Source organism: Mesoplodon densirostris, chromosome 1 (assembly GCF_025265405.1).
Source record: "Mesoplodon densirostris isolate mMesDen1 chromosome 1, mMesDen1 primary haplotype, whole genome shotgun sequence".
In the NCBI taxonomy this organism is placed as follows: Eukaryota; Metazoa; Chordata; class Mammalia; order Artiodactyla; family Ziphiidae; genus Mesoplodon; species Mesoplodon densirostris.
The window spans coordinates 185,858,915-185,931,003 of record NC_082661.1 but is presented as its reverse complement, the minus strand read 5'-3'; the positions used below and the strand labels follow the sequence as shown (position 1 = coordinate 185,931,003).

At 37.4% G+C, this 72,089-nt stretch overlaps 4 protein-coding genes across 4 annotated transcripts in view; 1 reads left to right on the top strand and 3 right to left on the bottom strand.

Annotated features, from left to right (window-relative positions):
• Window positions 1-4,386: 4,386 nt before the first annotated feature.
• On the bottom strand, window positions 4,387-5,926 carry LOC132485887 (large ribosomal subunit protein eL39-like; the record flags this gene model as incomplete). The annotated part of the gene is made up of 2 exons (XM_060092493.1): window positions 4,387-4,612; window positions 5,883-5,926. Coding segments are annotated over 2 exons (249 nt in total), but the record flags the coding sequence as incomplete, so codon positions are not given.
• Window positions 5,927-13,012: 7,086 nt separating this feature from the next.
• On the top strand, window positions 13,013-22,828 carry JCHAIN (joining chain of multimeric IgA and IgM). Its single transcript, XM_060113188.1, has 4 exons — window positions 13,013-13,091; window positions 16,936-17,062; window positions 20,701-20,781; window positions 21,372-22,828. Exons 1-4 carry the CDS (start codon window positions 13,028-13,030, stop codon window positions 21,574-21,576), a joined length of 477 nt encoding a protein of 158 aa, XP_059969171.1. The 5' UTR covers window positions 13,013-13,027; the 3' UTR covers window positions 21,577-22,828.
• A 7,469-nt stretch (window positions 22,829-30,297) lies between these two features.
• Window positions 30,298-44,098, bottom strand: ENAM (enamelin). Its single transcript, XM_060092482.1, has 8 exons — window positions 44,045-44,098; window positions 41,921-41,989; window positions 41,755-41,799; window positions 41,264-41,305; window positions 39,278-39,553; window positions 38,202-38,264; window positions 36,684-36,734; window positions 30,298-33,138 (listed from the first exon to the last, which is right to left on the bottom strand). The coding sequence occupies exons 1-8, from the start codon at window positions 44,096-44,098 to the stop codon at window positions 30,298-30,300; spliced, it is 3,441 nt and encodes a 1,146-aa protein (XP_059948465.1).
• A 24,248-nt stretch (window positions 44,099-68,346) lies between these two features.
• The window catches only part of AMBN (ameloblastin), a 12,538-nt gene continuing 8,795 nt past the window's right edge, over window positions 68,347-72,089 (bottom strand). The window contains exons 7-11 of the mRNA XM_060092471.1: window positions 71,646-71,684; window positions 71,322-71,381; window positions 71,185-71,229; window positions 70,699-70,743; window positions 68,347-68,892 (exon numbers count right to left, since the gene is read on the bottom strand). Coding sequence (XP_059948454.1) covers window positions 68,347-68,892; window positions 70,699-70,743; window positions 71,185-71,229; window positions 71,322-71,381; window positions 71,646-71,684 — 735 coding nt within the window. The remainder of the gene's footprint in view (window positions 68,893-70,698; window positions 70,744-71,184; window positions 71,230-71,321; window positions 71,382-71,645; window positions 71,685-72,089) is intronic.

The following is a 72,089-nucleotide window of genomic DNA, read 5'->3' as shown; positions in this document are numbered from 1 at the left end:
TAGTATTTGTCTGAGTCTGTGGAAGGCAGAATAATGTCCCCTCAAAAATGTTCATGCCCTAGTCCCTAGCACCTGGAATCTGTTACCCATTACATAGCAAAAGAGACTTTCAAATGTGATTAAAGGTATGGGCCTTACAATGGGGAGATTATCCTCAATTATCTGGCTGGGCCCATTGGAATCACATGAGTCCCTAAAAGCAGAGAACGTTCCCTAGCTGGAAGCAGGAGAGATATGGCAAAAGCCCAGGTTAGAGACGTTTGAAGCATGAGAAGGACTTGACCCACTGTTGCTAACTTTGAAGATCAACGGGGCCACTAGTCAGGGAGTGTTGTCAGCATCTAGAAGCTGAGAACAAATTTCAGCTGAGAGCAGGCAAGGGAATGGGGACCTCAGCTTTAAAAGTGCAAGGGACTGAATTCAACCAACAATTTGAATGAACTTGGCAGTAGATTCTCTACCAGAGCCTCAAGATAAGTTAAGACTCAGGCTGGCTGACACCTAGGTTTCCACATTGTGAAATCAGAGTGGAGGAATTAGCTTACCCAGGCTTCTGACTTAAAGAACTGTGAGATAATTCATTTGTGTTGTTTTAAGCCACTCAATTTATGATAATTTGTTATAGCAGCATAGAAAGCTAGTTCAGGCTCCTCACTTGCTCCTGTTTCAGCTTAGATGTTACCTCTTCAGAGAGCCCTTTCCAGAGTATGTCTTCTATAGTAGGCTACATCAACCCTACCCCAGATGCTCTCTGTCACACTATAGTTGTCCTCTGGTATCCGTGGGGGATTGGTTCCAGGACCCCCTGGGGATACCAAAATCTGTGGATGCTCAAGTCCCTTATATGAAATGAGATTTATACAAAATGGGTCTGCAGATTGCAGATGTGGAACCTGTGGATGTGGAGGGCCGACTGTACTTTGTTTATCTGCTTCATTGCATTTATTGAAAACTGTGATTGTTTTATTTATTTTTCTCATCTGTCTTCTCCACTAGAGTATAATCTCTGGGAAGGCAGGGACAGGTTAGTCATGGTCACCTGTATCTTAGCACCAAGGATACAACATATTAAATACATATTAGGTGGCAGCATACATTTTTTGAAAAGTAATTTTTGGTATATAGGCATACCTTGTTTTATTACACTTTGCTTTATTGTGTTTTCTACAAATTAAAGGTTTGTGGTAACCCTGCTTTTGAGCAAGTCTATTGGTGCCAACAATGTGTGCTCATTTTATGTCTTTGTGTCACATTTTGATAATTCTTTGACTATTTCAAACTCTCCACCAGCAAAATTACAACTTGCTGAAGGCTCAAATGATGGTTAGTATTTTTTTTTTTTTTTTTTTTTTTTTGTTACGTGGGCCTCTCACTGTTGTGGCCTCTCCCCCTGCGGAGCACAGGCTCCGGATGCACAGGCTCAGCGGCCATGGCTCACGGGCCTAGCCGCTCCGCGGCATGTGGGATCTTCCCGGACCGGGGCACGAACCTGTGTCCCCTGCATCGGCAGGCGGACTCTCAACCACTGCGCCACCAGGGAAGCCCTGGTTAGTATTTTTTTTTTAGCATAAAGTACTTTTCAAAAAAATTTTTTTCTGGCTGCACCACATGGCATGTAGGATCTTAGTTCCCTGACCAGGGGTTGAACCCATGTTCATCTTAACCACTGGACCACCAGAAAGTCTCTAAAGTACTTTTAAATTAAGGTTAATACTTTTTTCTTTTTTAGACATAATGTTATTGCATACTAAATAGACTAATGTATAGTATAAACATAATTTATATGCACTGGGAAACCAAAACATTCATATGACTCACTTTATTGCAATATTCATTTTATTGCAGTGGTCTGGGACCAAACCTGCAATATCTCCAACGTATGCCTATAATAGTAAATGAAATAACTCCAAATGGGGTAGTAGAGACTTTGTGACAAACCATAGTATATCGACATTATGGAATATTACATAACTACTTCAAAGGTTAACATGTGTTCTATATCAATTTTTGGAAATTGGTGTATAAAATATACAAGTCACAAAGAGGAACACAAAATAATTTGCACAAATGTATAATCATTAAAATGCATTTATATAGACTTTTAAAGATTAGAAATTAATTTTGGAAATAAAGTTTAGTATCCTTAATTCTGCCCTTAATTCTAAGCATTTGCTTAACCTGTAATAATATGCAAAATGTGAGGCCATCATTTAATTCTTAATCTACAAAATAGATCCAGGGTTAAGATTCTGAAAGGGAAGGGATAGGCATGCACTGTTTGGAGTGCTAATTGGTCTTTCTTTGATACTGACTCAATTATCTTTAACTTATTATGAATATATAAGTTGTAAAGGATAATATAACAAACACCCATATACTACTACTTGATTCAAGAAACAAAACATTACAAATCCAATTGTAATTGCTTGTTTACTTCTTACCATTATTAAGCATATCTTTAAAATTGTTTTGATAATGATTCTCAATAAGTTACATTTGCTTTTGTGGAATTGGAAGGAGAGTGCTGTACAGGTGTTTTGGGAAGTTCAGAGCATCCCAGCCAGGAAGGATCTCCCCTTCCAGGGGAGAAATAGATTACCAGTAGATCAAGGGCTTTAGCTTGCATTTGTCATAGAAAAACTCCCTCTTCAATCTTTGTGAGTAACTTTACGTACAATGGATTTGTGGAACTTTGAATGACTATAGGATGTTTTGGGGCTTCTAGGATGTTTAAAATTAATTGGTAACAATTATATATTTATTATACTATTTATAAATACACAAAGAATTTTCCACTTTTTTTTGGCTGCTTCTGGTTGCAGCACGCGGGATCTTTGTTCAGGCATGCGGGCTCTCTCGTTGAGGAGTGGGAGCTCAGTAGCTGTGAGGTGTGGGCTTAGTTGCCCCACGGCACGTGGGATCTTAGTTCCCCGACCAGGGATGGAACCTGCATCCCCTGCGTTGGAAGGTGGATGCTTTACCACTGGACCACCAGGGAAGTCCCCAGAATTTTCCACTTTATCTTGCTTCACTTCTCTTGGAGATCATTTTTGCAGTTAATGATTCTTGGATCTTTCCTCCAGTGCTAATATGATCTTCCCTCAGTTTATTTTCCTATGTTAATCCAAAAATTACTTTTGTATTGTCTAGTGTCTAAAAGGTATAGAAAATAGATATATAGTATATAGAGAGAAGGTGTAAAGGCTTTGTTTCTGATGACTCTGTAACATATTTTAGAAGTTATTTTTTGGAGCTGATTTGGGCAATACTATTTACTACCAAAACCTGTTTTTCATATAAAGTTCAAGGGCAAATTGGAGCAATGAATTGTTAACACTAAATGTAGAATTTAATCCATTAGAAGGAAAATCAAGAGTGTTCAGCTACTTCTTGGATTTAAAGCCAAGAAGGCTATTAAAAAATATCATCCTTTTAAGTGTTTAACTGGCAAACTGCCAGGATCTCAAGGATCCTTTTATATTATGGAAGACTTTCAAGGAGAGAAATCACATGATATTAAAGATAGAGGCTAAGGAGAGATTGATTACTTATGATAAGTATTCATGCTCTCCTTATGGATGAAATGGAGAATTACAGTCTGTGTGATAGTATGGTATTAACTTGATAGTATGGGTTAACTTGAAATGAACTACTATACCCAAAATGTGCTTATTAATGAATTGTTGTTAGCTTGGAGGTGGGACTTTAGATGTATGCCATAGAAGTCTATCTTCAGCACTATGCCACTGTACATTTTTTTTTTTTTTGCGGTACGCGGGCCTCTCACTGCCGCGGCCTCTCCCTCCGCGGAGCACAGGCTCCGGATGTGCAGGCCCAGCGGCCATGGCCCACGGGCCCAGCCGCTCCGCGGCATGTGGGATCCTCCCAGACCAGGGCACGAACCCGCGTCCCCTGCATCGGCAGGTGGACCCTCAACCACTGCGCCACCAGGGAAGCCCTACTGTACATTTTTATTACTGACTTAAATGAGGATTCTGATGGCATGTATATTAAGTTTGTAGATGCTGTGGAGCTAAGAGAAATAACTAATGTGCCAGGTTTCAAAATCTGGACTCAAAAAGAATCTAATAGGTTGTAATGTTGGTCTGAGTTTAGTAAGAGAAAACTTAGGGACCAATGCTAAATCTCATACCCAAATCCCAACTGTTCAAGTATTAAATGTGAGGAAGTTATTACTTTATAGAAACACTTACTATTTTTTTTTCCAACAGAAGGTTCACATATTTACTACTGAGCTACACAGTGAGCAGTGGTGAGGAAAGATCAAGAAAAGAGGAGACAGCATCAAACACAGGCAGCTGTTCCAGACACTAATGATGTTCTGATGCAGTAAGATACAGTTGACCTTGACAGCATAAGTGTGTGCCACTTCATATGTGAGGCTCCTTACAGACCAAGCTTGGTTCTTCTCCAATGTCTTCTCTTAGAGTTGTACCTGATTTTATTACCAGTTTTCATTTGAATCCACTGGGGAATGGGACGATTCTGCTTTTGTTTCTTGGCCAGGAATCGCTTGATCCTGAAAGTCTTGTGAGAAGACATGGCAAGGAGCAAATCCAACTGCACATAGGATGGCAGACAAGAGAAAAGACTAGAAACACTTATTTTTTGAAAGAAGATTTTAGTTGACTGACACATAATAGAAGCCAATAGAGTAACACAGTTGTCAAAAAAGAGATACTATAATCTTAAATATCATTTATTGAAAAATGTTATATTCCTGCTGTGTTTTGTACTTGGTCAAATAACACTTGGACAGTTGTATACATATCTGGACATTACACTTTAAAAAGTGACATTGACACTATGGAACCTGTCCAAAAAAGAGATTAATAGTATTAGAGGACTTAAAATTAGACACAGTTTTCAATGCCTTGTGAAGATGTTCTCCAATCATCCTTTATTCAATTAATATATTTTAGGCAGTCCTGTGCTTCGTTCTTGGAAACAGAAGTGAGCAACAAGACAATGCAATTCTCAAGGAGCTTTTATTCTAATGAGGAGGAGACAGATACTAAGTAAACTAAATAAGATATTTGAACAATGATAAATACTATGAGGAAGATAAAATAGAGTAATATAACAGTGACTGGTAGTTAGGATGAATAGCAATCAGAGAAATTGTCTCTGAGGCAATGACATTTGACTTGAGACTTCAATGATGATGAGGGGCAAACCATGCAAGGATATGGAAAGTGTTTCATGCAGAGGGACTATAAAGTACAAAGGCCCTGCACAGAAGAAGCTGGAGAATGATGAATGAAAGGGAGAGTTGTGGGAAATCAAGCAAGATAATGAGTATGAATTTATTCTAAGTGTAATAAGAAGCCAGTAGAGGGTTTTAAGTCAGATATGATCTCATTTACCTTTTGAAAAGATCACTACTGAGTGGACAATGAGTTATGGGGGTAAGACTGGATGTAGAGAAGAGTTTAGAGCAGAAAATAGTTTAATGAGTTATAAACATGAGACCATTTTTTCCTCCCAATCATTGCTTCCAATTACCGTAATTAAATTTTTCTTTGCCTTACCTTGACAAGGTTTTAAAAAGATTCAATAATTTTGGTAATTTTCCATTATTAAATGTCTAGTTTATTTGCTGTGAACCTGTGAAACTGTTGTAAAAAGTAGTCTATTAAAAAAAACTCTAGTTCAGTCTAAAAACTTATATCTCATACTTTATAGAAACACTTATTTATTTATTTATTTTTTGCTGTACGTGGGCCTCTCACTGTTGTGGCCTCTCCCGCTGCGGAGCACAGGCTCCGGACGCGCAGGCTCAGCAGCCATGGCCCACGGGCCCAGCCGCTCCGCGGCATGTGGTATCCTCCCAGACCGGGGCACGAACCCGCGTCCCCTGCATCGGCAGGCGGACTCCCAACCACTGCGCCACCAGGGAAGCCCAAAACACTTATTTTTTAAAAGAGAAGTTTAGTTGACTGTATAACTGATAGAAGCCAAATAGAAGCCAACAGTGTAACATAGCTGCCAAAAAAGAGGTACTTGTAATCTTAAGTAGTATTTATTGAAAAATGTTTTAGTGTTGCTTTTTGTTAATTTCAAGCCTCTGGCATCTAATTCAAACAAGATGGAATGATAGAGACCAGATTTACCCTCCCGCCTGGAAAAACTGACAAAATCTTTGAAATAATGATTTTTGAGATGTTGTACATTAGGCAACAAAGGACAGTGATCTCTGAGAAACAGAAAACAGATGAGGAGATCTCTGCAATTGCCCCAGCTTGCTTCCTTGAAAGAATTTCTAGGCCATGGCTTCACTGGTGAAATCTGTCAAACATTTAAAGAAAAAAATAATACTAATTCTACACTCTTCCAGAAAATTGGGGAGGAGGAAATACTTCTAAACTTAGTCTATTGGGCCTGCATTATCCTGATAAAACCAGGCAAAGACATTATAAGAAAAGAACATTTCAAACCAATATCCATTATGAACCTATAAGGAGAAATTCTAAGCAAAATTTTAGTAAGTTGAATCTATCAGTTTATAAGAAAGATATTACATCATGATTAAGTGGGGTTTATCCCAGGAATGCAAGGTTAGTTTAACATTTAAAATCAATGTAATTTACCATATTAACAAACTAAAAAAGGAAAATCATATGGTCATCCAGTAGACAGAGAAAAAGCATTTGAAAAAATACAATATCCATTACTGATTAAAAAAAAAAACTCTCAGCAAACTGGGAACAGAAGGGAACTTCCTCGACTTGATAAAGGACATTCAAGGAAAACCTAACATCATGCTTAAAAAATGAATTCTGAAGAGGTGAATTTTTTAACAGCTTTATTGAGATGTAATTGGTATACAATGAACTGTACACATTTAACCATACAATATGATAAATTTTGACTAATATGTGCACTCCTGAATTCATAACTACATCAAGATAGTGAACATATCGATCCTCCCTAAGAGTTTCCTCATGCACCCTTGTAATCCTACTCTCCCTCCCTTTTCTCCTTGTCCCTACCTTCCCAGGCAGTCACTGATCTGCTTTCTATCACTATAGATTTGTTTGCATTTTCTAGAATTATTTATATTAAAACATTATGTATTTTATATGTAACATTAAATATAAAATTTAATATAAATATAATCATACATTTAAATATATTTTAAAAGAATATTTAAAAATATGTGATTATATATTTTATAATATATTTAAATATTTTAAATATACAAAATATATGGGATCATACAGTATGTACTCTTTTTGATATTTTTTCTGGCTACTTTCGCACAGTACAATTATTTTGAGATTCATCCACGTTGTTGTGTATAGTAGCAGTTCATTCAGTTTTATTGCTGAGTAATGGATATGCCACAATTTGTTTATCCAGTTTTTTTGTTTTGTTTTTTTTGCGGTACGCAGGCCTCTCACTGTTGTGGTCTCTCCCGTTGCAGAGCACAGGCTCCAGACGCGCAGGCTCAGTGACCATAGCTCACGGGCCTAGCCGCTCCGTGGCATGTGGGATCCTCCCGGACCAGGGCACAAACCCGTGTCCCCTGCATTGGCAGGCGGACTCTCAGCCACTGCGCCACAGGGAAGCCCTATCCAGTGTTTTTAATAGACATTTAGGCTGCTTCCAGTTTGGGGCTATTACAAATAAAGCTAACACTTTTCCCAAGTGTCCTTTGCCTCCCCCTCCAAGTCAGAAAAACTTTGGATATATTCTTTTTCTTCCTTTTGGCTTTATTGAGAAATAATTGGCATATAATGGTGTGTAAGTTTAATATATATATCACATTTTCTTTATCTGTTTGTCTGTGTGTGGACACTTAGGTTATTTCCACATCTTGGCTATTGTGAATAATGCTGCAATGAATATGGGTGTGTAGATATCTCTTTGAGATAGTGATTCAGTTTCCTTTGGATATATACCCAGAAGTGGGCTTACTGGGTTGTAGAGTAGTTCTATTTTTAATTATTTGAAAATCTTCATATTGTTTTCCATAGCCTCTGTATCAATTTATATTCCCACATACAGTACAGCAGGGTTCCCTTTTCTCCACATCCTCACCAGTATTTGTTGTCTTTTTTCTTCTTGATAAGCCATTTCAACAAGTATGATATTATATCTCATTGTGGTTTTGATTTGCATTTCCCAGTTGATTAGTGATGTTGAGCACTTTTTCATGTACTTGTTGGTGATTTATATGCCTTCTTTGGAGAAATGTCTATTCAAATCCTCTGCCCATTTTAAAATCAGATTTTTTTTTTACTATTTAGTTGTATGAGTTCCTTATTTATTTTATATATTAATCTTTTATCAGATATGTGGTTTACGAATATTTCCTCCCATTCCATAAGTTACATTTTCATTTTGCTAACTGTTTCTTTTGCTGTGCAGAACCTTTTTAGTTTGATGTAGTCCCAGTTGTTGATTTTTTTTCTTTTTTTGCTAGTGCTTCTGGTGTCATATCCAAAAATTATTGTCAAGACCAATTCAAGGAGTTTTTTCCCATATGTTTTCTTCTAAGAGTTTTATGGTTTTAGGCCTTATGTTTAAGTCCTTAATCCATTTCAAATTAATTTTTGTGAGTGGTGTAAGGCAGAGGTCCAGTTTCATTATTTTGCATGTGAATATCCAGAAGAGACTGTCCTTTCTCCACTGAGTATTATTGTCTCTCTTGTCAAATATTAGTTGACCATATATGTGTGGATTTATTTTGGGGTTCTCAATGCTGTTCCATTGGTCTATGTGTCTCTTTTCATGCCAGTATCCTACTGTTCTGATTACTAATATAGATTTGTTGGATATTTTCATTCATACCTTATAAGGGTCATATAGCAGGAGCCCATATCAGTTTCTATGTTTCTACATGCCTGCAACCCAGGGGGATATGTGAAGCTCTCCCAGCAATGTTTTCCTTAAACTTCATTGCAACCGATAGCCCCAAGTTGGGTTTGCATTTTCTGCAACTCAACAAGGAGTGACCAACATAATGTTGGTGATAATTGCTATGATGATGATAATAATCACTGGTACCTATTTAGCACTTACCATATGCCAAGATCTGTTTTAACTTCTTTATATGTAGTAATACATGTTAAGCCTCACAACAGTCCTATGAAATATGTATTGTTATTATCCCCATTTTATAGAGAGGAGAATTGAAACATAGAGGTTAAATGATTTGACCAAGGTTTGCCTAGTGTCTCACAACTAGTAAGTGGTGGATTGGGTGGTAAAACCAAGCAGTCAGACTTAGAATCCTTTCTATTCGATTGGCCAAAAAGTTCGTTCGGGCTTTTCCATAATATCTTACAGCAAAACCAGAACGAACTTTTTGGCCAGCCCAATATTAACTATTATGTATATTGTTTCTCAGTTTCCCCTTCTTGCAGGGTTCTTGATCTCTTTATTTTCTTGATTCTCTCCCTCAGTTAACTTTGGGGAGAAAAGAACACCTTGTCCTGCCCCCTCTCAGAAGTAAAAGGGGGAAAGTCTCTTACCACAAACAGTGCTGTTTCCAAAAGGCCAACATCTTCTGTGATAGCATTCCCCTTTTCCCTCCAGAGTTCTCTAAAGACTAGAGGATTGAACCTGGAAGTGGTGGGGTGGTGATGGTAGTAAGTTGAGTTCTGTTGCTTCTTGTTAAGTCTTGGAGGAAGTATCCAACTCTCTTTAGAATTTAGGGTACTTAGCCATTCTTGTTTGTCATCTGTGAGTCCTAGTTGCCAATGCTGGGGCAAAGGAAAAAATCGCTTTTTATTACTGAGGCTATTATAGTAGTCTAGGAAAGAAGACAGAGGCTTGGACTAGGGTAGCAGTGAAAACGGAGAGAATCATAAATTTGGGATATATTTTGGAAATAAAACCAACAAGACATGGTAGTAAATTGAGTATGAGGGAGAAGACCAGGAAGGGATCAAAGAAGAGGACTTTTCCTTGAGCAACCAGGTAGATGGAGGTACCATTTACCGAGATGAGGAAGAATAAAGATGAAAAGAGATTGGAATGGAAGTGTGAGGGTGGCTTGGTCATCAAGAGTACTGTTTTGCCTGGTTAAGTTTTAGATACCTGTTAGATAGCCATGTGAAGGTATCAGATAGAGAGTTGGATACAGGAGTTTGCAGCTCGATGAGCAAGGTAAAGTCTACAGTTACAGATCTGAAAGTCACAGCATGTCCTATATTCAAAGCCATGGGATCAGATAAAATCAGTTAGGGAGAGGATGAGAGAAAAGAGAAGGCTGAGGATCAACCTTAATATTCAGAGGAAAACTCAGCAAGATACTGAACAGGAGTCATCAGTCAGATAGGAAGAAAACAAGGAGAGTGTACTGTCTATGTCTCAAGAGAATCAAGTCTTTGTCATGATTTGAGTATCCTAAATATAATAAGCTATGTACAGAGGAAGTGAGGCATCGACCTATTTCAGATGGTTTTCTGAACTCAGGCTGTCTGCTGTATAGGAAATTGAAACAAAACTTAAGTGGGAATAAAGAAGGTGAGACTAAATTACCTTAAGATCTCTTTTATCCAAATGAGTCTACCACTGAAACTCTTACTGTAAGAATCATATGTTTAAATGTGGAAAAATAAACCATTTTTGGTGAAGAATTTAGAACATGGAGCTAAGCTCCCAATTATTTAACTCAACTTGAATGGATACATTTTTTAGTAGGAAGAACAAAATCAGAGATGAAGTGCTTTAAAAATTAAACCAGACCTAGTAAAAAGATTATGAAACAATTCACCTGTAAAACATAAATAGAAGTGAATATAAGCCTCAGCTAAGTGATTTCCAATGTAAGCCCATTTGTTTAAAAAAATTACCTTTATTAGCTTCTGGCTCTTCCATAGTTAATGCTGCTAGTTATGCTCCCTCCCCACAGTCTACCAATTTTCAAATTTTAGTGTACATCAAAATCAACTGGAAGACTTTTAAAAAATACATATTTCAAGGTCACATCTCTAGAAATTCTGATAGGGTGTAGCCAGGAAATCTATATTTTGACTAATACTCTAGGGAAGATGACCCCGGGACCACACTTGACAAAACACTTGTCCTGATCCTATGTTGCATGTATAGGTAACTCTTCTGGTAGCAAAAGTGTCACTTGGTACTGTCCTCACTATTTTTATTAAAATAATTTATTTTAGGGCCTCCCTGGTGGCGCAAGTGGTTGAGAGTCCGCCTGCCGATGCAGGGGATACGGGTTCGTGCCCCGGTCTGGGAGGATCCCATGTGCCGCGGAGCGGCTGGGCCCGTGAGCCATGGCCGCTGAGCCTGCGCGTCCGGAGCCTGCGCGTCCGGAGCCTGTGCTCCACAACGGGGGAGGCCACAACAGTGAGAGGCCCGCATACCGCAAAAAAAAAAAAAAAAAAAAAAAAAAATTTATTTTAGATGCATGGTTTACATAATAGAATTACAAAACTATAAGGTTGAAAGAATAGAAATCAAATATAGAGCTTTTCTTTAGCTTAGTAATTATATGTCAGTCTTGGCTTTTATAAAAAATAAGTTTTGGGGGAGGCTTTAATTTGTCTCCAGAGATTTATCCAACTTGCTTGTTGGGGAGGCAGTCTACCCTTGAGTTTATTTTCAAGGAAATAATGGCTTAAAAATGTATCCAACTAACTTCTAATTACTCTTTTTTTTGGAGTGATATAATAAATCAGTTATTTAGATCTTAAGTGGTTGATATTTGTTTTGACATCCTGACCACACACTAAAATAATGAGCTTTCAGATGTTTCTCTTTCTATAAGATATAATTATTCATTATATCCAGTATATATATCCAGTGAATCCAGTGTACTTTTCTTAACCTCAAATAGTTTCTAAGTCCTATGAAAGTCGAAATTAAAATGAGAACAAAGTTTGACAGTGCAGTAATATTGTGTGTTCTAGTGCCTGGCACTTTGTCCTTGCTAAACGTTCAGTACGTGTTGACTGAAGGAGTACAATTATGTGCTAGTCTTTAATAGCTTTCATTCTGCCATTTTTTACTGCCAGCTGTGAAATCCGCTTGCCTACTTACGGTCCTGAAGTATTTCTTCAGTAACTCGCAAAATTCTAGGAGATTCTTATAAAATTAGAGAACTGAAAACCAAAAGTAACATAGATTTGATGTTGTATAATTGTAGCCAATCCTGCCTAAGAGACATTCTAGCATGTTGGGGTAGGAGGTAGGGGGATGCCCTATCCAAAAGCTCAGGGTTTTTTTTGTTTGTTTTTTACACTAATTAATGAAAAAAATTTATAAGCAATACTGTGGTGATTCAGTTTTCTGTTGAGGCATCTCAAACACACATCATTTCATGGATTTACAATTCTGAAAGGTATAACTGGGTGAGCAAATACAGGGTCTGCTTTAATACTATCAAATTGAAACATGGCAACTGATAACATCTAGCATCCACCTGTTTCTAATTCCAGTTCCACATTTGAACTTATAAAATAACTGAAAGTAATGAGAATATGTATATATTATATATATAATCTATAATCTGTATGTTAAACCTGGTAACTTGGTTAATGAAGGACTAGAAGAAAAAGTTGACATAAAATGCAATTGGAACCTTAAAGGGCTTTAATTCTTTCCTCCTTCTTCTCTCTTCTTCATTTATTGTTCCAGGTACAACAAATATCATATTATGTTTGACTTGAAAACTTTATTATCTAGGTAATAACGTTGAGAATCCCCATTTAAACATTCTTAATGGACTACTGCCTTGAAATTATTATTAGTCTTCTGATTTAATTATATAGAATAAATGTAAAATAAAAAGTGATTGCACCAAAACATGGCTTTGGGGTATATTTTGGAAGAAAATATGTAAATCTGAGCCATAATTTCTTTCCAGTGCAGTATTTAAATTTCAGACTTCAACCGCAGTTGTGATTGTTTTTAGTTTGTTAGCTGCCTGGAGTGTTATTTTAAGAAAGCAGAAGCACCATCATTTGCACAGTCCTTATAGATCACACAGCTTAACCCTGACTTTTTAGCTCCAGTTTTTCAAAAGAAAGCCAAGATGAAGAACTATTTGCTTTTCTGGGGAGTCCTGACCATTTTTGTTATGGCTGTTCTTGTGACAGGTATGTGGTATTTTGAGAATGAACCCAGATAAAAGGAAAAATAGAACACAGATCTGTTCTTCAGATTTAAACATTTATATTTGTGTTTTGGTTGGACAGCTAGCTGGCTGCTTTTTTCTAGCATGTCTTAATCTTTGTATGAGCAGTGATATTTACATGGACAAGACTCATTGTAATTCTTTTTATTCTTTTTTCTCTTCTCATTTGTTTGCCTACTACAACCTAGAGAATAAGAAAGTAGATATTTCTGGATAAGTACAAATAGCTATACTTACATGAATACCCATATTGAATCTTGAAAATCAGTAATCTTCTCCTTGAGTGTCTCAAATTTATATTCTGGAGAAATGAAGTAATAATTATTATACATACAATATAGAGTGTATTGGGATTTTATTTCCCCAGAGAGCTTGGCATTAATACGTTGTAACAACATTCCTGGATCTGAGCCTACAGATTTATTATGACCCTTTAACAATGTTTAATGTTGTACACATTTCCTATAACTTGATGGCTGAACTTCAGTTATTTTGTTTATTAACTTTTCAAACTATTATAGAAAATGGATTATTTTCTGAATATAGAAGTACAGTGTTTAATAATTTTCATCTAGAAGGGCATATGAATTAGAAGTGATATAATTTGGCTGGTTTGTTCTAAGACTTACTGAGTTTATTCATTTTTTTGGATCTCATTCTTATTTCAAGACAGAGTATGATGTAATTAAGAACAGTGATTTTACATATAGATTATACTAACTTAGCATTAAGAATAATGAATTTAATAATACTTAAAACAAAGATATTAGTAGTAAACCATGTGTAGGTACCTATACATATATATAAATACATGTTTATAACATTTATATACCTATAAACATGTGAAATATATATATAGCTATATATGTATAAAAGAACTATAATTTATTGAGTATATACTATATTCTAGGCATTATGCTAACTGCTTTACATATATGATTCCATTTAGTTCTCACAATAACCACTTGAGGGTAGGTACTATTATTGTTTCTGACATATAGTTGAGCCCATTGAAATTTAGAGAGATGAAGTAACTTACCTAAGGTCATACAACAAGCATGTGGTAGGTAGAACGCAGGCCATCAGACACTATAGTCCACACTCCTAACTACTGTCCTGTTCTTCCTGTATAAGAGAATCACCTTTTAGTAAACTCATTACGTTCATATCTAGTATGTATTAAGTCTATTTTCTTACTCGTTTGAATTGAATTAAATTTAACAACTATTTATTGAACACCTACTATCTTTCAGGTGCTCTTGGAATAAAGTAAGGCATAGTCTACAATAACAGGTTTATTAGGAAAAATACTGCTTGTCGATGAAACAGAACGTTAGAATCTTATAAGTCTTGGTGAATTGAAAGTATTTGTACATTTTTCTGGTAGGTATATTAGGCTACCTAGTATTTTTATATAGTAACAGTAATGATGGTTTTTTCTTATGTTTCTGGCAAGAAAGTATATGCCATAACTAAAATACAGATATTTTCTATTTAAGACTTAATGGTCAAGTCACTACTTGACTCAATCTGTGTTTTTTGGTCACGCATTACATGCTCATTTCTATTTTATTGAGAGAAAACATTTAAGAGTCATGAATACGGAGGAGGGAAAGGAGACCATTTAAGTCATCTTACTCTTTTCAAAAAATTAAGAAGAATTATATCATTGTCTTAAATTGCTTCGTAATGATTTTTCTCCAATACCATACAGACTTTAATCAGAAGATTTATTAAGAACTTATGAATAATGGCATAATAATGCATTATAAAGTACTTCAAAACAATTATAAGTACAATAACAATGGTCTTAAAATGTTTTTGTAATGACTGTTATCATTAAGACTGAAATACTGCAGTTAGCTCCTTTCTGCTCTGGGATCGTCACCAGAATAATTAGATTTCCAGTTACAGTTATATCTATCCTTATCATTTAACCTTTATAACTTGAATTTGTGTGCTGTCTTTGTTTTTTTAATTGAGGCTTGATGATAGGAAATTTTAAAGGTCACTTAGCTAAAATTATAGGAATAAAAAAGATATTTAGCATCATTATTGTTTAATTAACACTATTAAATAAAGCTATTTATTTTGGGGGGGAGTGGATTGTCACTTTTTATTTATGTCTTTTACATTGTTTTAATTTTTTACAATAATTTTTCAACTTTTTAAAGAAAAAATGTTTTTTTTACTCAGGTTCTTATGCATTTTAAGAGAGATGAAATGACACTGTTTTCCCCCCACTACATATATTAAAAGCATCTTCTCTTTTCTTATTAAAAATTTTTACAAGACAAGGAAAGACTGAGGAACTGTCACAGATTAGTGTACATACATATATACTAAGGAAACACAACAAATAAATCCAATGTGGGATCCCAGATTGGATCCTTGGACAGGAAAAGAATAGTGGAAAAACTGGTCAAATCTGAATTAGGTCTGTAGTTTAGTTTATAGTATTGTATCAATGTTACTTTCCTCATTTTGATAACGGTACTATGGTTATGTAAGTTGTAAATATTAGGGGAAATTAGGTGAAGGATATATGAGAACTTTCTGTACTATTTTTGCAAATTTTCTGTAAGACTAAAATCATTTCAGAATAAAAAAATGTAAAACTTTTTTTATATATTCTGGAACTTAATTCACTATTTTCCTTTCCAAGCTTGCTTTTTTTTCTGTGTTCCCTATATTTATTAATGGGATTATTAGTCTCCTAGTCACCAGTAAAGCTATTTATTATTAACTCTTCAGGTTAATAACAGGTTAACTGATCAAAGTCCAGATAATAAGAAATTTTCTTCGTTAATTCTTTGCAGCACTTACCAGACCTCATTGTCTAGTATTCAGATTAGAAAATAAATGTTGACATTCAGAGTTAAGGCTTAAATAGTCATCTGTGTATAATATTCCAATTAGACAATAGATGTTGACATTCAGAGTTAAGGCTTTAATAGTCATCTGTGTCTTCACTCATTCATTTATTATTTTTTTCTGTACACATGCATATTATATTAAATAGAACTTGTACCTCACAATATATTCTAAATTGTGTTAGCAAATTTATACCACCTTATATCTCTATATATTGTATCTTTAAAAATAATTCTTATAAGAAATATTAATAAATATAGCACTTATTATTTTATTGTATTAAATCATTATACTATGATAACCTGAATGTTATTATGAAAAAGAAGAATATAATTAAGTTTAGGAAACTTATAGTGGAGAATATTTGAAGTCTTACAAAATAAGGTTATCTTTGGGAAAATATGCATGTTCTTAGTTCTAATGCAATCTAAGGAAAAAAGAAAGTATAACTGGGAGTTCAGGAAGGACGTGACACTTCAAACTGGGTTTATTATAAAGGCTAATGTTACTTTTTGTTCACTTTTGAATAAATTGCTCAGGTCTGAGAGAAATCCAGTTTAGATTTTTGTTTTCTTTCTCATTTTGGCATTTGGCACTGATTTTTACAAAGCCACATCATTCAGAGGGTTGTGCCTATATTAATAGCATTAGATTAAAACCAGAATTCTTTCAGTCAGGTTAGAAAGACCATGGACTGGTCCAAGGGAAGGAGAGAAAATTCCTTTTGGAGTTCATTTGGATTTCCTTCACTACGCTGTGAGATTCCACTTAGCTATTTTAGATTAGGAAAGAGAACAAATGAAGAAAGCCGAAACTGATCAACCATAAAACTTAAGTTTTCTGCTGGGGGGGAGGGGCATAAATTAACTCGATAGAAAGTATAAAAATAAACTTTCATTTACCTTTCTTCTTAATATATATTATCTTTCAAGCCCAAGATGAAGATGAAAGGACTGTTCTTGTTGACAACAAATGTAAGTGTGCCCGGATTACTTCCAGGATCATCCCTTCTGCTGAAGATCCTAGTCAAGACATTGTGGAGAGAAACATCAGAATTATGTATGTGGTATTTCATGTTTCATTTCTTCATATTGTGAGCAGAGATACTTTCTGATATTAGCAATTGTTTGCATGTGATACCTGTATCTTTGCTCCTCTTTTTGGTGTATAGCACCTTACATTAGTTGAATCTGGTTAATAGGCTTGAGCCAATTATGTAGAAGTTGGGAGCAGGAACAAAGGTTTCCAGGCAACCTAAAACCAGTCAGCTAGATCAAATAATAACTGAAGGTCGCATCTAGTCATCAACATGCCCTGTTTATATGGAGTTATTTCAATTTGAATCAGAGCTTTTAGTTGCCCTTGATCAGTTCAAAGTGAAACTTGAGATAACATTAAAAGGCTTGTTTTGTACCATATATGGACCACAGAGTATTTCACTTTGTACTCAACTGCCGGTCTCCATAAAAGTAAGGTAGACTAATCAAATTGACTAAATTAATTTCGTCTACACTTGTATATTGGACTTCAGATATTTATTTCATTTCACACATAGTCTGTCATAAGCTATGAGTCTTACTCGACAGCACAAATGCTAATAATACTTAAGAACTGAGATTCCTATTGAATCTAGTCATTAATGTCTTCCTTGTGAACTACTTCTACCTTGAACAGCCTCCCCCCAAATCAAATACCTCTTATTGAAACAGAACATAGCATTCGATCCCATTTAATCAATGGGAGAAGTATAATATGCTTAAGAATTTGTTTCAAGTTCTGGCTGTCACTAAATAGCTATGTGCTCTGGTATGCTAGTTACTTAACCAATCTAAACTTCAACTTTCTCATCTTTACTAATAAAAAAATAATATGTATCTCATAGGGTTATTGTAAAGATAAATTGAGAAGATCTCTTCCTTTTAAAGACTGTATAGTTCCTGGCACATTTTCAAAACATATTTGCTGTTATTTATTCACCTAACCTATGTGCCAGTTATCATTATGTCACCATCCTTCTTAAAATCCCTTTGCTGGTTCCCGTAATGTTGTTACTAGGATAAATTACGAATGTCTCAGCCTAACCTATAACGCTCGGCAAAACTCTCAAGCTCTTCCATTGCCACTTTTTTTTTCACCTCATGCTTGAAAAGCCAGTACATTGCAGTACCTTTATTTCCTCACACTCACAGTGCTCTCTTCCTCTTCCGTTTTTGCATAACCTAGTTCCTCTGCTTGAGGAACTCTTTCTCCCACCCCTCTTAGCCTGGTTAACTCCTCACCCTGCATGTCTTAGCTTTGACGTCTCTTCCTCTAGCAAATTTTCTCTGACCACAGAGTCTATACCACATAGCTCCCTGTTAAGGATAGAACAACTGGAGAAGCATGTAACTTGAGGAGATGGTATCCATGACACTGGCACCTAAACCATGTTGAAGAGGAGTGTCTACTTATGTTTAAATCTCCAGGGGACAGATTTAAAATGGCACACCAGGATCCTCTAATTTATCATTTTCTTCTATTACGTGATTCTTTTTATGATATATTATTTACTGAAATCAGGCAATTCAGTTACTTCATGCCACTTCCCTGATGTGTATTGATGCTTCCCTAATCTTATTTCTGAAAGTTTTATTATCATTGCTGTGTCATTATGGCATTATTCCCAACTCCATCACTTACTAATGATGTGACTTTGGGCAAGTTACTTAACTAATTTGAGCCTGTTTCCTAAACTGAAAAAAAGGAATAATTATATAGGTATGTATATATACACATATACTTCATAAAGTTGTGAGGATTAAATATAGTAATGTATAAAAGCACCTAGAACAGTGTTTGGCCCATGGTGAAAGACTTATACATGTTTATTCTCTTATTTTTCTCATTATTTAAAGCATTTTTTCATACTACTAGAGATTTTACAGTATAATAAAGGGTTGATCATTCATTCATTCATTTGGCAAACATTTATTGAGTGCTTCTGAAAGCCACTGAGGATTGGAGCTGGGGATAAAATAATTTATATAAAACACAGTCCATGCCATCAAAGAATTTACAGTCTAGTAGGGAACTTTAAATAATTGAAAAGGCAATTTCAATACAGTATTGTAAATGCTATGACAAGAATAGGCATAGGATGTTATAGGAGCACAAAGCGGGGGCACCCAGTCCAGTCCTTGGGGGAGGTGGGAGAGTGGCAGGGGGAGGCAGGAGAGGGTATGTGGAGTAAGTGGTAGAAGTGGATGATGGCTGTTAGCTGACTGAACTGGAGTTAGCTAGGTAAATGTGTGTGGGGGAACGGCAGGGTTGATAGGTGAAGCAGATCATGCCAGGAAAAGGAAACGGTTGCTGTGAGGATTATATGAGATCATCATGTTAACATGTTTATCATAGTGCCAGGCACACTGTAAGTGCTCAGTAAATGTTAGAACAGTTATTGTTTTTGTCATTGTGAAGACTTGGAGATGAGAAAATCGTGGTAAGTTTGTGCAATTGCAAGCAGCTGTTTACAGCTGGCACATGTTATAAAGAGGGTGGTGTGGTGAGAGAGAAGGCTGGAGAGTTAGAGTATTTCATGTAGTGTCTTCTGTGCCACCTTGATGATACCCTGTTTTCTAGGGGGAGACAGTGTAGGTTTTAAGCAGAGAAGGAAATTAGGCTTGTATTTTAAAAAGACTATTTTGGCAATAATGTGGCTAATACATTGGAGGGGTCAAGACTGAAGGAGGGTATTGCTGCAAACTAGGAGAGAAATGTTGGTGTCCTGATCAAGTAGCTGGAGTTCACAGACGCAAAGAATCAGAATCAATTGAACTGTGAGATGGATTAGATATAGGTCATGACAGAGAGGGAAGACTGAGGGTGGTATCCAAGTTTTTGGCTTGGATATCTATGTGGATAATATTGCTAAATACTGAGTTAGGAAACATGAGGGTTTTTTTGTTTGTTTTTTGTATTTTTTGGTAGGGAGGGATGCATATGATGAGGAGTGGTGACATAGATGAAAAAATGTAAAATTTAATGAAATCACCTGAACTAGTTGATGTGTAATTTTTCATGGAACATCTCCAAATCAAGAGGTCTGTATTCCAGTTCCAGCTTTACTACTTAGTAGTTGTGTGACCTTGGGTAGGTCACCAACCTCTTTGATTTATAATTACTGCATTTCTAAAATGTGGATTTTAATATCCATTCATTCCATAAATATTGAACATATCCACACATGTAGCAAGGCACTGGGAATGTGTAAACGTTTTTGCTTCAAGGAATTTATAGAATCTAGAAGCAACTACTATGTAGGTAAGCAACTGTAATATGGCATTTGTTATAATAAGATATATGAAACTTTAATGAGACTACAGAGTAAGGAGTTTATTGAGGGGTGGGGATGGGATCAAGGTAAAAATCACAGAGAAGGTAAAACTTGATCTTATTTTTAAAGGAAAAGCAGGGATTTGTCAAGTAATCAAAGATAGTTGACAGAGGAGTTGTTGTGAGGTTTATTTTGAATGACAATGTTTAAAATGTAACAATTACTCTGAAATCTGAGTAATAGTATTACTAAAGAGTGTTTATAGAGTGCTAAATGTCCGAATGAAGTAGTAAGTACTGTCCTAGCAATATACCTATTACCAAAAATAGCAGTATCTGCTAATTTCATTATTCTTCTTTGTTTTCTTTCTTTCTTTTTTTTTTAGTGTTCCTCTGAACAGCAGGGAGAATATCTCTGATCCTACCTCACCCCTGAGAACCAAATTTGTGTACCATTTGTCCGACCTGTAAGAGATTTTCCTTCATACTAATATAGATATTGAAGTCAATAACTTTTAATTAAATTGTTAGTAAGAATGTTTTTGAAAACAAATTGGGGTATAAACATTTACCAATATAATTTGAACTTTTGAATACATTAATTCCTATGTTAATCATTAGGTATAATAAATTCATAAAACTTTATCACAGATAAAAGTTAGCTGTAAATTTATTCTAAAGATGAAATTATTGCCATTAGTACAAAGGACCAATTTGTCTTTATAGTTCAATAATTCAGACACATTAACATGCAGGTGTTTCTTTGGAAACTATAGAATCCAACATAAAAATTAAAGAACAATCCCTTCTTTGTTACTATAAATAACTCATTTACTCCTAGTACCTCACAATCATATTATCATATTATTAATTATATTGCTTACTTTCAACTGAAGGTTGAAAAATTACATAAATAATTCTGTATTATAGAGACGTTGAAGTCTGAAAGGGGTCACCTTTTGTCAGAACTAATTGATTTTGGATAGAAATGTAGAGTTACTCAGATTCTGAGACAACATTTGATGGGGGTTGTCTAATGCATATATTTGTTTTTCAGCTGTAAAAAATGTGATCTTACAGAAGTGGAGCTGGATAATCAAGTAGTTACTGCCACCCAGAGCAATATCTGTGATGAAGACAGTGAGACTTGTTACACTTATGACAGAAACAAGTGCTATACAAACAGGGTCCCACTTACCTATGGTGGTAAGACCAAAATGGTGGAAACAGCTTTGACCCCGGATTCCTGCTATCCTGACTAATTTAAGTCATTGCTGACTGCACAACTCCTTATCTTGAAAGGCTCTCCATTTTGATTCCAGGTAGTTAATATATTTACTACCAGTGAATTTGAAACCATGATTTTTCGGGGGGGATAATATAAAACTAACTACCCCACTCCCCCCCCACCCCCTTGCCCCCAGGCAAATAACTGAAATAGTAGCATTGTTATTTTTTAAGGTAAATTTCTAGCATTTAAAAAAATAGACAAGGGGAGAAAATAAAACTCAAAAGAGTAAAAATCAGGAGACATAATTAAATTTTGCCTTTTTTTTTTTTGGCTTTGCCCTTGAGAGCCTGAGCTTTTGCACATTCCATACTATTCTCTTTAAAAAAAGTATCACTGTGCAGAGAAAATTTATATGTAAATATAGGTCAATTGTTTGTCTTCATTAGAAAAATAATAATTGGAAAACATGTTTTGGAAATATTCATAAAATAATTTTAAAATGGGATCTCTAATATTTATGAAAACAGTTAGCTGAAAGTGACATAATTAAGTGTATAATTGAAAAATATATTTTGATATAACAGATTTGGGAGCAAATGATATGGATTTTTTTTAATAAATTTTTTTTGATAATCAGGATAGTGTGAGAAATTCCCATTAGAAATCACCTCTGTTTATAACTGAATCTAACAAATTATGTATTCCAAAATATGTATTCTCCAGCACAGTTTGAACAATTAAATAGATTCATAAGCATATACCTGTGTGAAATAATTTACTGGAAAAAAGTTTGCTTGTGTTAACTTTGCTGTATGTAAGTAAAAATATCATTTATGGGACTTCCCTGGTGGCGCAGTGGTTAAGAATCTGCCTGCCAATGCAGGGGACACAGGTTCATGCCCTGGTCCAGGAAGATCCCACATTCCCCATAGCAACTAAGCCTGTGCGCCGCAACTATTGAGCCTGCGCTCTAGAGCCCGTGAGCCACAACTCCTGAAGCCCAGGCACCTAGAACCCCGCCCCACAACAAGAGAAGCCACTGCAATGAGAAGCCCGCGCGCCGCAACCAGAGAAAGCCCGTCACAGCAACGAAGACCCAGTGCAGCCAAAAATAAATAAATAAATAAACAAATAAATAAACAAAAATATCATTTATTACGGAGGAACAGTTTGTAAGTATAATTATGCATTAATTACTGAATTCAAACCTGTAATAGTTGAGGTAGCTTTGTCATTTTATACCTAAAATTAAAAAGGCCAAGTCCATCCTGACAAATATAGTGTTTCTTATGGCACATAAAACTTTATGGCAGAAAATCAAGGCCAATTGGCATACATATCTTAAGACTACTGTGGAAAGTAAATGCTGACCCTGCATTTAAAATGAGAGGCTGATTAGTAAAATCAGTTTCTTGAAGAAACATTGTTCTCTTTTCTTTTTTTTTAAATGGTAATAGTCATTTTTAATAACTTCCACTGTGTTCATACTGATTATTCAGTGTTGTTTTTTTTTTTAGGGATAAGTCTGCGACACTCTGGTGCGTCAGTAGGAATCATAGTTTTGACATGCTAAAGACAAATCATTCTTGACCAGTCTTCATTCTGGTATGTGGTTTTAGCCAAGAATTTGAACTTTATTTAATCAGTAAACAGTTATTGAATATTTAGGACATGCAAGGAACTCTGCTAGATTTTTGGTGATTAATCTGTGATAAGTGCCCTCAAGATAGTGCCACTCACTTCCTAGACCTCTGCTCAGTTGGACCCCAGTTCAGTTCGGTAACAATCTTCACCATGAAGCTCACCCTGACTACTTTAAAAAAAAATTGCAAATCCTGTTCCCTATCTTGGTTTATTCCACCCCCATATACTTATCACCCTCTAGCAGACTGTATCATTTTACTTATATGTTACGTTTATGGTGTCTCCTCCAACAATACCTAAGCGCCACAAGCACAGCCATTTTTATTTTGCCCATTGATGTATCCCTAGCACTGGGAAGGGTGTCTGGCACGTAGAGGAGCTCAATAAATATTTGTTGAATGAATGAATATGAGTACAGCTTAGTTGAGGAAACAAGACATATGCATAAACACAATCACTTGGCAGAATCACGTAAAGCAAAGAAATAGGTTTCGAAGTGTTCTGAGAATTTATGGGAGACTTCTCCCCCAGTTTTATTGAGATATAACTGATACACAACTTTGTATAAGTTTTAAGGTGTACAGCAGAATGACTTCACATACTTATCTATTGTGAAATGGTTACCACAATAAGTTTAGTTAACATCCATCACCTCATGTAGGTACAAATTTTTTTTCCCTTGTGATGAGAACTTTTAGGGGGAGACTGTTTCTGAAGAGGCTTCTCTACTGTATTCCCATCTTTGCCTTAGTTTCTCTGCATACCCAATAAAAAATGTTTTTGGTATTATGTTGCAAATTCTTGTAGGAGAGAGCCCTATGCCAGTATTATTGCCTCATTAAATGCCAACTGGAAGAGTACTGCAAACTTAAAGTCCTGCAGGTCTTCCTTCTTTCAGAAGTTCAGTTAAACTCTAGAATTATCATATTGATAACAATTTAGCACTTATACCAAGTGCTAGGTGTTAGTCTAAGTGCTTTATTAAGCATTAACTCATTCATTATAAATCCAGAGTAGCAGGTGACTCTTAAATGAGTTACTGAAGAGTGATTAAAGCCTTCCTGTTAGTTTCATTCATACATTTAAGTGGACAGTTTAGCAGGGATACATGAGGAGTCAGTGCAGATGAAGCAGCTGTGAAAGGAACCTCTCCTTTGTCTTTGTGTGGGGTCCATGGGCTGTTCCCAACCAATGATGATTGAGTGTGGCAAAGATACTAAGACAGGCTTTGGGGTGGCAGTGTAGTATAGTGGTTAAATCCATGGCCTAGCTTGGAATACTCTACTTAGAGACTAAATGACAAGTCACCAAGGGCAAGTTTATTCAATGTAAGGTTGAAAAATGAGTAAAAATAACTATCTTATAAAATATCTCATGAAATAACTATCTTATAAAAATAAGCAAACATGCCATAATGTATGTATATCACTTAACACAGCTTTAATAGCTTTCAGTAACCTGTAAATTACAGTTGATGTTGTGTGTTGTCTTTTGGCTCTTCTCTTTGCTCAGGCAACAAATCAGAGAAAAATATGAACACGTGTTAGATCAGTGATTCTCAAACTTTAATGTGTGTGAGACTCACCTGGAGGACTCATTGAAACAGATTGCTGAGCCCCACCCTCAGAGATGCTGATTAAGTAGTTCTGGGATGCCACAGGAGAAATTGCAGGTCTCAAAAAATTCCCTGGTGCTGCTGCTGCCTGGGAATTGCTTTAGAACCACGACTTTAGAATTATAAACCTCCATCTCCACCTAGTGGTTTGATTTATGAAATACAATGCATATGCATTTTAACACGTTTCATTTAGTCCTAAGTGTCCTGTGAAATAATCATTGTCTTCATTTTACAAATCATGAAACTAAGTTGCAGAGAGATAAAGTAATCTTATTAAGGTTTGACAAATAGTATATGGAGAACTGATAATTGGATCCAGACTGTGAGGCTCCAAAGCCAATGATCTCATTCAGTGTTATCCTGTCTAAAATACATTTTTCAGACCATTGCTTCCAGTAATTCCACTTCTGAGGAAGTAATCAGAAGTATGGACAAAGGGGAATAAAGATATTTATCACAACATTATTTATTATAGTGAAAATTCATAAGAGACTTCAAGTCCATCATTGAAGGGAATGATAATATAGTGTATACTTGAGAATGTTTTACAGACAACAAACATGAAGCTTTAAGTATTTTTAATTATATGGAAATTGCTTATGTAATGTGAAGAGGGAAATGTAGGCTATTTCATAAAATAATTACTTCAAGACCCTCCCTCCCTTCCTTATACACATAAAAGAGAAAATAGACTAAAGTATTAACATTGGCTAGTAGGATTATGTGTTATTTTTATTTGCTTACCTTTTACTTTTTATTACTGGCCAAATATTCTACAATGAGTATGTATTTTGGTAACTAGAAAAATATTAATTGTTATTAATTTTTATTTTTAATCAATTATATTAAAATTTGGGAAATTCTAAATTTCTATCCATTTACAAAATGTATTTAAAGAAAAAGTGACATTTATTTGGCATCTACTCTGTCCTCAGCACAATGCCCATTAGTGTGAGTGATAGTTACATGAGATGAATAAGAACTGAGCCTCCCTTTTTAGGAGTTTTCTTCCCACTTCTACAGGTAGAACTAACACAGGAAAAAGTCAGCACATGATATAAGACAGTAAGTGATTAAATATAAAGAACGATGTGCTGTGAGCCTTCATGGAAGCTGGGGAGCTTAGGGCTAGGGTGATCCTGGAGGAGATATTAACGGAATAGGGCCTTCATGGATGGAAGTAGAACTTTCTAGAACTACATGAGCCAGGCAAAGAGACAGGAGGAAGCATAACATACATGTAGGAATAGAGACAGGATTGGCCTGCCCCTCTTTCTTTGTGTTCTGTATTGAACCTGTCACATGCTTCATTTATATAAATCCCCTCAAATTGGTGATATTCAGTTTTTTCAGTGGTCGAGACCTTTCTGTTCCTTCTCTGGTGAGTGTGCAGTTACCCCTTACTTACAGGAGATAGCCTAGCACTTCACCATTCCAACTTTGATCTACCAACTGGCTGATTCAGCATCATCTGGGAGCATGTTCATTATACAGAATTACAGGCCCCACTGCAGATCACAGAATCAAAACCTGCATTTTAATAAGATTCATGTGCACGTTAATGCTTGAGAAACTCTGATGTAGCATGCCGTGATTAGACTCACTCTTTAAGGGCATGGTGGATGTAGTCCTGGGAGGACTACATATTAACCAACACTTGAGAAGGAATATTTTTGCCAGGTTAACCATAGCAAATACCTGCTGTATACAGTGCAGAGAAGAATGAGGCATGGTTATTTGGGTAAGTCCAGAGGAAATTACTGTTCCTTTTTTTTTTTTTTTTTTTTTTTTTGCGGTACGCGGGTCTCTCATGGTTGTGGCCTCTCCCGTTGCGGAGCACAGGCTCCGGACGCGCAGGCTCAGCGGCCATGGCTCACGGGCCCAGCCGCTCCGCGGCATGTGGGATCTTCCCAGACCGGGGCACGAACCTGCGTCCCCTGCATTGGCAGGCGGACTCTCAACCACTGTGCCACCAGGGAAGCCCCTGCTGTCCCATCTTGATGAAGCACAGAAATGGAGGATGCGGGTGCTGTGTCCTCAGGGAGATGAAATGGGGCACTGTGATAGCAGAGGACCCTGACTGGGAAGGTGATGGGGCATTGAGGGCAGCTTCATCTATTTCACAGTTACATCTGTGTTGAATTACAGCTTAGTTTCCTCTTTGCTCCTTTATTTGAAGAATTCTGCTCTTTCAGCATGATATTCTGTTTGTTACCAGCTGAATCCTGTTTATTGACTGTGAATTCAAAGGGAGAGAAAAAGATCCAGTGGCTGATGTTATTGGGCTAGGGATGAGGTGCAGAGGCATGGAAGAACAGGTGGACAAAACCAATAGCTATAACCCATTATGAAACGGTGATTACCTCTTTCCTATCAAGTGCAGTTTTCTTCTGAGTTTTAGTTGTGTACTTGGTCTGAGTCACAGTGAAACCTTTGAGGTTTTGTGAAGGAAGGACAGAGCTGTTGACTTCAAGTCCTACATTTCTGGTTCCCTTTTTGGCTTTTAGAAATAAAGTTTGGTTTCCTGAAGACGAATCTTCTTTAGAGTCCTTCAGGTCATGACCAAAGGAGTCTAGGTTAAGTGAGGGCAGAATCATGTCAAAACAAATGATAAAAGTAACTTACACGGCATGTCTTGTGAATTTTCTTTAAAGATGTATAAATTTAAGACTCTGATATGAGTGGCTAAAATAAATCATATTCAGGGGATCCAAAAAGCCAGGGAAGAATCTCTGTGATAGGGCTACTAGGCTGAGTTTTCAGAGGTGGTTTGACCCTATATTTCATCATCCTATTTTGCTTCTTGCTCAAAGTGAAAAAATAAAGGACTTCCTCCAGCTAACTGGATCAATGCCCAACCACCCCTTAGAGAAATCTATTATAGGATGTGAGACAGAAGAGCTTATAAGGCAAGTGTGTGTTAGCTTTGCTGGATTATTTCCTTTGTTTGTCATCCTCAGATGTTATTTTCTTCTTCTTTATCAACTGGAGTCATCACCAGGATATATCCAGCCATTTTAGAATCAGCAGGTGATGACCACTAAACATAGGAACTCACCATAGAAATAGGGCCATGGTGGTGGGATGGGGGCACTAGAGGCAAGAGGGGATCACTTTCAGAGCCTGCCATCCTCACTGTATGCACCTTCATCTTAGAGCTGACTTTAAAAGCTTAATGAATAACTTAGCAAGGGCACACAGAATAAGTTTTTTATTGTAAGGGACTTAGCCCTGGTATCCAGGTTTATGGAAGAATACCTATGGTGGTAAGATGAAGAGTCATTTTCTACAGGGATGTCTCCTCCCCCCTTTTCTTCACTCTGTATTCTCAAATTCAGTAGATATTTTTGTCCCCCTCTGCTTTTACATTTTACATTACAGAGGTCTCAGATGATAAATTAAAGCTGTGGTGCCTCGTAGATGAAGATCCATTGACATATCTGCCAAAGGAAATATATGATCCATGCATTTTGATGAAATATTGAAGTGAATGAGTATTTTACAGTGAAAGTATTCATATCTAGATTTTAAAAATCATTTGGAAAATAGTAATGAAACATAACAATGTAGTTTTATTTTGATGAGGATAATTCTTAAGAGACAGTTTTATATAGAATAAGTTAATAATTTTTCAGTGTGTGATTAAAATCTGGTGATGGCGGTGGTGGATTTAAGCAACTAGTTGATTGGCCTAGGTAATCTACCTCTAAGATCCCTTCTTACCCTGAGATTCTACAATGCCAATGTTGAATATGTAAAGGTACAGAGTGTGGTGGCTCCTTCAGCATCCCAGATGGTTTACCCACAGGACAAGCACACTGCGCTATTTTCGTGGGAGCTTCAAAAGCTGCTTTAAAACCAGTCAATAAATATTTATAAGCTATCTACTATGTGCAAGACACTGCGCCAGGAACTTGAGAAGACTCAAAGGACAAGAATCCTTTCCTCAGGAAGTTTTCAACATATTTTCTTAAATGTCTGAGATCTTCTTGTGAAGTCTGTCCCAGGAAATTTTCTCCTAATAAATTCCTAAGAGCTAAAAGGTAACTTTCTAGATAATTCAGAGAATTCTTCCTCTCTAAGGAATATACAGAGAGTAGGCCGAAGTACCATTAGTAAAAACAAAACAAAACACTTAGCTGTATTCTAAGCAAGGCAATATAGAAATATCTACTTTACAAAATAATTTATTTAATCAAGATACAAAGGAAGTGTGTCTGAATAATTCTACCAGGGCATGAAGAATAAGTCTATATGTTAGTAGTAGCATACACTGGTGGAATCACTTACACTGGGCTACTAAAGAAATTAACCACTGAGTGTTTCTCTTATTTGATTAGGATAGTGTTACCCCCAGTATATTCTCTAGATCCTGCAGATTATGAGTTGGTGATGGGGTATGGCAAGTCCTACTCTTTTTATCCGATGCTCAGTCGAAGAGGGGGAGTTCTTCCCTCTCTACCTTCCTAAGTCTTGTCTCCTGGCTACTAGTTCTGGGTAAATATTCTCTCTTCCACCATTCTTCTTCTTGAATGTGTTCCTCTGGCTGAGTTGTGTCTACCTGGTAAAGGCCATAAGAAAATTAAAAATAAAAGTAGGTAATAGTGTCTACTATTTCCAAAATACATTCTACAATGATGATTAGGCTGGGCCAAGAGAAAAATTGGGATAGAATTTAGAGTAAATACAAAGAGGGAGTGAGATGGGCAGTCTTAAGATATGCAAATGGTATAGCAGGGAAAAAAGATAAATGGAAGGGAAGAAAGGAGTCAGAGAAAGAGATTGACAAGTGATACATTGGGAGACAGAACAGAAAGGTGAAAAGAGAGGAAGACATATGGAGAAAGTAGATGTAAAGACTAGTGATGGTTAAAGATAGCTTATTATATAAGAAGTGATAGAGAAAGATGGGGAAGGAAAAAATAGAAAGCTAAACAGAATGGTTGAAAGAAAAGGAAGATAAAACAGGAAATGATAAAGGTAACGAAAGAGGTAGTAGAAGGAAAAATTCCAAAAGAGAATATTAACCAGGGGAAAAAAAAACCTGACAAAGACCAACACAAGAAAAAAAAAGTACAGTGCATTAGGGTTATATTGATGTATGGATCTCCATACATAAAATGGAAAATTCATCTGCTTTTCTGTCTTGCAAAACCAGACAACTTTGCAAGTATGGAACCTTGAGAGAAAAAGGAAGAATCGGCAAGCAAAGGGAAACTAATCCAGACAAGTGGCTTCCAAGTTTCAAGGCACTGGTGGTCATAGCCTTCCTGTTTTGTTTTGTTTTTTTTTTTAAGTCTGTGCTAATTGGTGACAATACTGGATCTAGCAACTCCCAGAGCCCCAACCTCCTATTGCTGGAATGGGGAAAAACTTAAGGATCGCCAAGAAGGTGAGATACTTATCAAATCTTGGGGAAAGAATGTCTGGAAAGCACTGTAGAATAGCAGGTATTTTCCTTCCCCAAAGAATGCTTGATTGAGATAATTCCTAGGCCTGAAGTAGTAAGCAGTCTTGCACCTGGTCCTGTGGATTGGTCCCTACTTGAAGAGAATCAAATAGAGTGTGTTCATCTGCATTAAGTGGGTCTGCATTTATATTCTGAAACTGTGCCCTGGTAGCTAACTCAGCCAATGAGTTAGGAATTTCAGTAGGCGTAATTGGATCCCCATCAAATGAGCCTTGCCTTCCAACGCTAGATGGAGTTCCAGTGCTGGAGCTGTGATACTTTGTTAATTTAGAGGCAAAACATGGTAACTGTAGGATGCTAGATGGTCTCTGCTGCCTTTCACCCTCATTTCCTTGCACTTCACTTGGAATTCCTTCTGGCTTGGGACCTTCATCAGGTGTATCAATAACAAGCTGCTCAGGAGTAAGATCAACAGTTCTTTCATTGAGCTGGTTGCCTTCAAATATTTGTTCCAAAATGTTTCCTTCTCCAAGATCACTTTTGAGGCAAGGTGTATTCTTTGATTGAAGGGAACTGGTTTCAGGAAAGGGCATAATTCCCCTTTGGCCCAACTGATTTATAGAACATGGTGTGTTCCTCTTCAGAGTGGACACGTCATCTCTGAAAGGACTTGGGTTTTGACTTTCTCCAGGCAGTCTTTTTTCTGAACTGTTTCTTTGGCCAGGTAGGATGCTTGTCGGGGAGATAGTATGTCTTACATGCTTAGTATGACTGTCTTCTGTATACACAGGGCTGGTGTCTTGGTTCTCCCCTGGTGCAAGACCAAAAGATGGAGTGTAGTCTTGTAGAGCAAGTGGATTGTCCTTGGGACCTGTGGAGCCACCAACACAGCAGGGGCCTCTCTGGCTTAGGTGAAATAAATGTGCTCCTTTTTGACCTGCTGGGTAACTTGGAGGAATTAAGTCTGGGAAAGCCAAATGTTCTCTCTCTGGTAAATTTAACCTAGTGATCTGCATGCCATAATTCAAATTCTCACCTTCATGCCATATTGGATTTTTCTGAAGCCCAGCTGGGGAGTCACTGGAATAAGGCTTGTTCTCTTTCTGGTATGGTGAACTAGCAGGGGCTTTGTGTAAATTTGTTGGCTGATCCCAGAAATTTCTGTTAAAATATGGCTTGCTTTCTTTCTGCTCTTGGGCTTGAATCCTGTGGTCCCAGGAGTTCCAAGAAGGAAACATAGTGCTTTCTTCTTGTCCAATGGCATTATTAGCATAATAGCCCCTGCTCTCCACCGGCCGTGGTTCAGTGGGAGCTGTATTATATGATGGGAAATTCTCATCTGGGCTCCAGGGGTAAAATTCACCATAAGGGAAATCCTCCCTGGGTTTTGATGGATTATCTAAGGAATAGGGAAGGTATTCCTTTGGTTGATTTGAGGTATATTGCTCGCCTTCATAGTGCCTCACTGTTGGGTCTCCTTTAAAGCTTGACTCCACCACACCCCATTTACTTTGTCCTGGGAAAGATTCGTCTCCAGTTGGATCTATTGGGTCTTCTTCATTATAAGGGATTGTCTTTTTTGGGTCTGGAGTATTCATGGGATAGTGTGGATTTTCAGGTTGCCTCATTGTATTGGGAGAATCATCTCTTTCAGCCCATGTATTACTTCTAAGGTATGGTGAGTTTTCCCTGGGATCATAGGAGTTATAGTCAGGGTAGTAAACACGTCCTCCAGAGCCATGGGAAGGATGAGGTAAGTGTTCTTCATGCCTTCCAAGATCTTCCTTAAAAGATGGAGAGATTTCTTGTTGGTTCCAAGTATTTCTTCCAGTACTAAAATGTTCCCTTGCAGGGGAAGGGAATCCCTCAGGGTACACAGGCTGATATATACTGTGCTTTAATTCTGGCTGATTAATTTCTGATTCATATGGAATTCTTCTTGGCTCTAAGATAATCCCTTTGAGCAAATTCTGGCTTTGGGTTTGTCCATTAGAATTTGGAGCTCTTCTGGAATCTCCTCTCAGGTAATAAGAGTTTTCACGTTGACCAACAGAATTAAAATTTGGGACTAGCATGTTATCCTCAGGGTGAGGCAGTTTATAGTTTGATTTATTAACTCCGTAGTCTTGAGAGTTTCTCCAGGGGCCATTTGGATCCCTTGTAGGAATGACTATTCTTTCTTTTTGACTTACTGGCTTCTCTCTTGGATTTTGGATGTTTTCATTGTGGCCAACAGTACCATGTTTGGGACCCAGAGGGGGAACATTGGTTTCCACAGGGTGTATATTTGGCCCTTCAGGCTTTCTTCTGAAATTTGCTGGCTTTCCTGCATAATTGGGAGAATTGCCTCTTGCAGTGGAAGCATAAGCTCTGCGATATATTGGATATCCTGGACGAACTGCTTGTTTGCCTTCCAAAGCAAAGGAGTTCCACCGGGGACCCCTTTGAATTTGTTGATTTTGGTAAAAAGGCCCATTACGTCTGTGCCCCATAGCGGTGCCAGTAGGTCGCCATTGTCTTCCTGTAGGAAAACTTCGGATGTTAGGATTTGGATAATTTTCATGAATATTTGTCTGACTTGGTCCCCGTGGGGTTTGACTTCTTAGAACTCCCTGGCCTGAAACATTTACTGCAGGGCTGTTTTGAGCTGTAGGATTGCTCACAGTGTTAGACCCCTGGACACTGTTTCCTGTTAGGCTGGTGTCATTTCCACCCTGACTCCCTCTGGGATTGGGTGCATTTGACTGGGTAGAATTAGTTTCAGGAACTGTTGAATTAGCCAAAGGATCAGTGGCTGAACTCTCTGTTTTAGGAGTATCTTTTTCTTTTGGTTTTTCAAAATCTTGTTCACACATCTCTTCTGAATAATAAGGAGGACGGCCCCCAAATCCGTGATATCCAAAATATCCAAAGTAAGGATTCTGTAGGGAAGAAGATGGAAATTGATAATTACTCTTTGTTTCCCACCATGGTGCTGCCTGGAATTTTAAAAAGTGATAGTAAAAATCTTATTGGCCACATAATTTTTAAATAAGCTTTGGCTATGCTTTCTTTCTTGAAATTTAATTCCTCCTTGGTTTCCATGACCCTTCTTCCTTCTGGTACTCTTACTCTCTGACCATTACTTTTCAGTTTTCTCTTCCTAGGCCTGGATTCTAAATCTAAGTTCTTCTTGTTGTTTTTTTTTTTAGCATTCCATCCTCTATCCACCTTATTCTTTTGTTCTCATTTTGCACACCTGCTCTGATCAATCTATTGCAGTCCAGTTCTTTCAATACAGATACATGCCAGTGACTCCTAAAGCCATAACTCTGGCACATGATTCTCTCCTGAGGTTGAGACAGAAAGACTGCTACACTAAAGAGTTTATGAGTATCTCCAATTGAATGTACCCAGACTGGACTCATTTTCCCCAAAACCTCATTCTCTAATATTCTATATCTAAGCAGAATTCACCACTATATACCCAGTTTCCCAAGTTTCCACTCTCTCCTTTATTTCCCCCAGATAATTAATGACCAAATCTTATAAAATCTAAACTTTCATCTTTGTCTCCTCCTCCTTTATCCCCAATACCCCTGAACTATTGCAACAGTTTTCTTACTGGTTACTCTGGATATAATTTTACTTTCCTATAATCCTGCCTCTCCATTGCCATCAGAGTAGTGGAGGTTGGGGGTGGGTATGTGGGAAAGTTCTGTCACTTTCCTCCTTAAATATTAATTAAAGTTGCCCTTACCTTACAGGACAAACTCTAAACCCAGAGCATAACATACAAAGCATGGTGCCAAAGAGTGGGGCTCTAGACAAATATGGGTTAAAATCCCTATTCCACCAGTACTAATAGTATGACTCCGGGCTAACCTCAGTTTATTCATTTGTAAAATGGAGATAATAAAATAATATCTACCTCATAGGTTATCGTGAGGATCAAGTGAGGTAACATATATAAAGCTCAGTGCCTAGTACTTACTAAGTGCCTGATAATAATAATATATAATATTAATAAAGATAATTATTATTTTAATCATCTGGCCCGTAGCAATTATATCCAGCCTCATTTCCTCCCCCTTGTAGTTTATGCGGCTGTTAATCACACTACTTGCAGCACTATTCGCAATGACCTTAAAAAAGAAGGAAACTCTGCAATATGCACCAACATAGATGAACCTTGAGGACGTTTTGGTAAGTGAAGTAAGCCAGTCACAGAAAGATGAATGCTGCATGATTCCATTTTATGAGGTATCTAAAACAGTCACATTCATAGAATCAAAGAGTAGAATGGTGATTGCCAGGGGCTAGGGGGAGGGGGAATGGGGAGTTGCTAATCAACGGTCTTAACGGTTCAGTTAAGCAAGATGAATAAGATCTGCTGTAGAACATTGTACCTATAGGCAACAATATTGTATTGTATACTTCAGAATTTGTTGGGAGGGTAGATCTCATGTTAAGTGTTCTTACTACAATAAATAATAATTAAAAAACAACTACTTTTAGTTCTCTGAGTACTCTATGTTTCAGTGCCTTTGCACATAGCTTCTTCAGATTGAACTTTCTCTTTGCCTATACATTTATCCCTCCTGGAGAACTTGATTCATCTTCAGGACTCAGCTTGAATGCTCCCTTCTCTGTCCTGGTTTTCTTAGGCAGAATTAGGCTCTACTCTCAGGTGTCCACAGCAGTATAGGCTTCTGCTTTAACAATTATCCCACTGAATTTCAGTTGCTTATTTTTCTGGGATTCTCCCACTTGACTTTCCCATGTGAAGTCTTTGAGTGAAAACATTCTTCTCATCTTTGTTTTCCCCAATACCTAGCACAGTGGGAAGTGCTTAATAAATGTTTGTTAATGAATGATGCAATCATCATGAGCAGTGTCAGTATGTTTGTTAGACACACATGTGGCATTTAGGTCATTTAGTTTTTCTTTAAAAAAATACAATCTAAAGAAAAAGTACTTTTATCCCTACTTGTGTATAGAGATGAAGAGACGGATGGGTGAGGATATGTCTTGGACAGCATGCAGGAAATCAGGCAGTGTCCCCGAGAGGTGGAATGCAGATTTGTTAATACCTATGCAAATTGCCTGGGTCATCCTCTTTCACTCTCTCATGAAATGTTTGTAAAAATTTGAAGTGCCCATATTTACAATAACCAGGACATGGAAGCAACCTAAATGTCCAAAAGAATGAAATAATGCCATTTGCAGCAACATGGATGGACCTAGAGATTGTCATACTGAGTGAAGTAAGTCAAAGCAGAGAACGACAAATATCATGTGATACCGCTTATATGTGGAATCTCAAAAAAAGGGTACAGTTGAACTTATCTACAAAACAGAAATAGAGTCACAGATGTAGAAAATAAACTTACGGTTACCAGGGGGTAAGGGTGGGAGGGATAAATTGGAAGACTGGGATTGACATATACACACTACTATATATAAAACAGATAACTAATAAAGACATACTGTATAGCACAGGGAACTCTACTCAATACTCTGTCATGGCCTACATGGGAAAAGAACCTAAAAAAGAGTATATATATGTATATATATAACAGATTCACTTTGCTCTACACCTGAAACTAACACAACATTGTAAACCAACTACACCACAATAAAAATTAAAAAAGAAATTGAAGTGCCCATTTCCAGGTTGAATGCATTTATCTGAATAATCATTTGGGATTATTTCACAATGATATATCTGAAAGCACCTTATGCCATTAGTGAACAGGAATTTTCAATGTCATTATTTTAACTACCCGCCCCTCAGCCCCTCCCCCTAGAACTATCAGGTTTCCACATTTCACTGAGGACATATCACGTATTTAGGGAAAAAGAGGAAGTACACTCCAGGGGTGGGGTACTGTGCGACAATCACTACAATGGCTTTTTTTGATGACACATTGCTAGAATATTTAAATAGTGTATCACTGCATTTGGCCCCTCTCCTAGTGTGGTGTACTAAAAAAGCTATTGGATAGGGTATCAGAACACTTGGATTCTGGGTCCAGTTTATCCTCTAACTCAGTAGGTAAAACTGAATAGTAATTTAACTTCTCTTGGCTTCAATTTATTTGTACAATGAAGTCATTAGATGATTACTTAATTCCCTTCTGGGGATAACATTCTGAGACAGATTTACTTCGTTCCTGTTGACTAGTTCCATCACTGGTTAGAGTCCAGCATCAACCTTGAGCAAAGGTTAGTAAGTTAGCCTTCTGAGAGAGAGAGAGAGAGAGAGAGAGAGAGAGATTGATTTCTATACATGTAGAGGAGAAATGATATATCACATTTATTTTAGATTACTTGCTTGGTTTGTTTCACTTTTTAAAAATCACGGGTGCTTGAGCTACAGGTTCATGTGTTGGATTTTAACTTTCTTATTAGATAAGGATAAAAAAAAAGCAGAGACTTTCATATTGTAATTCCTAATGAGGAATGTAGCTTTGCTTGTACTTACCCCACCTTCTTCATTGCTGACTGGTGGACTTCCATAACCTGGTGGTACCCTCTGAAAGGTGAAAAACACAATGAACACAGAGAAAACCACTTTCTATACTGCCATTTGATTGTAAAACTCAAGATTTTTAAAAATAGTTCAAGTCAGCGTTAGCACTGTTGGTGGCTTTTAGCTTCTGAGCCATTAGCTCTTAAAATCTAGCTATTAATAATTATGACATAACCATCAGTGAATTCTGGTAAATACAAAGCCTTCAGCTGGATCCCAGGTTATCTTACACAAAATACCATGTGTGGCTGCATCTCCTGGCAGTCGTCCTCCCTCATCACCAATAAACACATGCGTGCACGTGCACACACACATGCACACACACACACAGAGAGAGAGAGAGAGAGAAAGATTTGAGTGCTATTAGGATCCAAACATCTATATTAGAATATCTAATAATTGAGATTAAATAATGATGTTATTTTTTGAATGTTTACATTTAAGGTGACAAACTGACAATCCTTCCTGGATTATTACTAAAATATTTTTATAGTCAAAACCAAGGTTTATTTTCCTAATAAAACTAGGAGGTTGGGTTTCTGCTCATAGGAGGGTTGAGAAAAGCATAGTGGGAGGGTTTCAAAAAGCAATTTGTCTCCCACAGAAGTTCTACATAGATGAGATTAATAGATATTTCAGCAAGAGAATCATGTTCATCTCCTTTTTAAATCTTCACCTGGTACTGCCTTCATTTTCTTAGTTCAGTATTGCCAGTAAAAAGGATGTCACTCTTATAAGGAAAAAGAAATAAGAAACTTTTACTGCTTGAAATGAATTGTTCCTTGGTTATAAGAAGCCTTCTTGGTTATAGAGTTGTAGACAAGAAAAACCAATGCCATAGCTAAATGAAGAGTCATCAAATATTTATTGATGTTGTTTTTGTTAGTTTAACTGCAACTGACCATTAATATTTCTTTAGTTCATTAGTTTATTTTGCGATTCATATTTTAAATGCTTGTCATGCAATTTCAACATTGTTTTATTTTAATGATTTTAACCTTTAAAGGATTCCTATAATTATTATTTTGCAAGATTCTTTACAATGAAATATCTTTGTCTAGAAATAATAAGACATTATGGAAGGATCTTAGTCTAATCATAGTTTTCAAACTCCATTTTGTCCCAATTTCCCCATTACATTAAATGAGGATAATCTTTGTGTTTTCTCATCTCTTTCTCATCTCTTGGGTGGGAATAGTAGTGAAGGAGCACAACCTTTTGAAATTAATTCATTATCTAAGTTAGTAGTAGCGTTGGATGATTTAGGCTATGTTCATTTCAACAATTTGAGTAAAAAATCCAATTAAAAAATTCTTTCTTTCCTACATGATTACTGATGTGATGATTTTGTTTCATATTCTCTAATGATTGGCATATGGCATTCCATTTAGAATGTATGAACTCAAATTAGTTTGAGATACAGCATGCTAATATTATTTTTCAATTCTAGTTTAAAGGAAAAGAACTCACATGTGGAACATGCCATGGTGGCTGTTGATAGGGAGATAGCCCATTGCCGAATGGTGGGAATGCCTAGAAAGAACAAAAGAATCAGAGTGATGTGGAAATGAGAGGAGTAAATGAAAAATGAAACAAACTTATTAAAGACAATTATTTGGAACTTGTAAGTCTACATCTTCCTTTGTATTAAACTGTGAATTTTTTAAGGGCAGAGATAATAATAATAATAACAATTAGTATTATTGAGCACTTATGTTCTAGGTAATGTGCTGAGAATTTTATACTAGTAAGCTCATTTAATCCTCACATAACTGTAGAAGATATGTGCTGTTATTATTCTCATTTCACTTAAGATTCTGAGGTTCAGAGAAATTGAGTCACTTGCCCCAAATCTCAGAGCTGGTAAATGATTGAAGCCAGGATTCAAAGCCAGGAGTGTCTTTTCATTCAAATTTGTATTCTCTACAGCTATAATAGGTCTGATAATGAAGGCTAATCGACTCAAGACAACATTTTAGAAGCTCCATGATGGATGAGATCTTGAGAAACCATCTGCCTGTCTTCTTGCTTTAAGTCAGGACTACATTTATGCTATCCTGAAGTCCTGGAAGCAGTGTTAACTTTCAGAGCAATATTTTAGATAATTGAAGCATAGATCTGGAAGGGACTTAGAGAACATTCCATTTACTCATGATGAACCTGGAGCCTAGAAAGGCAAAGTGACTTGCTCAAGATCGTACAACTAATAAGGGCCAGGGTAGAATTCGAATCTCTGTTCCCTGACTTTTCTATTGGTGCTCATGTTTATACCCTGTTGCCTCTGTATTTTAAAAGGAGCTTCTCAACAGTATTTGGGTAATTTTTCATTAAATGAAGGCTAGAATAGACTCGCCAGGCAGTTTTGGATATGTGGTGACAGCATCACCTTGGAAGAAAGTGTCCAAACTAATGATTCTGTTTTGTACATAGTGGTATCCGTGTTGAGGAGCATTGGAGGAAGTGTGTTTGTGGGGGTGGCATGGCCCTCCAAAGCTCTCTGAGGTCATTTATGACTCTGGTTTGGAATTTTGCTGGGCAAGCCTCACCTGAGGTGTCTGGGTTTCCTCTTGGGGCTGAGTTGGGGTGGGTGATGGCTGCCTTAAAGGATGCTCCGGTAGGGGCTGTTTTAGTTGAGGCTGGTTGGGTTTCTGGGTCTCTGGGGCTTGATCAGTCTTGCTCTGGTGTTTGGGTGCTGAGGGAGATGAAGGTTTCTGTAGGCGCTTCTTGTTGGGTGGTGGCTGAGGCCACATGGGCATCTGGTATGACAGGAAGAGCTGAGGGAGCTGCATACCATTTCCATACAAGGGACCCAGGTGTGCCATCTGCAAGGGTAGTAAATAACAGTAAAATCACATGAGTGCTGGTACTCCAGCTCTCCCCACCATCTTCTGTCATTCTCTAAAAGTCAGTCCAGGATCTTAAAAGGCCTATGAAGCTTAAGTCAACAATGGAAGCTTCAAGCTCTTTAGCTAGCATTTTTCTTTTAATGCTCTCTTATACTTTTTATTATTATTTTTTTTTTTAAATTGGAGTATAGTTGCTTTACAATGTTGTGTTGGTTTCCACTGTACAACGAAGTGAATCAGCTATATGTATACGTATATCCCCTCCCTCTTGGACCTCCCTCTCAACCCCCTAGCTAGCATTTCTTTACATGTTTTCTTACAGAAATGAATTTCAGTCTTTCAGAAAACCAATGAAACAAAGCAAAAGGCAGAATTAGGTGAGAAATTTCAGTTAAAGAATTCAGCTTATAATTTTCTAACTCTGAAGCCCTGACTCAGGTAAGAAGCGTACGAGTGTACAAGTTACAGAGGAGTTGATATCAAGTTCAAAATTCCTGTGACTTGTTACAGGCTGGATGAAGAGGAGAAAGAGCAAAAAGAAGACAAAGGAAGTGAGAGTGTTAAAAAAAAGAGAAAGAGTAAACATTTTATGTGTGTAAATATCCTTATATGGGGCCTATGCTTCTCGATTACAGGTGAATCCTCATTAATTCCGTTTTCATTATGAAAATCTCCACAATTACAAGGTTGGCAGGGAAGCAAAAGTAGTTATAATCTGAAAATGCTAATATATGAATTGACCTCTTACAACAGTAGTTCCCATTCAAACATTCCCTCTCTGACTTAACACCAGTCTCTGTCTCCAGGCTTCATTAATCAGTCTCTCACTATCTATGGATGATACACACACAATACCGTGCAAATGCCACGTGGATTGATGGAAGGTGAAATGGCAAATCTTGCATTAAGATGTAGGATTTCATGACAATTAAGTTGGTAAAAATTTCAAATCACTGGCAAAGTTGCTAAAACTGAGAATGAGAGTTTGAAAAGTTGGGCCTATCAAAAGATAAAGATGAGAAAATTGACAATGATGATGATTTTAGGTGAGGGGCTTTAAAAGAGAATGACTTGAATGAAAAAGATTAAGGGAAAATTGATGAAGTCCTTGATTTTTTCCCCCCAATGGGTCTCATGATCATGTTACAAAAGTCAAAAGTAACATATAGTATTATTGTACTATCATACAATTTTTTCAGAAAAATTATGCCAGAAGATTCAACTGATAATACGTTCATTATTAGTTAGTTCTAAGAGTTAGCACATAGTGGGAAGTATAAGCTAAATTTTAAAAATTAGACAAAAACTTATTTCATAATTTTAGTGTTATCTTTCAAGATAATCCAAATAAAACTTTATCCTCCTCCCAGTATTTACTTATGCTATTTTTTGTTCTCATTATTTGTAAATATATCTTGTGTAGTCTTTTCCCAGAACAAATTTCTCTCAGATATAAAGAAGCAGTGTAATTAATAAATGCTTTTTATCTACATGAAAGTACAATATTAATGAATAAGAAGAAAATTTGGTGTAAGGGGTTAGGTGAAATAATTTTTTTCCTTGAAACTCTTATAATGGTTAATTAAAACGTGAATAATGATTGGTGTCTTTATTAGCTAAGACAAACCTTATAACTATCTGTATATAAACAAGAAATCATTAGAAATAATATAAAGTGGAACTTACAGGTGGGGAGTTCATAAAGTTGAAGTGACCATAGAGCATCATCTGTGACAGAAGGAATCCATTTATGTGGCACAAAGTGAAAATTTTTTATTCAATGAAATCACAAGAAATAAGTTTCTGATTTTTAGATATAACAGTCGTAATGTCTTTTACTAGTTATGCATGAATTTAAAATAAGTAATGAAATTTAAAAACCTTCTATGGCACTATGATTTGAGAGTTTAAGAGGTAGAGTCTCTCTACCTCTTTCATAAGAAATTTTATATATCAGAAAGTTCTCCAGTATTCTCCTTTTTATTTTTTATTTTTTGGCGGCACCTGCAGCTTGCGGAATCTCAGTTCCCTGACTAGGGACTGAATCTGGGCCTGGCATTGAAAGCCCAGAATCCTAACCACTATGCAACCAGGGAACTCCCTGATATTCTTCTTTTTAAATGAACTCTCAAGACAGGGCTCTGGAAAATGTCTCTCCTGAGACTGAACATACATACCTCCTCACTTTTACTGCTAAATCCAGGCATTTGGGGCATTTGCATCTGGAAGTGAGAGAATATTTGTGACAAATTCAGAACATCAATTGAAATAAGCCCAGGAATTGTCCCCAAGCTATGCAACAATAGAACATAAAGAAAAGTCCTAAATTTTTTTAATACTCACTGGCATAGCTATGGAATAACAAAGCAGACCTAGAAAGACCAGGAGAATCTTCATTTTTCCACTTGGTACCTGGAATACAAAACTGGATTTTATTTTTGAACTGTGAAATAATTCTGCTGGGGGCACTTGGTGCTTAGCCAGGCACTAGCCCACCTGCCTGTCAAGGAGAACACTGATATACACAGTGAAAGGGACCTCTGCTGCCATGTTTATTTTACATTAAGAAACTATTAGATAGTTATTACCTGATACTGTTCTAAGCTGCCAAAAGGGTCAGTTAAAAAGGAAAGATAAAAGTAAGAGAGGGAGAGAGAGAGAAAGAGAGAGACAGAGAAAACATTGATGCTTGAAAAGATGGCTCATAGCACTGGAATATGAAAATTAGAAATTAGGAGTTTATCTTGAAAAATATGAATATTGGTGATTTTGAATTTCTAGTTGCTAGGCTGGCTTAGAAAGTCATAGTAGTGTCTAACTATATTCACTGTTCAGGATAATCTCAGTCCCAGTGATGAGACAATCCAAAATCAGTACTTTGAGCTACTTTCTAAGGTGCTATAGACTATATTCCATTATAAAAAGGCTTGTTATATACACTGGAATATTTTAGAATCTATGCTTTTCTTCTTTCTGCTATTGTTGTTTCTATTATTATTATTGTTATTGTTATTATTTAATCTTTTTACAAATCACTTCTGCTCAAGGTCTGGTAAAAGAAATGGGATAAAATAAGAAAAACTATAAATTTATCTCTTTGTTAGACACTTTGATTATACATAGAGGAAAAGATAGAAACTATAGACAAATATGAAGTTTGGAGATTGTTTTCATGGATTTTATTTATCCCACTCTAGTTAATTATGCAAAGCTTGTATAATTAATACTTGTATTTACACCTTTGAACAAGGCTTCTTCTAAAGCATTTACTTGGGTAACTCCTTAAGAAAACTCTTCCACTTGCATATACAATAGACAAAAATAAAGGTTTTAATCAGAATGATATATTTTCATGGTTTATCAGATGCAAGACAATTCCTAGCTTAGTAACCATGATATAGACACCAGTATTTGCTCATTCCTTTTGTTTCTTCTTTCATTTTCTGGGCATGAAATGCACCTAGTAGTGATTTGAGCCAATGCTCACCCTTCTACTTGCTTTCCACAGAAGCAATATAACTAGAGGACACGTCATCATTTTCTTAAACTGTAGGTTTAAACAGTTACCTTTTATATATCAGAGAAATTGGGAGAGTGTAATTAACAAAGGAAGCAGTAATATGTAAATGTCTTTCCTACCAATTAAAGGTTTTCAGAATCATAGCATTGTAGAGAATTAAAAATAACTGAAACAAGTGTGCTTAGTATAGGCTACAACAACACAAGGAAGTTAATAAGGAGAATACTGGTGAATGCTTTCCTAAATCTATTTTCTAAGATTATGGCCTGAGGTTTTGGGGGAACCTTTGTGTGTTTAATTTCTATCTTGCTTAATCATCCATCTAATTTCTATAGTAGCAGTCACTGAGATTCTTGATAATGCTACACACTCATATAGGAAGATGTGGTCTTTTGTTTTGCAAATATAAAATGTCACTGTTTTTCTCTCTCTTTTTTTTTTTTTTTTTTTTTTGCGGTACGCGGGTCTCTCACTGTTGTGGCCTCTCCCGTTGCAGAGCACAGGCTCCGGAGGCGCAGGCTCAGCGGCCATGGCTCACGGGCCTAGTCTCTCCGCGGCATGTAGGATCTTCCCGGACCGGGGCACGAACCCGTGTCCCCTGCATCGGCAGGCAGACTCTCAACCACTGCGCCACCAGGGAAGCCCTGTTTTTCTCTTTTATAAAATTAATATATTATGTTGGATGACTTTAAGATTCCTTCCATCTCTAAAAATTCATGATTGGATAAAAGTCTATGCTTAGCTGTTTTTTTAAAAAATTATAATGATTGTTATGGAATACAATGACTATGTAAGTTCTTAGTTCGAATATTCCATCTGTGGTCTCAGATGCTCTTTTTTCTTCTGACATATTTAAATAGTGTTTTATCCTCTCAAGTGTACTTCTGACAATATTTAGTTCGATATATTATCTGTTTGTATTAGGAAAAATAAATGAAAATACTCACCAGGTTATCTAGCTTAGGAGACGAGGCTTCATGCCTGCACTGCAGCAGCAACATTTTTTCACCAAAATTTTCATAAGCCTTTAAGAAAAGTATAGATTTTTCATGAGAAGAAACTCAAATATAGAAATGAAACAAATAAATGAAGAAGCTAAGAGCAAATCTTCAGCTCTACCTTTATTAGAGGGTCTTCAAACTCTCTTCAAGCTTAATCTTCTATTGCTTTAAGAGTAAGGTGAAAGCTAAATCAGAGAGAAAATGACCCAGGCACTGTATTTTGAGATACTTTTAGTGCAATGTTGACAAAACTTGAATGCTCAATGGGGACGTGTACAAAAGCCCAGTGTTAAATGAGATCTAATTAGTTTGGAAGAAAGCTTATAAGAAAAATAAATACACCAACTAAACCAAGAAGTTTAAAGTTTTATCTGAAGATTACTGTGCAAAAATTATCAACAAACATCAAAGAATGCAATCAGGAAGTCAACCAACATCTATGAATTAAGTTCATTATTTGGAACTATATTAATTATGTTGAAAATCTCTAATACTCACCCAATGCCACTTAGAAGCTCCAACATATAAAAAATAACTTTTACTTGAACTTTGCTAGCCTGTCTTTGAAATATATTCTTAATGGTCTACAGGGGAAATGACTACAAGTTGCTAAAGCCAGGGAGATCTCAAGAAGCTAGACACATTTATATCTTAATGATGAAACAAAAATTCTTCATGAAGATGTCATGTTCTGTACCAAAAAGGCTTAAAATAAAAAGACTCCTCCTTTTCAGAAAGCTTGGGTCACATTTAAGCACTGTTGTAGACCTGCACAACCAATCAGCTTTGAGAAAATGGTTTTGCCATCACAAGAGTTTAAAGTAAAAGAACACATCCAATGTAAAATTTATAATATGTCATTATAGGAGCTGTCAAATCAAGTCTCTTATTATGTATAATAACAGTCCGGGCAAATGAGCTTACAGCAGTAAGATTTAGAAGATGCTTTCCTTGATGAATTTGGGTTTTTTAAAGTATAGAAACATTGTTTATGCAAAGATATTTAGGGAACAAAGGTGAATGAATATTAACCATATGCTATTGTCATAAAGCATTGACCATGATCAAAAGGCAGGCCAAAATATGTATTTAGTTTAATATGTTTACTTAGTATATATTTAGTATATAATTAAAATTAGCTGGAATGTTATGTCAACATTCAACTCAGTGACTTGATTTGATTCATATTACATAAGGTTAACAGGACTTAGAGCTCTTTTTGAAGTCAATATAGGTTAGTTACTGGGGATTCAGAGTTGTAGAAGAGAAAGGCAAAATGACAAATGAACTCTCAGCTATTCATGATAATACAACCTCATGAAAATCGGAGTTGAGAAATACGCTGAAGGAATTATGTTATGGATGTTTTTAGAAATCTGACTTTCCGTAATAAAGATTTCACTGCTAAATAAATAAATAGGACAATTATACTTTTCATTGACAAGAGCAAGCTTTGTTATCTTTGCTGAACTTAGATTCTCCTGTTCCCTATGGCTCCATTTGTAGTGGTGATATTTGCTTATTTTAATGTTGGCATTTAAATAGTAAGAATTTTTGAATTTGATGCCAAAAGATGGTTCCTACTTTGTGTGACTCTGCACATCAGTTCACCCAGGGGTTGTACAAGGTGCTGTTCTTCCAAGGCATGAGAGGTGCTATGTCCTTCCTCTTGGGCCAAATAACACTGCATTTTTTGGCCCTCAAACTCCCTGAATTTAGTACCACAAAGAATAAAATTGCACCGGAATAGATGACTTTAAATTAATCTCTAAATATCTTTTAAGTCTGTATGTGTCCAAGAAAGTGTGCAAAGTTATATCTGCTCCAAGTGTCTGACTGTCTTTATCTGATTTTGTAGAAACTGAATAGGAATTACAATACTGTGTGTATGCTGAGATTTGTTTGTAAGTGGTAGGACACTGAGGGAACAGTGTATTCACGAAGATGAAATGGGAATCGTGATGCTGGATGACCCTGGTTTCTGCCTGTACCCTTCACATAGAGGCTAGAGTTTTATCAGCCTTAGCCATATAGGTTATTGGGAGTTGCTACTAAACCTCACTTGATCGCTTCTCTGTTTACCCTTGTTCCCTCTGCCATAAGGCTGGTTAGTGGTCATGAAATAATCCATGTTTTAAAAATCCAGCTAAGGGACTTCCCTGGTGGTCCAGTGGGTAAGACTCCACACTCTCAATGCAGGGCGCCTGGGTTCGATCCCTGGTCGGGGAACTAGATCCTGCATGCATGCCTCACCTAAGAGTTTGCATGCCACAACTAAAGATCCCTCATGCCACAATGAAGATCCCGTGTGCTGCAACTAAGACCCTGCGCAGCCAAAATGAATAAATAAATATTAAAAAAAACAGCTAAGCTATTGAATGGGTGAACTCTTAGTAGTGGTGGATCAGATTGAGAAAACAACCAAGCATCTTTTTTTCTTTAAAAACACTAAAGAAGTGCTTAACTCCATAGAATATTTTGAAATTAGTCTTTTGTGACTTTTCCTCCTTTCCTCCAATTATCTTTACTTATTTTATAAATACTTTCCCCCTCCAAACCATTACAACTGTTTTTGAATATGTTTATTATTCGGCTTTAAAAAGTTTTAGAATTTCTCTCTCTCTTTTTCTCTGTTTCCCTTTTCCCTTTTTGTCCATAAAACAAGACTTCTTATTCGGTCTCTGTAAACCCATGCCATTGTATGTAAGAATTTGTGTGTGGATCCAGTTTTTTTCCCCTGAAGGAGAAGCTCTATCCTTGAAGGGTCTGTGACCTCCCCACTCTCCTAAGATCCTCTCGTTGCCCTAGATTTTAAGCCACTGGGAGCAGAAAAATCTTTTGATTTCTATGGTGGAAAGAGGCTGAGCTTTGGAGTTGCCAGACCTGAGTTTAAACCTTCCACAAATTAACCAACTGTTTAATTTCCTGTTCAGTAAAATGGGGGTAATAAGTTTCTTCTAGGAAGTAATTTAAATAATGTGTGTAAAGAGTCTGGCACCTAGCAGGCACTGAATGATGATCAGTGTATGACTGATCAATACATTAAGGTACTTCTATGGTTCCACATTATACTTCATAATTAAGGACCTATGAGCAATAAAGGCAGTCATGATTCTCAGAGCAAATAGATCTTCTAAGCATGACTGTCACGCTGAAGTTCTGTGGATTATTATTAGTAGAACCCTTCCACACTGCAGGATTGCTGAACTTGGGATACTTGAAATAAAGTAGCATCTTAGGAATCCACTATTGGTGGCCAAATAGTATCCAAGCATCCACAATCTTGATTTCTCTCTGGAACTATTCCTATAGCATATCTTCAGGCCCTAAATGTGAGAAACCTTCTTTCATAAGGAAGAGAACGTGTAGTTTAATCTTTCACAGGTTAAGTGGTTAACAATGTTTATTCCACAGACATTTCCCGAGCAGCCTCTTCATGCAAATCCCCAGCTGAGGTGCCCACCCATCCTGCACAAGCTGTTGGGATAGGAAAATTTCTGAGCCAGAACTCAGTAGTGGGTTTGAATTCTGGTATCTATGACTTAATTGTTTTAAAACATTTAGTCAAGTGACTTAAAGTCTTTAAGCCTCAGTTTCCTTGTTTGTAAAGTGGGGGATAATAATAGTATTTTCTTCATTTGTTGAGAATTTAATAATTTATTTAAAGTTCTTAGTACATAGCTTAAATAAATGCCATAAATAGATATATAAATGTTACCTGTGATTATGATTAGAGCTTGCTCAATAGCTGCTGTGTTACTGACCACTGACACATTTCTTAAAGATTTTTAAGGCTGTTTCACCTCTTTGTGCTTATTGATGAAAAAAAGAACAAAAAGACAGAAAGCAAACAAAAAAACCTCCAAGGAGCAAACAAACATCTTCATAAATAGAATATTGAAAAAAAACTGGATCATAAAGTTTATCAGATTTATTCAGTTTAAGTCTGGCTTTTGATCTACAAATACAAAAGTTACTCTGTGATGCCAGTGAGTTACTGCTGGCAGGTGGTTATTTATTTGGGCCACCCTCAGAGGTAGTGTTTATATGTACTGAAGATCAGCTTAAAAATGACTCAGACTCTAAGAAGATTACTTTGTTTTCCATATTCTCTCTTCAGTCTGAGAAGAAAATGTAACCCAATAGTTAAGAACACAGGCCTTGAGTTTCAAAATACTGAGTAATGTATACTTAGAATAGTGCCTGACTCATAGTAGGTGTTTCATGTGACTTAAGCATTTTTCTACTTCTTATACTTCATTGAAGCTGGTTGTGATGTCACCTCATCATGGAAATAATATCTTTTATATCTTGGCCATTTATTATATGCATTGGGTGCTGCTCTAAGCAATTTTCATGGTTTAACTCTCACCATTCCTCACCACAAGCCTATGAGATAGGTTCTATTATTATATACATTTTACTATAAGGAAACACATAGAAAGATTAAGTAGCTTGTTTAATTACATAGCCAGTAAGTGGCTAAAGCCAGACAGTCTGACCCCAAGGTCCCTGTTCTGTCCTCTACTCCATGTTGTCTTGGCCTGAATTGAAGCAGTGACATTAAGACACAGCTTATTTAGCTTTTTTTCTTAACAATGACTGCCATTGTCCCTATTTGGGTATCTTGGTATAAAATGTGGGGAAAAATCACAGGGAATCAGAATACCTAGTTTCTAGATTAATTGATCACTCACCAACCCTGGGACATTGGGAATTCCCTTAGACTTCACTGCCTTTCAGTTTCCTTAACAAGAATCTCCCTATTCGTTTTCCAAAGCCTATGATATTGTCCTTTATCAGCAGAGTAGAATACTAGTAGTCTGGACTTTCAATCTAAGAGAACCTTAAAATATTTGCAGTTCAGTTCTGCTGAAATGCCTGGTTGAGAGAAGTGGTTTTGGGAATAGAGCTATTCAACCACTTTCTGTCTCTGGTGTGACTTGAGTCATACCATCTGTAGCCCATACCTTTAGATTAGCTTAGCTCTTTAAAGAATCACTTCCACTAAAGCGTATTTACTAAAGCTCACAAATGAGAGATAGATGTAGGAAATCTCTTATTAAGCACCCAGCAGGTGCTGGAAACAGTGCAAGTGAGTGGTGTTACGATGGTAAGCACCACAGACAGTCTGTGCCATCATGGAACTATTTATCCAATAGTGGATCTAGACCTTGCAATGTCAGGTGTAATACTGACATTGGAGGGATACGTAGGAGGGATTTTATGGAAGGTGTCTCAGAGGAAGTGAGATATAAGCTATAACCTGATGTCTGAGTTGAAGGTAGCCAGAAGAACATAGAAAAGTGTTCAAGGCAGAGAATAAAATTGGTGAAGTCTGGAAGAATAATGAACAAGGTGAATTCTAACAACTTAGAAAAGTCTAGAATGGCTGCAAAGGAACTCCATGGCTGAGAGTGGTGAGAGATGAGGCTAGAAGAGGTGAGCAGAGCTAGTCAAAGAGAATCTCAAGCCTAGAGAAGGACTTTTCCATAAAATATTGTTGAAAGCTGCACTATGTCACTTAATATGCATTATATAAAGCTCTACAGAGGAAATTTCTTCTAGAATTTTATTTCAGGAAAAACCTTGCTGTCCTTGACATCTAATAACTTATTTTTCTGGACTCACATTGCTAGTGGGGTATCCAGACCAGTGCCTTTCCCTTCTACATCTTATTTTAGGAATTCTAATCACTTTTCTTATAACTATCATGTGATTTATTTCCTGCTTTGACATAATAAGAAGTATGTAACATTCTGTGTTTTCCTACCACTCTGGTTACTAGCTAAGCTAAATATGATGCTTAATTAACAGTGGATCCAGATTATATGAGGCCTTAGCTAGTGTAATTTTGGGGGCTTTTCCTTTAAGAAAAACAACACAAAATTTAGGTAAGAAAAATATTTGTTTAGATAAGAAAAGAAATTGCAACAAATTTCAGATTTTTAAGAGGTGACAAATAGTACAAACAATATAAAATCTCGAAAAACAACTTAATATTTTTACTAACTACCTGACCTCTATTATAGCATCTGTATGTTTGAAGCCCTATTTCTCCTCCTCTACTCACATGTTTCCAGTGCCAGCTTTCAAGACATATTCGTTTCACAGTATGATCTCTGGTCCTGCACCTTTAGGTCAGGTGTAGAATGAGTAGGTATTGAGAATTAGGCATGGGAAGTAGGAATATTCTTGGAAGCCATTCCCACATGAGGATGGCTAGCTATATTTTAACTATACATAGAAGTTTACTGTGGATCACATAAATATATCACACTAAACCCAAACTAAATGTCTCCACATCTCAGCTTCTGAAAATGCCCATGGTTATTCCAATGCCATCTGAATTTAGGAGAAGCATGATGGAGGGACCATGGGAGTGGAAAGAGGCAGCAGGCTTAACCAATTGTAGGCAACAGACTCAACCTCTGACCCTATGTTGAGCCTGTGAACTTCCTTTTTGCTTGTGTCTACCTTCTAATATTACTAACCTTATTACTATTTCTTTTTTTTGAGTTTTTTTCTTTTTCTTGCACTTTTTAATTGAAGTATAATTTACAATGTCATGTTAGTTTCAAGTGTACAGCAAAGTGATTCAGTTATATATATATATATACACACACACATACATACACACACACACATATATATTCTTTTTCAGATTCTTTTCCATTATAGGTTATTACAAGACATTGAGTATGCTCAGTTCCCTGTGCTATATATATAGTAGGTCCTTGTTGTTTACCTATTTTATATATAGTAGTGTGTATATATTAATCCCAAACTCCTAATTTATCTCCCCCCCATTTTACTGTTTCTTGCTGTGAACTGTCTAAAATAGTTTTTGAGAAGAGACAGATATAAAAAATTTAATTAATAAAATAGTGACAATAATAAACCCTGCCTAATTATCATTCTTTTACAGAAATAACACCTTGAAATATATAACAATAAATAACTTCATTTACTGCATGCTGGGCACTGGGCTAAGTGCTTTAGATGATTTATTTTACTGTTGAAAAAATGGAGTCTTAATGAAGTTAAAGAACTTGCTGAAGCCTAAGTGGTAGAATGGAGATTTGAACCCACGTCTGCCTGCAGTTAACTATTTCCGTCTAAATAGGGTAGATATACATGGTATGTATGTTTTTATCAGAGGTGTCAGGATACTAGAACCAAGTTTCTACAAAGGACTTCTTTGTAAAAATGAAGTGGGATGTGAACTTATATGAAATGAGTTTGTGAAATTTCAATTCCAAATAGTAATACGAATTATGTTTTTTTAAAAGTCCAATTGCATGAAAAGTAAAAAAAAAAAAAAGTCTTGCTTCTCTTGAAAACAAGAGACTCTGTCTCAGTATTTGGAGTGTAGTGCATACTGGGCAAGATGAATCAATTTTTAAATAAACAGAGCAGACTAGATAATTGTGTAAATTGAAGCTTGTTGAGTCTATCATGTCATTTCTTACCAGACATCATCTAATCACTATTTTCAGAAATCCTAGCATTTACGCTGACACATCCACACTGAAATGATGCACACATTTCAAGCTCTTCTTCCTCAATAGGCCCAAATACATGGGATGCAGTCTTCTGTTATGGCTTTTGTGTTGTATGGGTTCCTTTTCCCACCTGCCACCACCGACATTCACCCATCTGGGAGGGTGTTTCATAAACCCACCTGCAGGATGCTAGACCAATGTGAACTTGGATTCTGAGGTGCTACCACCCATTTGTTCAGCCTGAGATGTAGGGTTAGAGTTGTATACTTCAGGTATGTGACCTTTTCCTCGTAACTCTGAATGGTAGATATTTAATACTGGTAGAAACAGAAACTTGGGGTGATTAAGTAACAAACATAAGCTGAGGCTACACAGAGCATTAGTTTGCACCAATGTCTGTTGCCTCCACTTTCCAGTTGCCACAATACCATCATCACAGGGCTAGGCAAATGCCAGCACAAGGGGGACCAGCTGACTGGAGCCATCAGCATTAGTAAGTCAATGTTGCCCCCAGGCAGTTTCCCTCTGTTTCTGGCCAGGGGTCCATCTTGGTTCTTCTGCTTTCCTTTGATGACAAGATCATTCAGGCTCACCAGCAATTTAGTATTTGCCTTCTATATAAGAAATGTAGGAACCCAGCATAATTTAGTGTTCAAAAGATAAGCAACTGGAGTGTAGGACCCAGCGCGGCTGCGGCAGCAGCAGTCGTGGCTTTTCCTCTAGCCGGAAGCTGAGCTGAAAGCCCTAGAATAAGCCCAGTGTGTTGCTGCTGTTGCTGTCCTCTGGCTTGGTTTGCGCATGCAGTGGGAAATATTGCTGTCTGACCAGCAGTCTTTTGACCTCAGGACTGCATCTCTATTATTATGGAGTTTCAGAGGAGAAAGAGAATCTGTCATTAGCACTGTGTGCTTTTCACAATCACAATACCAGTAACCCTGCTTCCAGAGGTAATAAACAAATTGACTATGTTTCCTTCCTACCTTTCCTGAAGTTTCTACATTTGCAGAGTTCTGGAGAGCCTTTGAAGATACTGGTCCTCAGAAAACAGGAGGAAGGAATAGCCAAGTGGCTGACAGGGTCTTGGTGCGCCGACCGGGTGTAAGGCCTGTGGAAGAGGTGGAAGAGCTGAGTTCAGGACATTGGTCCACCAGAGACCTCCTGGCTCCACGTAATTATCAAACAGCAAAAGCTCTCCCAGAGATCTTCATCTCAACACTAAGACCCAGCTCCACTCAACAACCAGCAAGTTCTAGTGCTGGACACCCCATGCCAAACAACCAGCAAGACAGGAACACAACCCCACCCACTAGCAGAGAGGCTGCCTAAAATCATAATAAGTTCACAAACAGACGAAAACACACCACCAGAAACAGTCCTGCCCACCAGAAATACAAGATCCAGCCTCATCCACCAGAACACAGGCACCAGTCCCCTCCACCAGGAAGCCTACACAACCCACTGAACAAACCTTGCCCACTGAGGGCAGACACCAAAAAAAAAGGGAAATATGAACCTGCAGCCTGTGAAAAGGAGACCCCAAACACAGTAAGTGAAGCAAAATGAGAAGACAGAGAAACACACAGCAGATGAAGGAGCAAGGTAAAAACCCACCAGACCTAACAAATGAAGAGGAAATAGGCAGTCTACCTGAAAAAGAATTCAGAGTAATGATAGTAAAGATGATCCAAAATCTTGGAAATAGAATGGAGAAAATACAAGAAAAGTTTAACAAGGACCTAGAAGAACTAAAGGGCAAACAAACAATGATGAACAACACAATAAATGAAATTAAAAATTCTCTAGAAGGAATCAATAGCAGAATAACTAAGGCAGAAGAATAGATAAGTGACCTGGAACATAAAACAGTGGAAATAACTACCACAGAGAAGATAAAGAAAACAGAATGAAAAGAATTGAAGACAGTCTCAGAGACTTCTGGGACAGCATTAAACACAACAACATTTGAATTATAGGGGTCCATGAAGAAGAAGAGAAAAAGAAAAGGATTAAGAAAATATTTAAAGAGATTATAGTTGAAAACTTCCCTAATATGGGAAAGGAAATAATCAAGTCCAGGAAGTGCAGAGAGTCTCATACAGGATAAATCCAAGGAGAAACATGCCAAGACACATATTAATCAAACTATCAAAAATTAAATACAAAGAAAAAATATTAAAAGCAGCAAGGGAAAAACAACAAATAACATACAAGGGAATCCCCATAAGGTTAACAGCTGATCTTTCAAAAGAAACTTTACAAGTCAAAAGGGAGTGGCAGGACATATTTAAAGTGATAAAAGGGAAAAACCTACAACCAAGATTACCCAGCAAGGATCTCATTCAGATTCAACAGAGAAATTAAAACCTTTACAGACAAGCAAAAGCTAAGAGAATTCAGCACCACCAAAACAGCTTTACAACAATTGCTAAAGGAACTTCTCTAGGCAGGAGACACAAGAGAAGGAAAAGGCCTACAATAACAAACCGAAAACAATTAAGAATATGGTAATAGGAACATACACATCAATAACTACCTTAAATGTAAATGGATTAAATGCTCCAACCAAAAGATAGACTGGCTGAATGGATACAAAAACAAGACCCGTATATGTAGTGTCTACAAGAGACCCACTTCAGACCTAGGGACACATACAGACTGAAAGTGAGGGGATGGAAAAAGATACTCCATGCAAATGGAAATCAAAAGAAAGCTGGAGTAGCAATTCTCATATCAGACAAAATAGACTTTAAAATAAGACTATTGCAAGAGGCAAAGAAGGATACTACATAATGATCAAGGGATCCACCGAAGAAGAAGATATAACAATGGGAAATATTTATGCACCCAACATAGGAGCACCTCAATACATAAGGCAAATTCTAAGAGCCATAAAAGGAGAAATCGACAGAAACACAATCATAGTAGGGGACTGTAACACCCCACTTTCACCAATGGACAGATCATCCAAAATGAAAATAAATAAGGAAACACAAGCTTTAAATGATACATTGAACAAGATGGACTTCATTAATATTTATAGGACATTCCATCCCAAAACAACAGAATACACTTTCTTCTCAAGTGCTCATGGAACATTCTCCAGGACAGATCATATCTTGGGTCACAAATCAAGCCTTGGTAAATTCAAGAAAATTGAAATCATATCAAGTATATTTTCCCACTACAACGTTATGAGACTAGATGTCAATTACAGGAAAATATCTGTAAAAAATACAAACCCATGGAGGCTAAGAAATACACTACAAAATGACCAAGAGATCACTGAAGAAAACAAAGAGTAAATCAAAAAATACCTAGAAACAAATGACAATGAAAACACGATGACCCAAAACCTATGGGATGCAGCAAAAGCTGTTCTAAGAGGGAAGTTTATAGCAATACAGTCCTACCTCAAGAAACAAAAAACATCTCAAATAAACAACCTAACATTACACCTAAAGCAATTAGAGAAAGAAGAACAAAAAAACCCCAAAGTTAACAGAAGGAAAGCAATCATAAAGATCAGTGCAGGAATAAATGAAAAAGAAATGAAGGAAATGATAGGAAAGATCAATAAAACTAAAACCTGGTTCTTTGAGAAGATAAGCAAAATTGATAAACCATTAGCCAGACTCTTCAAGATAAAAAGTGAGAAGACTCAAATCAATAGAATTAGAAATGAAAAAGAAGTAACAACTGACACGGCAGAAATACAAAGGATCGTGAGAGATTACTACAAGCAACTCTATGCCAATAAAATGGACAACCTGGAAGAAATGGGCAAATTCTTAGAAATGCACAACCTTCTGAGACTCAACCAGGAAGAAATAGAAAATATAAACAGACCAATCACAAGCCCTGAAATTGAGACTGTGATTTAAAATCTTCCAAGAAACAAAAGCCCAGGACCAGATGGCTTCACAGGCAAATTCTATCAATATTTAGAGAAGAGCTAACGCCTATACTTCTCAAACTCTTCCAAAATATAGCAGAGGGAGGAACACTCCCAAACTCATTCTACAAGGCCACCATCACCCGGATACCAAAACCAGACAAAGATGTCACAAAGAAAGAAAACTACAGGCTAATATCACTGATGAATATAGATGCAGAAATCCTCAACAAAATACTAGCAAACAGAATCCAAGAGCAATTAAAAGGATCATACACCATGATCAAGTGGGGTTTATCCCAGGAATGCAAGCATTCTTCAAAATATGCAAATCAATAAATGTGACAAACCATATTAACAAACTGAAAGAGGAATACAATATGATAATCTCAACAGATGCAGAAAAAGTTTTTGACAAAATTCAGCACCCATTTATTATAAAAACCCTCCAGAAAGAAGGCATAGAGGGAACTTACCTCAACATAATAAAGGCCGTATGTGACAAACCCACAGCCAACATCATTCTGAATGGTGAAAAACTGAAACCATTTCCTCTAAGATCAGGAACAAGACAAGGTTGTCCACTCACCACTGTCATTCAACAAAGTTTTGGAAGTTTTAGCCACAGCAATCAGAGAACAAAAAGAAAAGGAATCTAAATCAGAAAAGAAGAAGTAAAGCTGTCACTGTTTGCAGATGACATGAATCTATATATAGAGAATCTGAAATATGCTACCAGAAAACTGCTAGAGCTAATCAATGAATTTGCTAAAGTTGCAGGATACAAAATTAATGCACAGAAATCTCTTGCATTCCTATACACTAATGATGAAAAGCCTGAAAGAGAAATTATACCATTTATACCAATTATACCATTATCCCATATACCATTGCAACAAAACGAATAGAATACCTAGGAATAAGCCTACCTAAGGAATCAAAAGACCTGTATGCAGAAAACTGTAAGACACTGATGAAAGAAATTAAAGATAACACAAACAGTTGGAGAGATATACCAAGTTCTTGGATTGGAAGAATCAACATTGTGAAAATGACTATACTACTCAAAGCAATCTACAGATTCAATGCAATCCCTATCAAACCACCAATGGCATTTTTCACAGAACTAGAACAAAAAATTTCACAATTTGTATGGAAACATAACATACCCTGAATAGCCAAAACAATGTTGAGAAAGAAAAACGGAGCCAGAGGAATCAGGCTCCTGGACTTCAGACTATACTACAAAGCTACAGTAATCAAGACAATATGTTACTGGTGCAAAAACAGAAATATAGGTCAATGGAACAGGATAGAAAGCGCAGAGATAAACCACGCACATATGGTCACCTTATTTTTGATAAAGGAGGCAAGAATATACAATGGAGAAAATACAGCCAGTTCAATAAGTGGTGCTGGGAAAACTGGACAGCTACATGTAAAAGAATGAAATTAGAGCACTCCCTAACACCATACACAAAAATAAACTCAAAATGGATTTAAGACCTAAATATAAGGCCAGACACTATAAAACTCTTAGAGGAAAACATAGGCAGAACACTCTGTGACATAAATCACAGCAAGATCCTTTTTGACCCACCTCCTAGAGAAATGGAAATAAAAATAAAAATAAACAAATGGGACCTAATGAAACTTAAAAGCTTCTGCACAGCAAAGCAAACCATAAATAAGACGAAAAGACGATGCTCAGAATGGGTGGAAATATTTGCAAATGAAGCAACTGACAAAGGATTAATATCCAAAATTTACAATCAGCTCATAGAGCTCAATATCAAAAAAAGAAACAAGCCAATCCAGAAATGGGCAGAAGAGCTAAATAGACATTTCTGCAAAGAAGATATACAGATTGCCAACAAACACATGAAAGAATTGTCAACATCACTAATCATTAGAGAAATGCAAATCAAAACTACAATGAGGTATCACCTCACAATAGTCAGAATGGCCACCCTAAAAAATATCTACAAAGAATAAATGCTGGAGAGAGTGTGGAGAAAAGTGAACCCTCTTGCACTGTTGGTGGGAATATAAATTGATACAGCCACTCTGGAGAACAGTATGGAGGTTCCTTAAAAAACTAAAAATAGAACTACCATATGACCCAGCAACCCCACTCCTGGGCATATACCCTGAGCAAACCATAATTCAAAAAGAGTCATGTACCACAATGTTCATTGCAGCTCTATTTACAATAGCCAGGACATGGAAGCAACCTAAGTGTCTGTTGACAGATTAATGGGTAAAGAAGATGTGGCACATATGTACATTGGAATATTACTCAGCCATAAAAAGAAATGAAATTGAGTTATTTGTAGTGAGGTGGATGGCCCTAGAGACTGTCATGCAGAGTGAAGTAAGTCAGAAAGAGAAAAACAAATACCGTATGCTAACACATATATATGGAATCTAAAAAAAAAAAAAGAGGTTCTGAAGAACCTAGGGACAGGACAGGAATAAAGATACAGACATAGAGAATGGACTTGAGGACACGGAGAGGGAGAAGGGTAAGCTGGGACGAAGTGAGAGAGTGGCATGGACCTATATACACTACCAAACGTAAAATAGATAGCTAGTGGGAAGCAGCTGCATAAAGTAGAGAGATCAGCTCGGTGCTTTGTGACCACCTAGAGGGGTGGGATAGGGAGGGTGGGAGGGAGACGCCTGAAGGAGGGGATATGGGGATGTATGTACACATATAGCTGATTCACTTTGTTATACAGCAGAAACTAAAACAACATTGTAAAGCAATTATACTCTAATAAAGATGTTAAAAAAAGATAAGCAACTGGAAAAGACTGGGTTTTTAAACAAAATGATATTTTTCTTTCATTTTTTTTAAAACAATGAAATAGATTTTCCTGCATTGGAAAAGCTTCCTGAGGAGAGAAAATAATATAAAAGAGATATCATATGCGTTCAGTTTTTTAAGAACTGGTTTCTGAAATAGTGGAAGATTCCACTATGAAGGAAGAGAAAAAGTTCCTCCGAATCATCAAATCTCAGAGGTAGAAGAGACTTTAGGATTATCTAAAGGGATGGTGTCCTTGTTCTAGTTTCACAGACCTAAAACCTTGGGATGATCTTTGACTCTTCTCCCATTCCTCGGAAAATCCCATCAGCCCTACTTACAGAATAGATCCAGAGTCAGACCATTTTGCACCTCTTCCACCCACCGTGGTCCAGTCTTACCACCTTAGTGGTCCCTCTGCTTCTTGCTTCTTTTCAGTTTATTCTCAAATTAGCAGCCAGAGTGATACATTAAATATATAAGTCAGATCATGACCTTCCTCCAAGGGGTCCTCATCTCAGCCTGTGTTAAAGACAAGCTTTAAATAGCTACAAGGCCCTATGTGTCTGATCCCAACTCTCTGATGTCCTTCTCCTCCTACTTTGTGTCCTTCCTCTGCTCAGGTCACACTGGCCTCGTTACTTTGTCTTGATCATACCAGGTATGCTTGTACCTCAGGATCTTTGCTATGCCTTTTGCTTAGAATGCTTTTACCCAGAGTCTATGCAGCTTACTCCCCTGCCTCCTTTAGGTCTTCATTTAAATTTTACCTTCTCAGTGAGGTAAAACTGTAGTCCTATCATCCTCACTAATCCCCTCTCCGCTTTATTTTTCTCGATTTCACTCATCATCAATTAACCTATATTTTCCTAACAAAGTTTTTGTCTGTCTTCCTCTTCTGCAATAAAGGCAGGGGATTTTATCTGTTTTGTCCATTACTGAATCCCTAGTACCTTGAACAATAGTAAGCACTCAGTAAATATCTGTGGAATTAAATAAAATCTGGTAATTTGACCACTTCATTGTGCATATAGGTGGGGGGGGATGATGGTCTAGAAAGATTAATTGTTTTTTTTTTAGGGTTCCACTCCTGGTTAGGGTCAATGTTGGTGACACTGACTTTCAATTTAATGTCCATTTCACCACACGATGTTTTATTTTGAGCAGCTCTTAGCAGTTGATACCACACTCCAGGTTTGAGACTCAGTACATCAAATTATGATAATGGGAGAGGCAGTCAGCCAGAGAGAGAGAGAGAGAGTGAGAGAGAAACACACACACACACACACACACACACACACACACACAAAGGTTGGGGAGACAGAAAGGACAGACAGGAAAAAAGACTCAGAGGACAGAGACAGTCCTAACTGGATTCATGCCTCCAACCGTCCCCCATTCAAAGACACCCTCCAACCCATTTCACTACTATCAAGGTTAATTTCACCCAGACCAGTTCTGGTCCTGTATCACTCTTCTCTGAGAGCTACAGAACAAAATGTACACTCCTTAGCTGGGCATACAAGTCACTATCTGCCTCCTCTTGTTTTTTGTAACCTAACACTAAAGAATATTTCCTGACATTATGACACTCTTGCCATATTATTTCCCCTTCCCAGACTCTCCAGAGCTTTCTAAATATTTGTCCATCTGCACTTGTGGTTTTCTGAGCCTAGAATTCCCTCTTTACTTCTTCCACTTAAAAAACTCTGTATCTTTTCAGAGCCAACCCCAAAATACCCTCTTCTGCGAAACTCCACCCTTCTCTCCCAACAGAGTCAACTTTTCTGTTCTTTGAGTCCTTATCTAAACAGCAGCATTTACCGCAGCATCTGAGTTACCTACTCATCTTGGTATCATTGTGTCTCTAGTGGCCAGCACAGTACCAGGGTCTAGTAGGTGCTCAAAATGTGTTGGCTGAATGAATTAAGTACAATCGCAGAAGCTTAACTGAACTTGGCTCTTATGATAAGTAATTATGGGCAGTATAAAATAGGGGACCATGTACATGTAGCTGCTTATACAAAATGAGTTAGGCTATTGCCTACTTAAAGCCCTCTCTTGTGGCAACAAATAGTGAGTCTAAATTAGAGACTCATTAAGTCTAAATGTGCAATGGCAGTTTTTACTGGCAAAATTCTCACCAGCTTTGCTTTCTTTTCCAAAATCTATGGCAATTATGCATTTTTAATTCATTAAGTCATTCAGTAAATATTTATCAGGCACATATTCTGAGTCAGATACCACTCTAGCATCTGGAGACACTGAGGTAAACAAGAAAAATACCTCTGCTGTCACAGAGCTTATGGGCTATAGCAGGGGAGGCAGATTTTAAACAAACATTACACAAATAATTCATTGCAATTGTAATGATAGGCGATATTATATACATCAATAGTTCTAAAAAGCACAGTAATTGCTAGCATTTATGGAGCTCTTAATATGCAAGTCACTATTGTAAGTTATTAACAAACATGTTGAGTTTTAATACCTTTCTTAACCTTGCATGTTTTGCTTTCACATAAGGAAGCCATGGCACAGAATGATGAAGGAATAGGGTCACAATCCAGGAAGGGAAGAATTGGTATTTAAACTACTGTGCTGTACTGCTGTCTAATGAAATCCAGGCATGGATTCAGGGTTAATTCACAGGTTTCCTTCCGCCTGTGTAACAGAAAGACTCAGAAAGTGCCTTAGAAGTGGTAGAAGGTAACACAGAATAACAGACTGGGAATACCTTGGTCAGACTGGCTTCCAGTTGTGGGTCCCATGTTCTTCTCTTTGTAATTTTGAGCAAGTTATTTAACTTTTTTGGCATTCAGTGTTTTATTTTAAAAAATTTTAATGTACCTTAAAGGTTCTCTAAGGACCTTTCAGTTTGGAAATCATCACATTCAAATGTCACCTCCTCAGTGACCTCTCCCTAACCACCCCGTAATATCTTCTTCCTCTTTCTTCCCTCACTCTGTTTTAGTTTCTACACGGGGCTTATCATTATTTAACATTGTATCACAGATTTGGTTTTCTGTTTACTGCTGATTTTTTCAATGCCTGAAATAGTGCTTAGTGCATGGTGTTCACTTGGGTCTTTGTTGGACAAATGTGCTTTCCAGGAGACTGGGATAGGTAACCACCCTCAGCACCAGCATGGGCTCTTTCACAAAAGTATGTGCTTCCACTAAGGTTTCTAAAACTGCAAAAAAAGGAGACAAAATCTATGTTTTCAACACCCACACCTTTCATAAACTTGGCTTGAATGTAGCTGACTTGGCATATTTGGGCATGGGATGGGTATAAAAGGAAGTCTCAGAGATCCAAGACAGAGGGACAGTCTCAGGATTTCTGACTTTCTATCTTCCATTTTTTTCCCCAAGGTTGTGCCCTGTAGTAATGCTGTAGCTTCCATCATCTGGGACTTAGCCTTCCTTGCTTCATGGAGTAGCATAACCCTAGACAGTCATATTGAAATGATGTCCAACCTGTGCTAGACATATGACGCCAGGGTTGACCATTTTATGTCAGTTTTTCTAAACACATCTTTAAATAACACCTCCACATTTCTAGGTTGTGAATAAATTAGAATGTAATCCCCATTCACTCGGGAAAACCCACAGTCATTTCCTTCACTGTGCTCACATAGTTTATCTTTAAGTCATTATCAAACTGGTGGTTATGTGAGGGTTTCTGGGCAGAAAGGTGCTGAACCCTGTGAAAGATGAAAGTGCAGGCAGAGAGCTGAAGGCATTAGCAAAAGGTATGCTGACAAACAGCTTCATAATGATCATTTCTCAAAGCTAGGAGTTTTGTTTCTAGCGTCTGGCTTCTGCAGAGTGTGGTTGCCGGTACTCCTACTTTCCCCCTAGTCTCTAGTGTTTATGGAAGAAAGGAACTGTCTAAACTTTGGGTTTGGTGCCCCTCTTTGCAAAATGCAGCCCAGCCTATGTGTTGATGTCCTTTGACTGATAGTCACATGCAGCCCATACGAGCCGACCTTTCAGTACGAGCTGCAGATTTGGATGGAAGCGGAACACACCTAGGAATTCAAAGCTGTCATGAGTTGGAGACTTGTTTTCCCGAAGAGAGTATTTTCAAGTTCTGAAAAGTTCAGACTGTGAGTCAGGGTCAGTTTGAATATTTGCCTCAAGTCGCACAATAACATATACTGGTAGGTATTTGAATGATTAGACTTTAGGCTGTCTGAGTAATCACTGAAATTGTAGGCAGAATTTTATGAATACTAGGAAAGATGATTCATAGCTTTCATTTGAGTCTCAGGTGGATTCTTGACTACTGTGTAGGGTCTGTGTGAGAGCGCTGAATGGGAAATCTGAAGGCCTGCATTTTTCAGCTATTAACAGCAAGTAGAATTTGAAAAAAGACATTATTTTTCTGGACATTAGACTCCTCACCCATAAATGAGAAGATTGAATCAAGTTAGTGTTTTCCCAAACTTTATTCATATACATAGTCATTTAAGTACTACTGCCTTCATGATTGTTGCCATATCCTACCCTAATCTGTACTGTTTACTTAATTTGAAAAATTTTAACACTTAAAAAATAAAATTTAGTTTAAAAGGAACCTCATTTTTGCATCTGTAAATGGAAAACCATCATCACTTGAGGTAAGTAAAGTATGGTTATTTATGTACTACAAAATGATTGCCTTTACACTGATGGCAGGCATGACAATTGAGACACATTGGCATAATGGATCTATTATGTTTACCATTCCAGATTCACTCCCAACCCTTCTCCACCCACAACGGCCTAGAAGACACTTCCTTGACTAAGGCATTATGAAGAGCTCTGTGGTTTTATCCTCTGTAGGTCAGATAAGATGATGGGGGCTGCTGCTTTGGAATATCAATGGGAAATATAGAATTCTGAAACAATAGAGGCCAGATGGTGATGCTTATCTGTCAGAGACAAGGAGGATACAATAAGCCACCAGATGGAATGGTAGTCAGAGTGCTTTGACCTACAGGGATCTGTGGTGATGACTAGTAGATCATGGTCTCTAGAAAACAGTAGATGGATATCCTGTTAAGGTGCTGCTTGGCATAAAAAGATAAAAAGATTCTAGGTTCACTAGGGGCAGGACAGAAATAAAGACGCAGACGTAGAGAATGGACTTGAGGACACAGGGAGAGGGAAGGGTAAGCTGGGATGAAGTGAGAGAGTGGCATGGGCATATATACACTACCAAATGTAAAATAGATAGCTATTGGGAAGCAGCCGCATGGCACAGGGAGATCAGCTTGGTGCTTTGTGACCACCTAGAGGGGTGGGAAAGGGAGGGTAGGAGGGAGATGCAAGAGGGAGGGGATATAGGGATATATGTATACGTATAGCTAATTCACTTTGTTATACAGCAGAAACTAACACACCATTGTAAAGCAATTATACTCCAATAAAGACGTTAAAAAAAGAGAAAAGATTCTAGGTTCTTCGAACCTAACTCAAGTCACCACAGTGGAATTCACAGTCTTTTATCTAGTTCTCAGACCTAGAGCCCCTTAGCTGAGGGGAGATGAGGTCCCTGTGAGAAAGACCACATATGTACATTATGGAAGTTTCCTTAGGTTTTCTCCGGAAAGACTTGAAGCAGTTTACTGTGGTGACTGTGTAGGGTGGAGTGAGGGAAGAGAAATACCCAAACTTTCTGGAGGTTTTTAGATAGTGGTTATGAACCTGAAAATCTTCATAGTTTACCAATTAAAGCTTATAGAAGTCAGATGAGAGATGGAATCTCGGTCCACATCCATCTAACCGTGGCCCAATGACTCTATTTCATGGTTATTTCCCCAGTTCCAGAATATATAGTCAGAATAGATATGCCTAACAGTTGGCAGCATTCCACATTGATTCCTACCGCAGTGGAGTGAAAGCTATAATGGTAGGAAGGGCCAAGTGGAAGGAAGCTCCTAGAACTGTATTCCTTTCTTTAATCCCTCAACAAGATGGTAAAACCTATATGGGGAACTACAAAGATTAGTGTCACCACTGAAGGCTTGGGAGATGACCTACCACATCCCCACTTAACTCACTTGTTTGGCTGATGCAAATGCTATATGGGTCATGGGGACACAGTGGATTATTGCAAAATCAATCAGGTGGTGATGCCAGTGGTAGCTATAGTTCTAGATGTGGTAGCTTTATGGGAACAAATCAGTATAGCCCATGGCACTTCATATGTAGTTATTGATCTGACAGATGCTTTCTTTCTATTCCAATCAGTAAGAAAAATCAGAAGCAGTTTGCTTTTAAAGGACAGGGACAATACAAACTTAAACTGTTTTGCCCCAGGACTGTGTCACCTCTCTTGCAATTTGTCATAAGATAGTCCTGAGGGTCCTTGATCATCTTCAAATCCCACAGGAAATCATACCAATCCATTACATTGAAGACACAATGCAACAGGTTTTGATTAGCATGAAGTAGCAAGCCAGAGGATGGAAGATAAATACTGTAGAAGTTTATGGGGCTCCTGACATTTCTAGAGGTCTAGTAGTCTGGGGCATGTCAAGATAACTAAAGTGAAAGGCAAGTTGCGGCAGCTTGCACCACCCTACAAGTAGAGAGAAGCACAATGCTTTTGGATTTCTTTGTGTTCTGAAGACAACGTATACCACCTAGTGTATAACTTGAAAGGCTGCCAGTTTTGAGTGGGACTTAGGTCAAGAGAGGGGTACATGTTGTAGCATAAGCTTCCTTGTCACTTCAGCATTATGACTCAGGGCTTTATGGAAGTATATGTGGACTTCTGACAAGTCCTGACAGGAGAATAAGAGCACGGAACCTTAGGGTTCTCCTTGTGAAAAGAAGTTCTTATCTTGCTACTGGACCCTAATAGACACAATATGCTGATTTTGGGATGCCAAGTGATTATGCTATTTGAGTTACCCATCTTGAACTAGGTGATTTATGATCCACTGAACAATAAAATAGTATAAACAGCAGCATTCCATTGTAAGTGAAAATGATCAGGCTTTAGCAGGTCTGGAGGCATCAAGTAATTTGCCTAAACAACAGGTTCAGGTGCCTCTTTATAACTTTGATGGCTTTCCCTCAATCCACACATTTGGCTTCACAGGGAGTTCCATATGACTAGAATAACCAGATGTCCAGGTTTGCCCTAGGTAGTACTGGTTTACACCTGTTGTCCACTGTTCATTCATCATTCATGACACCACTTTTCATTATCAAAGTATCCTAGTTTGGAGAATCAATTATATGACTACCTTATTTCTGATCAATTAATGGAGAGGAGAGAGTGTGTGTGTGGTTCATGGATTTCTATACTCAGGTATCAGCTGGAAGTGCATGGTTAATGCACCACAACCCCACTGAGTGGGCAGAATTTTTGTCTATTTTATGTGGAAGGACAAATGGCCTGAGATATAGATCTATACAAACTCAGGGACAACACCAGATTGGTCAGCAGGTCAAGGACTTCAAAAGAACAAGATTGGAAGATTACTAATAAGGCAGTCTAGAAGGCAGGCTATTTAAATAGAGGCTTCAGGATGGGATACAGTAGGAAGATATTCATTTCTCATGTAAATTTCTGGTAGAGGGAAGCCATAGTAGAAGAAATTCTCAATAATTAAGATGGCTCCTCCTGTGGGTGACATTTAGCCTCTTTCCCTGGCCACCTTGGTGTTTGCTCATGGACTGGTGTTTGAGGTGGCTATGGTGGCAGGGTACCAACAACTTGGTATCCCACCTTGTCAAAGTTGATCTAACTATTAACACAATTAAGTGCCCAGCCTGCCAGTAGCAGAGACCAACTTTGAGCCCTTTATAGGACAACATTCATCAGAGAAACCAGCGTATGTGAGCTCATAAATGTATGCTCTGAATTACAAAGAAGGACAAAAAGGGTAGTGTGTGGAAGTGTGAATGGAAAAGCACAATTTCATCAGATAATGGGAAAATTCCATTCCTCTACTGTTACTGCTGCTGTTTTGCTTGGTTCTCCTTATAAAAATGATCAGTAGGAAAAGAAGGAAACTACTATGATTTAGCAATTTTATCTGTGTACTTTATCTCATTTAGTCCTCACAACAACCTTGTGAGTGAGTTGGGTTGTAGCTCCAATTTGGAAAGGAAAACACAGGAGAAGAGAGATTAAGTCTTACTTCCAAAGACTCATAGATGATTAGATGTGATGTCAAGGTTCGAACCCATATCTCTCTATATGTCTTTTACCATACTGCTTTTTTTTTGATGTGGACCATTTTAAAAGTCTTTATTGAATTTGTTTCAACACTGCTTCTGTTTTAGGTTTTGTATTTTTGGCCCCGAGGCATGTGGGATCTTAGCTCCTCGACCCGGGATCAAACCCGCACTCCCTGCATTGGAAGGCGAAGTCCTAATTACTGGACTGCCAGGGAAATCCCCGTATCGCTTTTTAGGAGACTGTCTGGAGTGCTAAGGGGGGTCTCAGTGGGCATCTTCTGGCTACCATGGCAGTCATTCTATTACCCTTGCACCTTTGCCAGAGCCACTATGGGACAAAAACTGAAGTTGAATCTCCTGCATCCTCCTTCTGCTCTAGCCCATGGTGTGGGGGTGAGCAGAGCTCTGCCTGGAGAGAGAGAGAAAATAGGAGGTGGCTGCATGTTCCTGTTAAGGCTCCTGAAGTATCCCAGGTCAGGAGGCATCTCAGGGCTCTTTTCCTTGGCTGCATCTCCAAAATCTCCACAGGGCATGGAGGGGAATCTGAGCTCCACAGAGCCTAAGACCTGGGCTGGGCAACTTGGGAGGAAGTGGAGAGAATAGGGGAGGAGACTTCTTTTTAGGGATGAGGCTAATTTTCAGATCTGGCCTTGGAACCTCTTAATATAGGCAAATAGCCCTGACTGATACACACCTAGCTTTGGTGACAAGTAATGATCATTTTCTGGTTATTCTTTTCCCACATTATGTTTCACAGAAATGAGATAATTCTTACATGGTGCCCACATAACTCTTCTTGTGTTTCTTCCTCTTGGAGGCCTCATTCTACAGATGCTTTTGATAGTGTTCTGAGAAAACTTGTGTGATCCCTCCCATCCCCTCCCATGCTCCTAACCTTAGGCTGGAGATGCCCCTAAACTCCCCTGTGGTTCCAGAATACCCTGTACTTGGCCTTGTTATAGCACTTTCACATGTTTGCAGGTTTGGGAGTATCTATTTTGCAGTGTTGTTGTGAGATAATACATGTAAAGTACTCGGGCTTGGCCTAGAGTGGCTGTTTTTGTTATTACTGTGGTTGCTTGTCTGCTTGTCAATCATCCCTATTGAAAGCTCTGAGGGAAGGAGCTGTGTCACTGTTCCCTAGCACAGTGCCTGGGACATTGGTAGATACTCAATAAACTTTCCAGGAAAGAAAAATGAGTTGAATAAAATGGGTTAAAGAGTAGCAAATACAGGTGATGAGTATGCTTTTCTTAATCGTTTAAATATATGTAAATAATAAGCATATAATTTCTGATAGTTTCAGTGAGAAAATTTTTTTATTTAAAATAGGCTAGATGCTTTTACTAGATTAAATAAAACACTCTACAAATAAGAATTTTAAATCCAGTATACCAAACCCAGTAATACCAGTCAGGGATTGTCCACCAATCCCCATTTAATAACATTTAAATGAAATAACTTATAATTCTAAGAATATGTGCCTTTGCTTAGATAAAAATTTCCAAAGCAGTGTCACATTTCCTGGATATAACAGTGTCATGCTAGTAAGAGAAATTCTATAATGTCAAGACAGCTAAGAAATGGTGATTTTCAAATGCAGAGACCCTTAGACTTGCTCTGATATTATTAATAGTATTTCTAAATCATAGAGACAGGCGACACATTTTATTTCAATAAGAGAATGAAAGCAAGAAGGGGACCTATACTATTTCTAGCCACTTATATCTATTAATATGTGCTTAACACTTTTAATGCCTTTGCTGCAGAGGGTAATAAGTTTTTTTGCAAAAAGATAGACTATTGGGACAAAGCTGGGGAGCTTGTGCATACAGAAAGTAGCCGATATCTCAAGGCTCTCAGGGCTCTTGGAAATGCCATGCATCATGCTTAATCTGGGGCTGCTGGGCCTTGTTTCCTGGCATTGATGTGTGCTGACTGTCAGGGGTCACTGTGGAATCCACGGTGGTTTCTTCCTGGAGACCCAGAGTTGTGGTCTCATCAGCACTGTAGGTCTCATAAACATCAGCTAATCCAGGGGTCATCAGTGGGTCTGCGGCTGCTAGGGTGACCCTGAGGGGTCCCCTGCTCTGCCCTGCAGGACCTCTTGCTAGGTTGGGGATATTGCCTTTAGGATTAGCAAGAAGCCCTCCGAGGGCACCAGGTGCTAGCTCTGAAAGGAGTGCTGGGTTTTCCGGATCGGCTGGGTTGGCCTCCGGCACAGGGGGGTCTTGTGCACCTCCTTCTCCCTTCTCTGGGCCTTTGGTTCCAGCGACTGGGGAGTCAAATTCCAGAGTAAAGTCCCCGCCCATGGCTGGATTGGGGGGCATCCCTCTAAGGCCGGGCCTCATGCCTCCAAATCCTGGGAACATGGCTCCATAGGCCATGGGGCCTCCTATTCCTCCCTGGAAAAAACCAGTTATCACATATTATTAACTATACGATGCCATTATACCAGTCAGATTCACTGAGAAACCATAAAAAACTGATAGGGAACAGAGAATTGGCTGACAGCTTTGTGTAAGCACATTTCTCACTAAATTGGCTTCTGTACTTTTCTGGGTGGGGACGCTCACTTCTTTGAAAGGGAGATGAAGACCCTTTGAATGCCTGCCGAAGGGTAAGAGGGAAAGAAGCAGGGAAGTAGGGTAGAACCAAGTCTACAGGCAAAAGGTAGTTTGAATTTCATTTTAAGAAAACCATAAGCAGTTGAAAAGGGCAATACCATCATAAGACAAACAAAATCTGATGCATTCCTGAGTTTGTTGAGCAGAGTTTTGGAGGACATTGTCAGTATCATTTCCCAGTATCCCTCAAAATGAATGAAGCCCCATGTAATATTTTTTTCTTTTGCTTTAAAATTTTTTCCTTCCTTCCTTCTCTCCTTCCTTCCTTCTTCCCTCCCTTCCTCCCTCTGGAGAAACAAATATTTTCTTCCTGTGGACAGTTAAAATTCTAGAACTGACCATGTGTCCTTTTTTCCTTTGTTGCAAAAAATTTCAGGACCAAATCTTGGGCTTCTTACAGCAAGTGTTCAGGGCTTTGTAACTTGCATATCTGTATTCTCATTTCCTCATTTTGAATTCTATCTTTAATGTTTTGGTTATATTTATTGTGTTTTTCATAAGCTACAGGAAAATCTTTTAAGAATGAGGCAAAATATAAATTAATTAAAATTCTAAAATAATAATTAACACACTTGAATTTTCAACCCGTCTCGTTGGTGTTATGTAGAGTCAGTACCTTTTCCTCTTATCTTCTCCTGGCTCTCCACTCGCAGATTTTCCCATCATCTCCTCCAGAGATGGCACTGTGAACCCCTGGGCTGCTACCCTTATCACATGATTTTCACATTTTCTGCCCCTGTATCTATTTTTTCCACTGACTAGACTGTGAACCCCCTGAGATCAGGAACCTTATCTTATTTATCTTGCCTCCATAGGATCTTTTTATGTGTCTCACTTGCAGAAGGCACTCAATAATGTTGAGATTCAAGTTTTCTTTCAGTGATAGCATGTTTACATGTATTTATTAACTCAATAGGATCCGTAGTTGATAATGATTTGTTAATTCAGTACGGTTTTGTTTTGTTTTGCTTTGTGCTCTAACAGATGTAATGTAGAAATTTCTGAGGGAAAAAAGTCCAATTGTGTGAGTCTATTGATCTCAAATTTTAAAGTTGTAATATGCATAGATAATGATAAGAGAATAAGAGTACACTTGACTTACATTGTTAATGTACTTTGAATTTTACAATAATCAAATTTTAAACTTGGTTAATTTTTTTTCTTTTTGATCTCTCAATTTTGAGGTCTAAATGATTTGCAATTTTGTTGAATTTGTTGTTTTGAGGGGTTAAGTGGTCTGAGAAGTAACGAGAACTTCATGAATCATGTGTATCTTTTTTGGTTTGAAACGTTTGCTGTTCAATAATGGTGGCTTTTCAAGAGAGGTTTCTCCTGTTCTCCTATTCAAGAAATGGGCAAAATCCTATGTGCAAGAATGGTCATCACTCAGAAATGACTATATGGGAAATGTGATGAAATCTTTGCATGCTGCTTCAGAATCAAACTTTTGGTTTTGGAGTGGAACAACTTGAGTCCCATGCTGTATATTCAGCTACATTCAGGGCCAACACCTCTTGCATCCAGTCATCTGTGACTGTTCTCCCTTGGCCACTATTTTAAGAAGACTTTGAAGACATTACTCACAGCCATTTCTTCTGAGCTCATGATGCCAAGTCTGGCAGGAGCGTTCTGTTCAAAAAGAAACACAGCATCATATTATGAGCCAGCTGACTCTTACTATCTTTGTAACTACTCAAGACAAAGTTAAAAGTCATTTAGTCTTTCTTTAAACCTTAATATTAATGCTGTGTCCAGAGGCAGGGTAAAGTGGGGAGATGAGTCATTATTAAATAAATGTAGCCAATTTGGATAATTAAGATAGAAAGTTTACCTTTTCTTTAATGCCACTGTGTGTGTGTGTGTGTGTGTGTGTGTGTGTGTGTGTGTGTGTGTGTGTTTGTATGCCTGGCCAGAACTATCCAAATAGGAAGTGTGCCTCCTTGCCATTTCAGTTGCTAACTTAGGCATTCAGAGAATATGGAATCTATTGTTTGAGGCCTAGATTTTATAATATTATCTCTTAAGATAACATTTAATTAAAATGATACTTTTTATAGGATAAAGACTTACCAATTGATTTGCTCCATAGGACATGTAAAATATTCCTGGATAAAGCTAAATATAAATACAATAATCATCACAAAATGCATTTCCCAAGAGAAGAACTTTTAAGTAAATCACAGAGAAGTGGTATTAAAAAAACTTACTGGAGGTGGTTTATTTTGTGGCACCGGTCCCCGAGATATCAAACGGGCTATTGGAAACATCTTTAAGTGGTAGAAAGAGAATAAGCAATTCATATTTGCTATAACACAGACAAACCTCCCATTACGGCCATTTCTAGGAGTTATATGAAACATATTTTCAGATGGATTACTATGATAAACAAGTATTTAATACTTAAGCAAACAAAGGAACCCGTTATATTTCATATTTATAGATAAATGGGGCAATTAAAATTTTTTACTCTCCTTCCTTGAAGTATAGAGATGTATTTCCCAAGAAGGTGTCTTACTGAGATTTGTACTTACCGATGGATCTTGTGGATCAGCAAAATTCATTCCTGGCAACTGCATTACAGATAAATATTAAAATTACTGAACAATTAAAATAGACGAAGTGAACTTAAAATGTTCTTATCGTATTTACGATTATGAAAAAACAATCTAAAATGAATTTCCTTGTTTTTACTTTCATTTCGTCTCCGAGGGTACAGCCAAAGAGATTACAGTTGCCCTTTACTGACATGACTCAAGTGCACAGAGGGGAGATGGGGCATGTCTGTCATGAGTTTGCTTTGTTTTGCAGAATAGAAAGTAATGAATTTTAGAATCAGAGCATGCCAGATTGGTTTGAATGTTGGCTGTGCCACTTAATTTTTGTGTAATACTGGGAAAATTTTATAACCTCTTAAAATCTGTCTTTTTAAAAAAGGATGATAATATCTATCTTCATAGGATTGGAGTCAGGATGAT

What these genes read in the sequence shown, in the direction of transcription:
- JCHAIN (XM_060113188.1), top strand. Translation starts at nt 13,028, where the DNA reads ATGAAGAACTATTTGCTTTTCTGGGGAGTCCTGACCATTTTTGTTATG. An exon ending in GAGAGAAACATCAGAATTAT is followed by an intron (nt 17,063 to 20,700) that starts GTATGTGGTATT and finishes TTTTTTTTTTAG; the next exon opens with TGTTCCTCTGAACAGCAGGG. An exon ending in GTGTACCATTTGTCCGACCT is followed by an intron (nt 20,782 to 21,371) that starts GTAAGAGATTTT and finishes TTTGTTTTTCAG; the next exon opens with CTGTAAAAAATGTGATCTTA.
- ENAM (XM_060092482.1), bottom strand. Translation starts at nt 44,098, where the DNA reads ATGTTGCTGCTGCAGTGCAGGCATGAAGCCTCGTCTCCTAAGCTAGAT. An exon ending in CTCCTAAGCTAGATAACCTG is followed by an intron (nt 41,990 to 44,044) that starts GTGAGTATTTTC and finishes TTTGTATTCCAG; the next exon opens with GTACCAAGTGGAAAAATGAA. An exon ending in ACTTTATGAACTCCCCACCT is followed by an intron (nt 39,554 to 41,263) that starts GTAAGTTCCACT and finishes CTACCCTTGCAG; the next exon opens with ATGGCACACCTGGGTCCCTT.